The 71,227-nt window shown below is 48.3% G+C and overlaps 1 protein-coding gene and 1 long non-coding RNA gene across 2 annotated transcripts; both read right to left on the bottom strand.

The window, feature by feature from the left end:
• Positions 1-1,820: 1,820 nt before the first annotated feature.
• On the bottom strand, positions 1,821-11,880 carry LOC310676701 (hemojuvelin-like). Its single transcript, XM_083438806.1, has 4 exons — positions 11,365-11,880; positions 10,318-10,475; positions 6,701-7,203; positions 1,821-4,333 (listed from the first exon to the last, which is right to left on the bottom strand). Exons 2-4 carry the CDS (start codon positions 10,400-10,402, stop codon positions 3,716-3,718), a joined length of 1,206 nt encoding a protein of 401 aa, XP_083294932.1. The 5' UTR covers positions 10,403-10,475; positions 11,365-11,880; the 3' UTR covers positions 1,821-3,715.
• Positions 11,881-56,255: 44,375 nt separating this feature from the next.
• LOC310678058 lies at positions 56,256-59,132 on the bottom strand. Its single transcript, XR_014511590.1, has 3 exons — positions 59,031-59,132; positions 57,161-57,298; positions 56,256-56,467 (listed from the first exon to the last, which is right to left on the bottom strand). It is a non-coding gene; the product is annotated as an uncharacterized lncRNA (long non-coding RNA).
• Positions 59,133-71,227: the final 12,095 nt, after the last annotated feature.

The raw sequence follows: 71,227 nt of genomic DNA, 5'->3' as shown, positions 1-71,227 counted from the left end.
GAGAAAGGGCGAATGCACAAGCCTTCAATCTCGCAGCAAATTCAGCTCCTGAGGGATGCCAGCAATTGGTATTCAGAAGTACAGCATTGCTGCCTCCAGGTTGGTGTTGTGGTTACAGCATCAAACTGGAACCTGGGAAAGACCAGGCTTCGAATCCCAACTCAGCCATGCAGTTCGCTGGGTGACCTTGAGCCAGTCACTGCCTCTCAGCCTAACCTACCTCACAGGCTTGCTGTATTAACTTCTTCTTCTTCTTTGGCGATCCCTCGTAGCTGAGTAAGAGTGTCTTCCATAAGCAGGGTTTTAACAGTGAGTCCGTAAGTGACTGCAGAGGCCAATTCTGGATCCACACGTCCTTCCACAGTGGGCACATTGGTTTCCGGATGGGAGTTGATCAAACTGAGGGTTTGCCAAGCATGCCTTCCTCTTAGCATGTTTCTCCCTGTCGTCCTGAGTTCAAGCGTCTTCAAAGTCCGTATAAAATTAAACAATTCATTCCAGTTCTTCTTCTTCTTCTTTGGCGATCCCTCGTAGCCGAGTAAGATTGTCTTCCATAAACACGGTCTTATCAATGAGTCCGTAAGTGACTGTGGAGGCCAGTTCTGGATCCACACGTCCTTCCACAGTGGGGACATTGGTTTCCAGCTGGGAGTTGATCAAGGTGTGGATTTGCCAAGTGTGCCTTCCTCTTGTGTCCTGAGTTCGAGTGTCTTCAAAGCCCATGACACCTTTGGTCAAGGCTGTTGTCCAACTGGAGCGCTCACAGGCAGGTGTTTCCCAATTGTTGGTGTTTATACTACATTTTTTTTTATTTGCCTTGAGACAGTCTGGTGTTTCCTGCTTGGCAGGGGGTTGGACTCGATGGCCCTTGTGGTCTCTTCCAACTCTATGATTCTATGATTCAGTCTTTAAACCTCTTTTGTTGACCACCAGCATTACACTTTCCATTTTTAAGTTCAGAATAGTTGCTTTGGAAGACGATAATCAGGCATCCACACAGCCTAACCTACCTTGCAGGGTTATTGTAGGGTATTAGCTCCTAGTACATTTCCGAGCACAATTCAAAGTGTTGGTGCTGACCTTGAAAGCCCTAAACGGCCCAGTGGACCTGAAGGAGCATCTCCACCCCCATCATTCTGCCTGGACACTGAGGTCCAGCTCCGAGGGCCTTCTGGCGGTTTCCTTGCTGCGAGAAGCCAAGTTACAACTAACCAGGCAGAGGGCCTTCTCGGTAGTGGCACCCTCCCTGTGGAACACCCTCCCACCAGATGTCAAAGAGAAGAACAACTACCAAACTTTTAGAAAACATTTGAAGGCAGCCCTCTTTAGGGAAGCTTTTAATGTTTGATGGACTACTGTATTTTAATACTCGAAAGCCGCCCAGAGTGGCTGGGGACGGGGTATAAATTATTATTATTATTATATTATTATTATTATTATTATTATTATTATTATTATTATTATTATTATTTTATTATTATGTATCCCGCCCTACACCCACAGGTCTCAGGGCAGTTCACAAGATAAAATCACAATATAAAATCACAAAATACATAATCAAAAGAAAAAGGAAAACAAGAGGAGGGGGGAAACTTTCCTCTCTCTCCCCTTCCTCCACTCTGTGTTTTCCCCAAAAGTGTGGCCCGGTCGTTTTATGAGATAGTAATGGCAGAAGTGTAGAAATTATTTTGTTTTTAGAGTCTGTATCTTTTGTGCTTTATCTCGTTTTATCTTACCGTATGCCACTTTGATGGCTCCTGGCTGTGAAGCAGTTTATGAATCTGTAAAATAAATAATAAAGCGCTGCGAGAGACGAGGCCTTCAGAATTAAATTATTTTAATGTCAAACCCTTTGCAGAACAATACCGATCAGCAGGCGTGGAGTTCAGAAGCTGAAACTGACGGGAACCGAGTTGGGTTTCTGAGGCAGAGACATGGAGGGGGAGAACACGGTTTCGGTTCCTCACAGACCCTCCTCCATTTCCCATCGCTCTCAGTTTTCCATTCTGATGCTGAGAAATGTAGAATTCCCCCCTTTCAGTGCCTGGGAAGGTACTACAGCTTGAAGCTGCAGCAGCCTTTTCCAGCCTCCAGGGGTTTATACCCCATTCCCACCATCCATCTAAAGCATCATAACACGACTGCCCCCAGATAATCCTGGGAGCTGTAGTTTCCTAAGCATGCTGGGAATGGTTAGGCAACCCCCTAGCCCCCTCCCAGTGCTGCAATTCCCAGAGCAACCGATGGAGAGAGAGATTGGTGGTTAAACAACTCGGGGAATTGTAGCTCTGCGAGGGGAACAGGAAGGTCTCCAAACTCTTCTCAGCAATCTTAACAAACTACACCTCCCACGATTCTCTGCTTGGCTGCTTGAAGTGGTATCGTGGGGCTTTAAATGGGTGGTTTAAATGGGGTCTTAGGCAGCAGTGAAAACCAGTTACTGGAAAACCAGTTACTAAAGCACTGCTCCACAGCAAGCTTTCCATGTGGCTCGCACAAGCAGCCTCCGTGGGAAAGGGATGACCACTAAGCGATACAACTATCAAACGAAACATCGTCAACTTTAATATATTAAATATGTGAACTTTTTCGTCGACATTCTTTAAGTCAACCACAAGATTCTCCCAGCTCTCTGAAGAAGTGCTGTCTCTCCAGCCTTAACAGAACCATCGCAGTGCATCATTTAAACCGCACTCTCCAGATTTGCCTGAAAACAAACGGACAGACTTTGGGAGAACAGCAGGGTTCGTTTGGGACTTGATGAGTTGTCCACGCCTTCCAAGTTATGGCATCGAAGTATCCCTTCCAGGGAATATCTCTTGCCCTCCAGATCCTGTTAGACCAACATCCCATTGGCCACAAGCGCCCCACCCCTGCCTTCGATATTTGAGGAGTTTCTGGTTTCATGTTTGGTTAGGAATAACTCCTGACAGATACTCAGCCCCAGAGTAGTTTACCCAAAACACTGACACGGGGAGGGGGGCTTAAAGTGACCAGCATTTGTGTGAGAGAGATTTGCATAGCAAGCTATGGATCACCAGTTTTCAGAAGGAATTAAATAACACATAATTGTTTTTTGGGAGGAAGTGTTTCTAAGGAATGACAACTTGCAGTGTTGGGTAGATTGCCATGGTTTCTAAGGTTACCTGAGGATGTCCAGCACTCGTTGCTCTGTTTCTCCCAACCCATCCTCTCCCTTTAAAAAAAAAAAAATAAGGTAGATGCTCCGAGAGTCCAACTTTCATTGTTTCAGCCCAGTTCCTGAAACTTATCAGTTGCTACTCCACACTTGTCTTCAGCCTCGGAGTCGTCAGCGTTTCAACCATTGATGTGCCAACATGTTGTTTCCAGGGGAGCAGGGCTCACGATCGCCATTTTCACTGGGATGCATGGGAACCGAAGTTTCCCATGCATCCTGTGCCAATTTTTTATAATTCCGGGATCCATGGGAAACTAGAATTCCCATGGATCCCAGTGGCAACAGATGCTCCAAAGGATGCCAAGAAGCACCCAGGCCTTAAGGAGGTGGTCTGCAAGACACAAAGAGGGTAGCAAGGACTAGCGGGAGAGCTTTCCCAGGGGCACCAACATTCCAACATGAGGTGGGGGAGCCCATTCCTCAATTCTTCTAAGGCCCTGGCTTTGCTTGCTGAGGCCTTTATGAGAAGCCAGCCACATCCCTTGCTGATCCCTTGGCATTACAGAATATAAATAGTCACCAATAAAAGTGCATGCGACAGACTAAAATGACGGGCGTGAAAACGAGGAGAGGCGAGATGCAGGGGGGCATGGCCCTGTCGGTATGGAAGATGTGGAGTTTCTTGACGTCCGGGTGGTACGCCTCGCCGTCTTCCAGCGCCCCGCGGGCAGCCAGAATGAAGCTGGCATCCCCCGAAGTTGCCACGTCAAAGACACAAGCCTGGAAGTAGACATCCTCGACGGGCAGCTTCTCCTTGCAGAGCAGGCGGGCCTTCTCGAGGGCACCGCTGCCCTCGCCCTTGCTTCGAGAGATGCGCTGGCTGGGCGGGCAACCTCCCACGCAGAGCTGCAAATCTTGCTCGTCCGTGAAGGAGAGAGCCACCTCCTCGGCCACCTGGATGGAGAAGGACAGCTGTCTGCCCACCTGGCGCACGGCAATTGTGGTGCCAACGTGCGCTGCTCGGATCTCCACATGCCACCCGGGCGTGCGCTCGTAGATGACCAGGCTGCTCCCCCCGGGCCTCGCTCCACCATTCACGGAACCATCCACAAAAGACACTGGCAGGTTGTCTATTTCCGCTTGGTAGACCTTCTCGTCGATGCACTCCTTCATGTTCTTAAAAATGATGGTGAGCTGAAAAGAACAGAAATCTTAAAAGATTAAATTTAAAGGGACCCTAACCATTAGGTCCAGTTGCGGACGACTCTGGGGTTGCGGCACTCATCTCGCTTTATTGGCGGAGGGAGCCGGCATACAGCTTCCGGGTCAAGTTGCCAGCATGACTAAGCCGCTTCCCGCCGGAGTGGTACCTATTAATCTACTTGCACTTTGATGTGCTTTTAAACTGCTAGGTTGGCAGGCCCAGGGATCAAGCACGGGAGCTCACCCCGTCGCGGGGATTCGAACTGCCAACCTTCTGATCGGCAAGCCCTAGGCTCTGTGGTTTAACCCACAGTGCCACCCTCATCCCTATAGTTCTAGTGTAGGTAAAGGTAAAGGGACCCCTGACCATTAAGTCCAGTTGTGACCGACTCTGGGCTTGCGGCGCTCATCTCGCTTTATTGGCTGAGGGAGGCGGCGTACAGCTTCCAGGTGATGTGGCCAGCATGACTAAGCCGCTTCTGGAGAACCAGAGCAGCACACGGAAAGGCCGTTTACCTTCCCGCCAGAGCGGTACCTATTTATCTACTTGCACTTTGATGTGTTTTTGAACTGCTAGGTTGGCAGGAGCAGGGACCGAGCAACGGGAGCTCACCCCATCGGGGGATTCGAACTGCCGACCTTCTGATCAGCAAGTCCTAGGCTCTGTGGTTTAACCCACAGCGCCACCCGTGTTTAAAAGCTTAAAGTGCAGCAAAAGGGAAACCCCAGGCATCTGAGGACCCTCAAGACCTGTTTATTCTGAGGAAGGAGGCAGGAATGCTGTCCACCAGAAGGGATTGGAGAAGCAAAAGCAGGCAGAGGTTGGTGCAAACCCATCCTTGCCTCACAGTTGTTCACCACTTTTCCAGATCCCTCTATTATCAGAAGTAGCCCAGATGGTGCCTTGCCTTCTTCAAATTTACTGGCTCGTCTTCAGAGCTTTAACCAGATCTGTGCCCAAATTTTGTTTTGGGGGAAGCAGGGCTTGTAATCACCAGCATCACGGTGAACCATGGGAGTTGCAGTTTCCAATGGCTCCCGTGCCAACTGTTTGACCTGGGAAGCATGGGAAATCACGCTTCCCGTGGATCCCCGTGTGCTCCTGCAGGTGGGAAACTTGCTGTCCTCCAGTTGTTGCTGGAGCACAACTACCAACATCCCTGACCATAGGCTATGCTGGCTGTTGGGGTGGTTGGGAGATGGTGTTCAGCAACAGCTGTTGGTTAGCCACTCCTGCTACAGGTGATTTCCAGTCACATTCAAGCTGTGAATTAAGGTGGAAGTATGTGGGGCTACCTTTGAAGGTGACTCAGAAGCTACAACTAATCCAGAAGGTGGCAGCCAGGCTGGTGACTGGGAGCAGCCCCTGGGACCATATAACACCGGTCCTGAAAGACCTACATTGGCTCCCAGGACGTTTCAGAGCACAATTGAAAGTGTTGGTGCTGACTTTCAAAGCCCTAAACCAGGGGTAGGCAACCGAAGGCCCGGGGGCCGGATCCGGCCCAATCACCTTCTCAATCCGGCTCGCAGACGGTCCAGGGATCAGCGTGTTTTTACATGAGTAGAATGTGTGCTTTTATTTAAAATGCATCTCTGGGTTATTTGTGGGGCATAGGAATTCGTTCATTTTCCCCAAAAAATATACTCCAGCCCACCACATGGTCTGAGGGACGGTGGACCGGCCCACGGCTGAAAAAGGTTGCTGACCCCTGCCCTAAACGGCCTCAGCCCTGTATACCTGAAGGAGTGTCTCCACCCCCATTACTTAGTCCGGACACTGAGCTCCAGCTCCGAGGGCCTTCTGGAGATGTGAGGTTACAGGGAACCAGGCAGGCGGCTTTCTCAGCAGTGATGCCCACCTTGTAGAATGCTTTCCCAACAGACGTCAATAATAATAATAACAATAATAATAATAATAATAATTTATTATTTATACCCAGCCCATCTACACAACTTTCTGAAGACATCTGAAGGCAGGCCTGTATTGGGAAGTTTTAAAAGTTTTTAATATATTATATTATATTATATTATATTATATTATCATATCATATCATATCATATCATATTATATTATATTTAATACATACCCTGCCACTTTGGGCAGCTTCCAACAGGAGATTAAAAACACAATAAAACATCAAATGGAAAAAACTTCCCTAAACAGGGCTGCCTTCAGATTCTGTTGGAAGCCACCCAGACATATTATTATTATTATTATTATTATTATTATTATTATTATTATTAACCCAACATGCTGCCCTCCAGAGATATTGTGGGACTCCAGCACCCTCTTGAACCGCCGGCACAAGCCAATCAAAAAGCTGAAGAGCAGCTTTTCGAAGGATGGGTTGTTACCTTGCTGATGACGGTAGCATTTGACCCTTTGATGACGGGAGAGCTGGTGGCCTGAACATACAGGTAGTTGTTGTCCAGGAGCGGCCAGGAACCCTCCACCTGACAGGTGTGGAACTGGTCCCTGAAGGTGCGTACATGGGGGTCCCCGAAGGCGGCGCAGTGCTGGTACGCAGGGGGTTGCCCATGCTTGCGGGCAAAGCTCTTCTCGTAGTCACAGATGTCCAGGGAGGTGAAGCCCTGGTGGTCGGGGGGCGGCTGGGGCGGCTGGGGCACGGAAGTGGGTCCCTCCCTGGAGCAGTTGTTCTGGATCATGAGGTCTTCGATGCCGTACACAGCAGAGTGGTACGCCAGGTTCCCACGGCAGGTGCGGGCCGTCCGGCGCGTGCAGCTGGAGTAGGCGCGCAAAGCGTCGCAGCGAGCGGCCGTCGTGTCCGAGTCGTCCAGGTTCTCCGTGGCGGCCAGATACTGGGAGTTGCAGCGCAAGATCTTGCACTGGGAGTCAGCTGCACGATGGAGGGGAGGGGAGGGAAGAAGATCAGTGCCACATCATCACAACCAAAACAGCAACAAACAAACCTATTGTCACGTAAAGCATACTCGATAAACACACAAGATGTAACCGGCTGTGTTCTTAGATAAATAAGGTACAGTGGTACCTCAGGTTAAGTACTTAATCCGTTCCGGAGGTCCGTTCTTAACCTGAAACTGTTCTTAACCTGAAGCACCACTTTAGCTAATGGGGCCTCCCGCTGCTGCCGCGCCGCCGGAGCATGATTTCTGTTCTCATCCTGAAGCAAAGTTCTTAACCTGAAGCACTATTTCTGGGTTAGCAGAGTCTGTAACCTGAAGCATATGTAACCTGAAGCGTATGTAACCTGAGGTACCACTGTATACTATTCATGTAAGGTCTGTATAGTTAAAGCTATGGTTTTCCCAGTAGTGATGTATGGAAGTGAGAGCTGGACCATAAAGAAGGCTGATCGCCGAAGAATTGATGCTTTTGAATTATGGTGTTGGAGGAGACTCTTGAGAGTCCATGGACTGAAAGAAGATCCAACCTATCCATTCTGAAGGAAATCAGCCCTGAGTGCTCACTGGAAGGACAGATCCTGAAGCTGAGGCTCCAAGACTTTGGCCACCTCAGGAGAAGAGAAGACTCCCTGGAAAAGACCCTGATGTTGGGAAAGATGGAGGGCACAAGGAGAAGAGGACAGCAGAGGACGAGATGGTGGGACAGTGTTCTGGAAGCTACCAGCATGAGTCTGACCAAACTGCGGGAGGCAGTGGAAGACAGGAAGGCCTGGCGTGCTCTGGTCCAGGGGGTCACGAAGAGTCGGACACGACTAAACGACAACAACAATTCATGTATCAAATCATAAATTTCAATGGAGGTGATTCATAAAGTTCAACAAACGAACAAAGCAGAAGTCCCAGTGGGTCAGATCATTCTCTAGTCAGTTCAGGCATAAGGTCCATCCGTGTATTAGTGTCTATTCCACCTGACTCTTCATAAGGTCCAAATAATGCACATGAAAGGTTGTTACAGTTCCACAGAATCCTTTCACAGAGTCTAAGACAGGGATTTCTGGCATAAGATCCACTGTCCTGTAATATCACATATGAGCTTTAACTACTGATGAAGCCCAGGACGGCGAAATAATAATAATAATAATAATAATAATAATAATAATAATAATAATAATAATAATTTATATCCCGCCCTCCCCAGCCGAAGCCAGGCTCAGGGCGGCTAACAACAATAAAACAGTACAAAAGTACAGCACAAACAACACTCTAAAATCATTCATTATAAAGTTAATTAATTCAAGCCACTGGCAACCATTGGGTCAGAGCTCTGCGAAGATTGCCGAGGGAGGGAGTCAGGCTGTGCCCTGGCCAAAGGCCTGGTGGGAACAGCTCTGTCTTCCAGGCTCTGCGGAAAGATGTCAAGTCCCGCAGGGCCCTAGTCTCTTGTGACAGAGTGTTCCACCAGATTGGGGCCATGACCGAAAAGGCCCTGGCTCTAGTTGAGGCCAGTCTAACTTCTCTGTGGCCTGGGACCTTCAAGATGGTTTTATTTGAAGACCGTAAGTTTCTCTGTGGGGCATACCAGGTGAGGTGGTCCCGTAGGTACGAGGGTCCTAGGCCGTATAGGGCTTTAAAGGTTAAAACCAGCACCTTAAACCTGATCCTGTACCCCACCGGGAGCCAGTGCAGCTGGTATAGCACCGGGTGAATGTGATCTCGCAGCGAAGACCCCGTAAGGAGTCTCGCTGCAGCATTCTGCACCCGCTGGAGTTTCTGGGTCAGTCTCAAGGGCAGCCCCACGTAGAGCGAGTTACAATAATCCAGTCTGGAGGTGACCGTCGCGTGGATCACAGTGGCTAGGTCAGGGCGAGAGAGGTAAGGAGCCAACTGCTTAGCTTGGCGGAGATGAAAAAATGCCGCCTTTGTTGTAGCTGCAATCTGCGCCTCCATGGAAAGGGAGGTGTCAAAGATTACACCCAAACTCTTAACGGACGGTGCTGGCACTAATTGCGCCCCCGCAAGAGATGGGAGTTGCCCCCCCAATCCCATATCGTCCCGTCCCAGCCACAGGACCTCTGTCTTCGAAGGATTTAACTTCAACCGGCTCCCACGTAACCATCCAGCCACAGCTTCAAAACATCTGGCCAGTGTGTCTGGGGCCGAGTCAGGATGGCCATCCATCAACAGATAGAGTTGGGTGTCATCAGCAAACAAGGCCAATATTCCAGAAATTTCATGTGGATTGTTAATTTGGATGCGCAGAAGGTATTAAAAATAAATTTAAGGAACCGCAGAAAGAGGGGGAAGGAAGTGAAGTTTTGAAATGTCAAAATGATTGTAAAATCAGTGAAATGTATAAATCTGGAAAGTATAAATAAATAAATATAACAATCTCCTCCCCAAGAATAGGCTCTCCGTCTTCAGTCACAGAATTGTATTCTACATCTATGAAACACGAAATGACATCTGAAGGCAGCCCTTTTTAGAGAATATTTTGCTGGAAGCCGCCCAGAGTGGCTGGGGAAACCCAGCCAGATCGGCGGGGCATAAATAAATTATTTATATTATTATTATTATTATTATTATTATTATTATTATTATTATTATTATTAACATTCTTAAGCATTGAAATACGGCAATGGTTGGGCCTGAGGTTGGATGGGTTATCTCTGGGCATGCACAGAGTAATATTCTTTCACCATTAAGCAGCTGTAGCCCACCACCAAACTTCTGGGATTGAGAAGCGGGGAACGAGGCAAATGTTGAGGCAACGCTGGCATTTGCAGTGGCTGCGCTTTCAAGACGGCCTTTTTAGGCACACTTACTCAGAGGACCTTGCATCTGAGTAGACCTGCTTACAACTGTGATACACACAACTGAGGATTTCAAAGATCTGATGAAGAGCTGACCGTCAGCAGTCTGCCACTACAAAGGGGCCCTCCCAAGCCAAGCCCCATCCATCCATCCATCCATCCTTCCTTCCTTCCTTCCTTCCTTCCTTCCTTCCTTCCTTCCTTCCTTCCTTCCTTCCCATGCCCACCAAAGCTGCAACTTTCTCTGACGAATGACCCAAGCGCCAAGCCCCTTACCGTGTCTGCAGAACAGAAGGAGGATGAACACTTTAATGAAGGCACCAGCCTCTGGAGGCCTCTGGCAGCAAGCAGATCCCCGCATCCTGATCCGTTCACAGATGACGCACGAGGGTCACCCAAACCTCTCCTCAACGTTCTCCTCCCATGCTGGTTCACTGGAAGGAAAGAACAGTCAAGAGATCTACAGCCCATAAATTGGGAAGGTCCCATCCTGCGTGTAGTCTGCGCTCTCCCGCATGCATGGTCCAGATCCCACCGACTCTTTTCCCTTCAAACAATAACCCAAAAAACCAAGTCACTTGCCCTCACGGTGAATGTTGCTTCCTCCCACCCCACAAAGTTCTGTGCCAATAGTTTCTGACCTCTGGAAACTAAGAGCGTACAGGAAGAGCCTTTTGGATCGGTTCGGCGGTCCATCAAGCAGCATCCTGTTCTCATATATCTGGGAGTAGGTTCAACTGGGGCTTCCTTCATATTTGGACCATGCTGTAAATCTCATCCAGTCAGGCCTCTATGAAGGCAATGCTTACCTGGGAAGTATCTTTGCTGGGCTGTTTCCCAGAAGAGCACTGAAAAAAATTTGAGACCTTTGCTTCCCAGGGGAGCAGAAGACCCCCTGCAGTTCACTGGAGGTTTTCAGACAGAGGTTGGGTGTCCAGCTGTCAGGGATAGGTAAAGGTAAAGGGACCCCTGACCCTTAGGTCCAGTCGTGGCCAACTCTGGGGTTGCGGCGCTCATCTCGCTTTACTGGCCGAGGGAGCCGGCGTACAGCTTCTGGGTCATGTGGCCAGCAGGACTAAGCCGCTTCTGGCGAACCAGAGCAGCGCACGGAAATGCCGTTTACCTTCCCGCCGGAGCGGTACCTATTTATCTACTTGCACTTTGACGTGCTTTCGAACTGCTAGGTTGGCAGGAGCAGGGACCGAGCAACGGGAGCTCACCCCGTCGCGGGGATTCGAACCGCCGACCTTCTGATCGGCAAGCCCTAGGCTCTGTGGTTTAACCCATAGCGCCACCCGCGTCCCCCTGTCAGGGATACTTTACCTGCAATTCCTGCATTGCAGGGGGTTGGACCAGATATCCCTCAGGGTCCCTTGCAGCGCTATGATTCATAATCCTATGGGCCCTCTCTGGTGACCCAAGGCATGGTTCCAAACCTTCTGAAGTGGGGGGTTCCCTTTGGAAGACGACTCCACCATCAGCCCCTGTCACACCTCTAACATCCATCAGAGAAGACTGCGGACCAGCCAGGTGACCGGTGACCCAATTCAGGCCGGCCAACTCCCATCACCGCTGCAGTAAGACTCGTCCCCTCCATCTTCCCCAGCACGTCCATCTCATTGCAGACGCTCCCTGCCCTGTCCTCCTTTGCCTTTCTTGCCCCAGGGTGGCCCAACCATCAGCAAGAAAGGTCTTCCTCTCTTGGCTTTCTCCTCGCAGGAAGACCTTTCCCTCTCTTCTCAAGCTCCGTCGCTGACTTTGTGCTAAGCTGCACATGTCCCCATCCTGCCGGGACACACATATCGGCGTGACCTTTTGCAAAAGTCGGCAAACAACGGCACAAACTTTGTCCCTGCTTCTGGACCTGCAGCGGGAGCTAATGATCAACCACTCGATCGCCCAAGGCACCCTCTGCACCACTCGGCCTGGGAGCCAAAGACAGCCAGTGAGGAGATAAAGGCTTTGGCCCGTAAGTCGGCCATGGCTGCTTCTGGATCGAGGTAGTTTGACCACAGTCGCCCATGCATTCATAGAATCATAGAATCATAGAGTTGGAAGAGACCACAAGGGCCATCGAGTCCAACCCCCTGCCAAGCAGGAAACACCATCAGAGCACTCCTGACATATGGTTGTCAAGCCTCTGCTTAAAGACCTCCAAAGAAGGAGACTCCACCACACTCCTTGGCAGCAAATTCCACTGTCGAACAGCTCTTACTGTCAGGAAGTTCTTCCTAATGTTTAGGTGGAATCTTCTTTCTTGTAGTTTGGATCCATTGCTCCGTGTCCGCTTCTCTGGAGCAGCAGAAAACAACCTTTCTCCCTCCTCTATGTGACATCCTTTGATATATTTGAACATGGCTATCATATCACCCCTTAACCTCCTCTTCTCCAGGCTAAACATGCCCAGCTCCCTTAGCCGTTCCTCATAAGGCATCGTTTCCAGGCCTTTGACCATTTTGGTTGCCCTCCTCTGGACACGTTCCAGTTTGTCAGTGTCCTTCTTGAACTGTGGTGCCCAGAACTGGACACAGTACTCCAGGTGAGGTCTGACCAGAGCAGAATACAGTGGCACTATTACTTCAGATTTACTCTGAAGAGTTGCATTACTGCAATGCTCTCTGCATGGGGCAGCCCTGGAGGCTGCAGCCAGGGGGCATTGTGTGGCAAGGAGGTTGTTTGTGGGCACAAACTACTGCCAACATAAAACAGCTTGCTTTCAGGATTCGCACAGTCTACCCGTCTACTACCAGGCCAACACTCTTAGTGCCATGCCATGCCATAATATAATTTTGATTTTCATTGGGAGCATTGTTGAAGGGAAGCGTTAATAATAACACTCCCTTTCCCCACCAACAAGTCCTGAATGCAAATTCCCTTGCTCTTCAATGGTGGGGGAACGGATGCAAATGTGACTCTAAGTGGGCATAGCCCGGGAGGGGCAGCTGCCCCCTCCAAATCGAGAAATTAATTAAAAATTACTTAACTAGAAGCAGACATGGAAGGAAGATTTGGGCAATTTCTCTGAGCAGTCGGCATAAAAGGAAAGCAACTCTTGTTGAGACGTTTCATTCCGAATCTGCTAGACAGAGCCGGACAGAGGGTGTCTTGGCCCCCTTCCCCCCCCCCCCCAATAACTCCTGTCTACGTGCATGGAGGGGTTAAAATGCCAGGGATGATTCCTAGAGAGGCATGGCAGGGAATAAAGAAGGACAGAGCTGGCATCACTGGCGTGGTTTCTCTGTGGGCACCAGCACCCACCTTCTCGGGCACCCATGTGGTTTTCTCCCCCACTGAAAAAGATTGCAGTGTGTGCTTGTGTTTGGCTGCTTGTGGTTTTTCTGTTTTCTGCCAGTCTGTCCACAGGCCCATAGAGACATAAGTCGTCTTCTTCTTTGGCGATCACTTGTAGCCGAGTAAGACTGTCTTCCATAAACACGGTTTTAACAGTGAGTCGATAAGTGACTGTGGAGGCCAATTCTGGATTCACACGTCCTTCCACAGTGGGGACATTGGTTTCCAGGCGGGAGTTGATCATGGTGAGGGTTTGCCAAGTGTGCCTTCCTCTTAGCACGTTTCTCCCTTGCTTCCTGAGTTCGAGTGTCTTCAAAGCCCAGGACACCTTTGGTCAAGGCTGTTCTCCAACTGGAGCGCTCGCAGGCCAGTGTTTCCCAATTGTTGGTGTTTATACTACACCAACGCGGCAAGCGCAGGGACGCGGGTGGCGCTGTGGGTAAAAGCCTCAGCGCCTAGAGCTTGCCGATCGAAAGGTCGGCGGTTCGAATCCTCGCGGCGGGGTGCGCTCCCGTTGTTCGGTCCCAGCGCCTGCCAACCTAGCAGTTCGAAAGCACCTCCGGGTGCAAGTAGATAAATAGGGACCGCTTACCAGCGGAAAGGTAAACGGCGTTTCCGTGTGCTGCGCTGGCTCGCCAGATGCGGCTTTGTCACGCTGGCCACGTGACCCGGAAGTGTCTCCGGACAGCGCTGGCCCCCGGTCTCTTAAGTGAGATGGGCGCACAACCCCAGAGTCTGTCAAGACTGGCCCGTACGGGCAGGGGTACCTTTACCTTTACCTTTTATACTACATTTTTAAAGATTTGCCTTGAGACAGTCTTTAAACCTCTTCTGTTGTCCACCAGCATTACGCTTTCCATTCTTAAGTTGGGAATAGAGTAGTTGCTTTGGAAGGCGATCATCAGGCATCTGCACAACATGACCAGTCCAAAAGAAGTGGATGTTGAAGAAACCCTTAGCCTTATCCTCCATTAGATGGTTCCGTCAGAGTCAATGGAGTTACATCCAGGATTTATTTTTTTTATAAGCCAAAAATACATTTTATAAGCCCATAAAACGCCTTTCTTGTCAAGGTTGCTAGGCTAAACATTTGCACGGGTTCCTTATTCACTTCTAGGCACAGATCAAGAAGGTGGTTTTTAACTTTAGGACAGAAGAGGAATACTGCTGATTGCAGTATTTGCACATATATACAATCTGATCACAAGATGCATTAACAGCAGAAGGAAATCTTGCTTCTCCCATAGTTACAGCCTTGGACTCAGGCAGAAATCCGCACAACAAGACCAGTCCAACGAAGTTGATGTTGAAAAATCAGATGTAAGTAGAGCCCTCTGGATGAGGCCAAAGGGGGCCCATCTCATCCAGCAACCTGTCCTCACAGTGGCTAACCAGATGCCCATTATCGTATACCTGCAAGCAGGATTCAAGCACAAGAGAAACTCTCTGCTCCTCCTTGTGGCTTCAATGGAAGAGGCAGAGCATAGCCATCCTGGCTAGTAACCATCAGTTGCCCTCTCCTCCTCCATGAATCTGCCCAATCCTCTTTGCAAGCCATCCAGGTTAGTGGCCATCATTGCCTCTTGTGGGAGGGAGTTCCGCAGTTCAATCCCATATTATGCAAAGAAGGTACTTTTTAATCTATCTTGAATTACCCAACATTCAGATTCATTCGATGTCTATGAGCTCTCGAGGGCGAAAAACCTTTCTCCCTCACTTTCTCCACGCCACGCGTAATTTTACAAATTTCTATCATGCTTACATTAAAAAATAACAATCAGAAATACTGGCTACCGTCCCGGGAAATCTAACCAGCTGGAATATCAAAACAACGAGCCACCTACAGCTGGGGAAATCGTACAGCTCTTCCACTGAGTTTTTTAAGTCAGATTTTCTGATTTCTGAAATAAAGTCGGGGAAAACATGGTTGCGAGATGTTTCGTTCACAGGTGCAACCTTTTTTTATTGTGGCTGTCCTTCCACAGTAGGTGACATAGGAAGCAGCCTTGTATTGCCTACACAGGTTGACAGCAACTCTCCCAAATTTCAAGCAGGCGTCTCTTGAATCTGGGACCTTGTGCTTGCTAGACAGATGATCTGCCACTGAGCATGTATGAGCCCCATCGTGGAGATCAGCTGTTCTGGCAATCACCGGAGGTGAATCAACTGCATGCCGAGGTCAGGAGAAGAGGCAGCAAACCGGAGGTCACTGGCCCGGCTCATTCCCTGGCCCCTGGTGAGCTTTTCTGCCTGAAACCAGCCGGGAAAGCAACAAGCATCTCCGATTTCAAAGCAAGGGGCTGCCTGGACCTTCAGCTAGACACGCACACCCCTGCGAGGTGGAACAGCAGGCAGGAGAGAAGGAAATCGGAGAAGGGAAATAGGCAGCAGGTGGCACTGGGAGCAGGAAAAACAGCCAAACAGGAAAAGGCTTGAAAATGCCCCCCCCCCCCTTGCCATTCTTCCACTACAGAATCACAGGCACCTGTGACTACTTTTCATTGAACAACAATTTTAAAAGCTGGCCCTTTTAAATGATGTCCCTCCCGCGAGATTTTCAAGGAAGGAGTAAACTGGATGGAGGATGTTTAAAACAGCTTTAAACTACCAAGTCCTTGTGGCTCCTTACCGGCTCTAAATCGGCCTCGCAAACAAGGCTTCAAAAGTTACTAGTCCACGCCGTTTTTGAGCAGCTTCCTGCTCCAAATACGCAAGACCAAAGAAAGGTAAGCGGTAAATACCATGAAAGCTATTCTCAGCTAACTGTAAAGAGGAGAGACTCCACCTTCAGAAATTATGGAGAGCAGCAGGGGAGCTTCAGTCTGGAGGAGAAGAGGGGCTTGAATTTAATAAACAAAGCAAGCAAAAATGAAAAACCCCACTGAGAGACTCTCTCGCCTTTAAAAGGCTTGCTGAGCACACTCTAAAAGCTCTCGAATCCCAAACCCCCAAAGGAAGATACAGCGGTACCTTGGTTCTCAAACTTAATCCATTCCGGAAATCCGTTCCAAAACCAAAGCATTCCAAACCCAAGGTGCGCTTTCCCATGGAAAGCAATGCAAAATAGATTAAGCCCTTCCAGACTTTTTAAAACAACCCCTAAAACAGCAGTTTAACATGTAGTTTACTATCTAACGAGACCATGGATACATAAAACAAAAGCAATAAACAATGTACTGTAGTCACACAATCAATCAATCAATCAATCAATCAGTAGCTGAACTGGGTTCCACACAGTCACCAAAAAAAGAGCCGCAAAAACAAAAACGCAAAATAAATGGCAAAAACAGACAGACCTCAGCGTAACACTCAAAGTGGAAGCGTGGCACTCAAATTGGAAGTGTAACATTCAAAATAGAGCACATTCGGCTTCCGAAAAAAGTTCACAAACTGAAACACTTACTTCCAGGTTTGCAGTGTTTGGGTTCCAAGTTGTTTGAGTACCAAGTTGTTTGAGAACCAAGGGACCACTGTACAAATGTAAACTATACCTAACCCATCCCACCAGACAAGCCCAACTGCCTGGTCCAAGTCCCTTCCCTTCCAGCCAAATTCTTGAAGGAGATGGGGAGATTTGCTTAAGGCAAAGAAAAGGAACAGCCAACACCAAACTTTCAACTAGCCTGTAGGCCCCAGGAAGCTCCCAGCCCCCTGGCCCATCTTTCAAAAAGTTTCAGATTTACCATAAATTCTGCTGGAAGCGCTTTTGTGAGGTGCAAAGAGGAGCCGCGCTTTAGAACAGCATCTCGCAGGCAGCAAGGAAGAAAAGGAAGGCCAGAATAATATGCTCCAGGCAACTGCGCCTCACGAATCACCGCTTCTGGAAGGCCAGGAGTGAAAATGAAACTGGGTGAGTCTCCTGCAGAGACTTAGACCTTTCAGCCATGCAGACTTCTCATCGTTGGCCCCACCCTTCCTTAAAGCCAAAGATGCTGCTATAAAAATTTGAGGGTGCACATAGAAAGCAGACAGGGAGCCACACTCCACAGAAAAGCAATCCCTCTCCCTTCAAAATTTAGGAAATAGTCCCTGAGAAAATTACACTTTAATTTAGCACACAGAACAATCCCAAAAAAACATCCAGGCTCTCCTAATGACTCCAAATATTTCCTCTGCAGAAGGAAAGATATTGGAGAAATCTTTCCCAATAGTTATCTAGGGTGGGCCTGTGATCTGAATTCAAGAACTGAAGCATTTACCATCTCAAAGAAACGGCCAGACAGCCCAAGTAATGCAATCAGTGGCCATTATTTATCAGGTAACTTATCAGACAGGAGACAAGACACTCACTCTCAAATTTCTGTTGGAGACCACGTCTTTCTGTGATGGGTGGATGGATGATGCTTTTTTGGGTGGTCTTTGCTAAGGGGCTGGGAGATGTCTAGTCTTTAAAAGTTCTTGCACGCCTTTGTTCTGGGTCCTCAGCCCCTTGCAAGGGGACTCTGTTGCAACAGAAAAATAAAGATTTGCCTTGCTTTGAGTGGTTCATGCCTCCATCCATTCTTCTGCGACCAGTAATTGACTTAGGGGACACAGAATCCGTTGACAGGGAGTTGGGCTGGAAAAGCCAACCCCAATTTTTAAATACAACAATACAAAGCAGCATTATATCTAAAAGAAAAAGTACCTCTGAGCATATGAAGAGTTTCTTTCAGCACTCCACGGAGCACCTGAAGTCTGTCTCTGTGCACTTAGAACAGAGCAGCGATACTTCCTGCAGCAACGATGACTGAACCGTCCAGGGGTCCTTTACCTTTACCTTTTACCTATTTGCTCAAAAGTTCATAATGCTAAAAAAAAAAAAAGGAAAATCCATGTGTCCATCAACCTTGAACCCCCAAATAAATGTTGGGATATCCCATTTCATATATCACCATGGCTGAGGAACTCTCCGCTTCTGCCAACCTAGCAGTTCGAAAGCACACCAGTGCAAGTAGATCAATAGGTACCGCTGTGGCGGGAAGGTAAATCGCATTTCCGTGTGCTCTGGTTTCCGTCACAGTGTCCAGTTGGGACAGAAGTGGTTTAGTCCTGCTGGCCACATGACCTGGAAAGCTGTCTGTGAACAAACACCGGCTCCCTTAGCCTGAAAAGTGAGATGAGCGCCGCAACCCCAGAATCGCCTTTGACTGGACCTAACCGCCCAGGGGTCCTTTACCTTTTTATTTTTTACCTTATTCATTTGAAAACATCATGCTTGCGAAGCGCTCATAAATTCAAGATGGCATCGTAAAAATCGTAAAAATAAGAGGAAAGTTCTTCTTCCAGAACAGGAACTGGCTGAGCAGCAGGAAGCAGAGAGTAGGAATAAATGGACAGGTCTCCAAATGGAGAGCTATAGAAAGTGGAGTTCCCCCACAAATTGGTAGTGGGAGTTGTGCTTTTTCTTTCTTGCTCATAAGCAATCTAGAATTAGCAGGGAGCAGCTTGGTAGCCAAAATTCTGAATGCCAGTTGCTGGAAACCGCAAGAGCGGAGAGTTGCTCTGTGTTCGAATCCTGCTTGCTGGCTTCCTCAAGTATCTGGTTGGCCACCGTGAGAACAGGATGCTGGACTAGATGGGCCATGGGCCTGATCCAGCAGGCTGTTCTGGCAGGTAGGTTTAGCTGAGAGGCAGTGACTGGTCCAAAGTCACCCACTGAACTTTATGGCTGTGGGACGATTTGAACCCTGGTCTCTCCCAGGGGCTAGTCTGACAGTCTCACCACTGTGCCCCACCGGATCTCAGGCACATTCTGTCAGAGCCATCGCCAGCTCTGCTGTCTTCTCAAGGGCGGGCAGGGGAAAACAAAGGGAAAGAAGGAGAGACAGGAAGGTGGAGGGTGATGCCTCAAGACCTTTGTCCTTATCGCTGCCATCCTGTTTTGTGGCACCCGGATTCAGACAAGCAATGAAACCCAGTGGGCGAGCTTGGCCTCTTTGCTATCTCTGAGAGGTTATGGGGAAGACAAGCCCCTGGGAGGTGGTGAACCCGTAAGGAGCGTGGCAAGGATGGTGGGATTGTAAAATTGTCAAGAAATGTTGGGAAATGATTTATAATGAAATGAAGATGTTTAAAATAACTTTTGTTAAAAAAACCCGGAAGCTTTCCTACTAGGTATTATAGGAGTGGATATAGAATCATAGAATCATAGAGTTGGAATAGACCACAAGGGCCATCGAGTCCAACCCCCTGCCATACCAGGATTAGGGACGTGGGTGGCGCTGTGGGTTAAACCACAGAGCCTAGGACTTGCCAATCAGAAGGTCGGCGGTTCGAATCCCTGCGACAGGGTGAGCTCCCGTTGCTCGGTCCCTGCTCCTGCCAACCTAGCAGTTTGAAAGCACGTCAAAGTGCAAGTAGCTAAATAGGTACCGCTCCGGCGGGAAGGTAAACGGCGTTTCCGTGCGCTGCTCTGGTTTGCCAGAAGCGGCTTAGTCCTGCTGGCCACATGACCCGGAAGCTGTACGCCGGCTCCCTTTGCCAGTAAAGCAAGATGAGCGCCGCAACCCCAGAGTCGGTCACGACTGGACCTAACGGTCAGGGGTCCCTTTACCTTCACCTTTATGCCAGGATTACAAAAGGGCTTATTCAAGTACGCAAAAACGGCCACACGAATACTGTTAGCACAATATTGGAAAGAGGAAAGGGTTCCATCAAAACTAAGAGGAAGAGAGGGCAATGAATTTAAAGACGTTTGGAAGGACTTCATTGGATATATACAGAAGCAATGTACATAGGTTAATACATTAGCAGGATTCTAGAATGACTTGTAATGACATTATGAATGGACAATAAGTAATATCAATGTGTTTTTTTAATTAACAATGGACATGCGGTATGATCATAAATACAGTGGTACCTTGGGTTTCCTACGCTTCAGGTTACAGACGCTTCAGGTTACAGACTCCGCTAACCCAGAAATAGTACCTCGGGTTAAGAACTTTGCTTCAGGATGAGAACAGAAATCACGCAGCAGCAGTGGGAGGCCCCATTAGCTAAAGTGGTGCTTCAGGTTAAGAACAGTTTCAGGTTAAGAACAGACCGCCAGAACAAATTAAGTTCTTAACCCAAGGTACCACTGTAATGGAACCAGGGAAGGGACATGGGGGAAGTCAATTTTATTAGGTTTGGTTATGAATTTGGATTGTTGCTATTTTACTTTTCTTATTTTTGGAAAATTAATAAAATATTATTTAAAAGGAGCATGGCAAGGACACTGACCTCTTGCCCAACAGCCGACCTTCATTGCCCGGCTATTCAAGACCAGAGAAGGTGTTTCCGCCACGGCAGTTCTGCAAGGGCATGGCAAGCAGTTGGCGCAGCCTGCCACCTGCCCGCTTAATCCCAGCCAAATTGAGTGGCAGCGGAGCACGTCAGCGCCCAGCAGGGGTGGAGGCACCAGATAGCTTGCAAAGCTGCCGCAATTGACTTTGCCCTTGGGCCTGATCCAAAGGCTGAGAGGACGGAGAGAGGTGACACGTAACACTTTCTCAAGGAATTGCGACTCCTGAGCTTGTTTAATTTCATTGTACACAGGTTGTACAATGACAATAAAGGTAATATTATTATTATTATTATTATTATTATTATTATTATTATTATCATCATCATCATCATCATCATCATTGCAGGGAGAAAGCGGCTCGTTCACCTCCTCTGTGAGCAAAGAGGTTTGTCCAGAAAAGGAAAGGCATGGTATTTTGCATTGGGCAAATGCAACCTTAAAGACTATGGTTGGGTACGTTCAAAGCACACCCCCCACCGCACACCCCAAAGCATCATGGGAACTGTAGTTTATTGCAGCTTCGCAGAGCTGCAATACCTGAACATGCCTCTTTTGTTGACCGCCAGCATTATAGTTTTCATTTTTAAGTTTGGAATAGAGTAGTTGCTTTGGAAGACAATTGAAATATACTCAGAGTCAAGAGTGGATTTCATGCTCTTTATTCAGCTCATAGTGGTGAGGAGGAATGCCAGTTCCCCCAAAATGTCTGCTTTATATACATTATTTACACAGTGGGCCCCACGTGATTGGCTAATTCTGGGATTCTACTGTAGGCCAATCAGGTTGCAGATTCACTTCCACATGGAGCTGGACTGGGTGTTCTAGGACCAATCAGACTGCTGCATTCTGGATCCTATTGTTCTAGGACCAATCAGACTGCTGCAATTTGGATCCTATTCAACTCAGTACATAACAACGATCATCAGGCATCCGCACAACATGGGCAGTCCAACGAAGCTGATGTTGGAGAATCATTCTCCCAGACCATTCCTCGAGTGATCAGTAAAGGGGTTCACCTACTTCCAGAGCTGAAGTGGCTGCCAAGGAGGAATAAAATTGACAGAACGGTAAACGAAAGGAGCAAATGGAAAGGAAGTGCAGCTACCTGAAGGAGCATCTCCACCCCCATCGTTCTGCCTGGACACTGAGGTCCAGCGCCGAGGGCCTTCTGGCAGTTCCCTCCCTGCGAGAAGCCAGGTTACAGGGAACCAGACAGAGGGCCTTCTCGGTGGTGGCACCCGCCCTGTGGAATGCCCTCCCACCAGATGTCAAAGAGAAGAACAACTACCAGACTTTTAGAAGACATCTGAAGGCAGCCCTGTTTAGGGAAGCTTTTAATGTTTAACAGACCACTGTATTTTAATACTTTGTTGGAAGCCGCCCAGAGTAGCGGGGGAAACCCAGCCAGATGGGCGGGGTATAAATAATAAATATTATTTTTATTATTACTTCCTCTGAAAACTCACCCACCCATCTCAGACAGGCTCCATCCCTTGTCCAGGACCAGCCCTCTCTGGGGTACCAATTGCGGGGACATCCTTGCTAGAACTCCATCACAATTGGAGGGGTCTTTGGGTCACACAACCACTCGCTTTTATGGCTTGGGGGATGTTGGGGGGGCGTGTTTAAATGTTTAAACTTTTAATGTGGGTGCTTGCTATTTATCTAAAAGGTCCTGAAGCAACTTGTGTCCAGGGTACCTGCTAAACCCTTCTGTCCCAGCTCAATCGCTGAGATCAGGCATAGGCAAACTCGGCCCTGCAGATGTTTTGGGACTACAACTCCCATCATCCCTGACCACTGGTCCTGTTAGCTAGGGATGATGGGAGTTGTAGCCCAAAAAAAATCTGGAGAGCCAAGTTTGCCTATGCCTGGCTGAGATCATCTGCAGCAGCGCCGTTGGTCATTCCCCAAGTTGGTGAGGCTCATTTGATAGCAATGAGAAACTGAGCCTTTGGTGTCATTGGTCCAGCCCTGTGGAACTCTCTGCCACTAGAGATTCAGCAGGCACCTTCTGCGCCAACTTTGAAACACTGGAAACTTTTAAACCTGCTGAAAAATTCCTTTTCCACCAGGCCTATTCAGGCAATCAGTACACTTTTCTACAATGGTTAATTGATGTCTGTTTTTAACTTTTTAATATGGTTTTTATGATATGGTTTTATGTATTTTTTTTTTTTTTGCAAGTGGCTTTGCTTTTTTAATGAAATAGCAGCCTAGAAATACTTTTATAACTAAATAAATAAAAACGATTTCCAGTGGTTTCCGGCGCTGTTTTTAATAGGATTTTGCTTAATTAATTGTGGGGGGTTTTATTTATATTTCTTGTATGTGTTTCAGCTTTAATTATCTGTTTTGATTTACGCTGTGAGCCTCCTTGGGTCCCACAGCGGGAGAAAGCCAGGATATAAATAAAATTAAATAAAATAATCAGCTTGTCATATAATTTGTACTTGCTTTGCCGGTGATGTTTTAGTAACGCGCCCTTGAGACCATTTGGTGAAGGGCAGCCTTATATTTTTGTTTTTATTAATCCAATTTATATACCGCCCTTTATCAAAAGATCTCAGGGCAGTATAGAATCCATATAAGCACAATCCATCCTTCCATCCATCCAACAAGAATCTCTACTTGGTTTTCAGAAGTCCATCATTCCAGTCTCCAAAGAGGAAAATTCCTATGGCAACCGAATGGTGACTTAATATGGACTTAATAATATAAGTCTGTGGGATGTGATACGTAAGTAGCAGTCAAGTACAACATTCCTTGTTTTCCTAGAGTGGACATGCGGGGAAATTTTGGTCCAGCCAGTTGAAAACTTCCTGTTTCCTCCGGGCTGGGACATACTTCCTTTGCATGTCACTAGAGATGGGCGTAACCTTACCTGTCCAGGTAACAAAAAGGACAAGGCACGCAGCACGCTCTCTTTTTGACTTCTTCCATCGATGGAGCAGCTTTTAGCTAGAGATGCTTCCAGCCAACAGAGGACACTGGGATTATTCCCGTAGGGGATAGTTCCACATGTATATACTTTGTAACCAAGTCTGCCTTCAGGGATCCAACTGTGAACTGATGATGTGAGTAAACTTCTTTTATATACTTTACACAATATTGTGGCATGCTTATTCTTTTAAGAGTGATATAAGGGGACTTACCAGGAACCTAATAGTGAGAGGCTTACACAAGCCTGCAGCCAGCTACTTGATGTGCATTTAAAAGGTGAATGTGAAGGAACTTGCTAGCTCAAGTTGTTGTTGTTGTTTAGTTGTTTAGTCGTTTAGTCGTGTCCGACTCTTCATGACCCCCTGGACCAGAGCACGCCAGGCACTCCTGTCTTCCACTGCCTCCCACAGTTTGGTCAAACTCATGCTGGTCACTTCGAGAACACTGTCCTACCATCTCGTCCTCCATCGTCCCCTTCTCCTTTGGCCTCCATCTTTCCCAACATCAGGGTCTTTTCCAGTGAGTCTTCTCTTCTCATGAGGTGGCCAAAGTCTTGGAGCCTCAGCTTCAGGATCTGTCCTTCCAGTGAGCTCTCAGGGCTGATTTCCTTCAGAATTGAGAGGTTTGATCTTCTTGCAGTCCATGGGACTCTCAAGAATCTCCTCCAGCAGCAGAATTCAAAAGCATCAATTCTTCGGCAATCAGCCTTCTTTATGGTCCAGCTCTCACTTCCATACATCACTACTGGGAAAACTATAGCTTTAACTATACGGACCTTTGTTGGCAAGGTGATGTCTCTGCTTTTTAAGATGCTGTCCAGGTTTGTCATTGCTTTTCTCCCAAGAAGCAGGTGTCTTCCCAATTTTCATATCCTTGTGCAAAATGAACAGGATCAGGGTGGTTCCCAGCCTCTCCTCACCCCTTTTTTAATAGCCTCCAAAGCAGGCCATGATTAAAGGAACCGTCAAAGAGAAGCAATTAACTCCGGCAACAAGAAGCCTTAGCTGTTTGCGCCTGCAATGGCCCATTTTCTGCAGGAGTTAAATAACACCTCATTAGGGCTCTGTATGGGAAAGCCAGCTGCTGCTGAAGGATGAGTCCATTAAGCACCCTGCGCTCACCCGGCCACAGCTGGAACGGACAGGCACAGGGCCCTTTGCAGCAAAATGATGTTTTTCCCCCAAATTCAGTATTTCCACAAAGCCATCTGCTTGGTGGAGAGGCATTTTCTCACAGAGTCTTGCTCTGAGCTTCTCGGTACCATTGGCTAGTGTGTGTGTGTCGTTGTGTGTGTTGTGAGGGAGGCAGGTTGGTTGAAATCAAAGCCCAGCAAGTAAGAGAGAGACTCTCCATGTTTCCTCAACAGCTGCCATGAACATAACCTGATTTTAAATACTGTATTTTTCCGTGTATAAGACTAGGTTTCCCCCCTAAAAATTAATGTCCAAAATTTGGGGGTGTCTTATACAAGGATAGATCTTCCCCTATTTTCTTAAATCAGAGTCCCCCAAAATAGGGGGCATCTTATACATGGGGACGTCTTATAGACAGAAAAATACGGTAAAGGGACCCCTGGCCATTAGGTCCAGTCGTGGCCGACTCTGGGGTTGGGGCTCTCATCTCGCTTTATTGGCCGAGGGAGCCGGCGTGCAGCTTCCGGGTCATGTGGCCAGCAGAACTAAGCCGCTTCTGGAGAACCAGAGCAGCGCACGGAAATGCCATTTTCCTTCCCACCGGAGTGGTACCTATTTATCTACTTGCACTTTGATGTGCTTTCGAACTGCTAGGTTGGCAGGAGCAGGGACCGAGAAACGGGAGCTCACCCCGTCGCGGGGATTCGAACCGCCGACCTTCTGATCGGCAAGCCCAAGAGGTTCATTGGTTTAACCCACAGTGCCACCTGTGTCCCTAAAAATACGGCAATGTATTTTAATTGCCGCTTGCTAAACTCCAGCAGGGGAGATGGGGGGTGGGGTTGGCCGGGACCCAAACAACTGAGCAGCCCATGCTGTGCCAGAAATGGGGCTTGCCAAGTGGCAAAGGGGGCACAGAAGGGATTTATTCAGGGTTTAGACAGCCTCATGGAGGAGGAAGAGAAGCCTGTCTAGGGCTATGAGTCATTCCGGATGTCTCCAAGCTCAAATGTAGCATGCTCAATTCTCCAGCCCAAGACCCTTCTCAGTTGCCCAGGCAGAGACAGAAAGCCAGGCTAATAATGATAATAATTTATTAATGCCCCACCCATCTGGCTGGGTTTCCCCAGCCAGCCACTCTGGGTGGCTTCCAACAGAATATTAAAAACATGATAAAACATCAAACATTAAAATCTTCCCTGAACAGGGCTGCCTTCAGATGTCTTCTAAAAGTCAGATAGTTATTTATTTGCTTGACATCTGCTGGGAGGGCGTTCCACACGGCAGGCGCCATTACTGAGAAGGCCCTCTGCCTGGTTCCCTGTAACCTCACTTCTCACAATGAGGGAACTGCCAGAAGGCCCTTGGAGCTGGACCTCAGTGTCCGGGCTGAATTATGGGGGTGGACACGCTCCTTCAGGTATACATGGGCCAGGGCCTTTTAGGGCTTTAAAAGTCACCACCAGCACTTTGAATTGTGCTTGGAAACGTACTGGGAGCCAAGTGTTTTATGGTCTCTGCAGCCGCTCCCACTCCAGTGGCATAGCATGGGGGGTGCAGGGGGGCCGGCCGCACCGGGCGCAACATCTGGGGGCGCACGCTCGCACTCGCAGCTCTCTGCCCCTACCTGGCTCACTCACTCTCTCTCACTGCAGTGCTGGCTGTGCAAATCCGATCCGAGCCGCTGGGTCGTCGCCCACTGTGGAGGGGAGGGTGCCAGGCATGCGGTGCGGTGCGGAGAGAGAGCGAGGGACTATCTGGGGGAGGGACAGTGCAGCGGGGGGCGCAAATTACTTGCCTTGCCCCGGGTTAGGGGGCACAAATTACTTGCCTTGCCCCGGGTGCTGACAACCCATGCAACGCCACTGTCCCACTCACCAGTCTAGTGGCCACATTCTGGATTAGTTGCAGTTTCTGGGTCGCCTTCAAAGGTAGCACCACATAGAGCACATTCCAAACACCGGCCCCCTCAACCTGAAAGCGAGATGAGCACCGCAACCCCATAGTCACCTTTGACTGTACTTTACCATCCAGGGGTCCTTTACCTTTACTTTTACTGCAGCAGTCCAAGCGGGAGATAACCAGAGTATGCACCAGTCTGGCGAGACAGTCTGTGGGCAGGTGGGGTCTTAGCCTGCGTACCAGATGGAGCTGGTAGACAGCTGCCCTGGACACAGAATTGACCTGCGGCTCCATGGACAGCTGTGAGTCCAGAAAGACTCCCAGGCTGCGCACCTGGTCCTTCAGGGGCACAGTTACCCCATTCAGGATCTTGTCATTGGGTCTTCTGGCCAGGAAAGGGGCTTGCCAAGTGGCAAAAAGGGCACGGAAGGGATTTATTCGGGGTTTAGACAGCCTCATGGAGGAGGAAGAGAAGCCTCTCTAGGGCTCTGAGTCATGACGGACGTAGAATCATAGAATCATAGAGTTGGAAGAGACCACAAGGGTCATCGAGTCCAACCCCCTGCCAAGCAGGAAACACCATCAGAGCACTCCTGACATATGGTTGTCAAGCCTCTGCTTAAAGACCTCCAAAGAAGGAGACTCCACCACACTCCTTGGCAGCAAATTCCACTGTCAAACAGCTCTTACTGTCAGGAAGTTCTTCCTAATGTTTAGGTGGAATCTTCTTTCTTGTAGTTTGGATCCAGCATGCTCAATTCTCCAGCCCAAGACCCTCCTCAGTTGCCCAGGCAGAGACAGAAAGCCAGACGCTTAGCAGTCGTACCAGGCCTGCCCAGCCCAGAGGCTCCATGATGACTCTAAATCACGGATCCTGACCTTGCGCACCCCTCAAGGGACGGGTGAGGGGGATTTTGAGGCGCAGTCAGAGCAGAGCGTGGAGCCCTGACTCATCTGCACACGTCAAGATTGAGATCTTTCTATTCCTAATTGCATACCTTCCAAGTGTCCTGATAGCCCAGGGACACTCCTGGCTTCCCATTTCACCCTATTTCACCCACCAGCAGGAGGGTGAGACGGCCCTTGTCCCCAGCGAAGGTGGAAGCAGCAGTAGCCACTGATGTAGTGATCAGGTGAGATTGCTAGGAGGAATTATAACAAATATAGAGTAAGCCATCTGTGTCAGCAATGAAAGCATTGCGTTGACTGGGTTTAAACTATTTTGATATGATTCTTGATCAATCCACACCTCTGCATCCCTGTTCCATCTCTCTTGCTTCACAAGTCACATACACTGTCCGTTGTCCCAGGCAGGCATCCTGGGTCATCAAAGACAGTGGGCAAGCTTCTTTGAAGTAGCTTTCTAATATGTTGATCTTAGGATGTTAATCTTAGGGCCAGGAAACAGATCTCACATGAAGGTGATAACGATCGCTGTCCTCCTGGCCATCCTCCTTATCATGTATATTGCTTGTTTATCACCTCCAGGGTTGCCAAATGCTCTTCTTTGTAGTTCTGTTCTTTGTTTGCCCCGTGCCTAATTAGTTTTGGTAGTTGAACTTTGTCCCCGCATGGGTTTGTTGAAATGCTCAGAAGAAATCTGACTGGTTCTTACGAACACTCTGTAAAAAGTTCTTTTGTGAATAAAACGACCTGGGCCGGAGGATGGAGGCAGACACTATTATACGCACCCTTCCCAGAGTCTTGCTGGTTCAAGCCTCTGTGTGTATTCTTATTAATCAGAGTTCAATCCTTCCTTTACTTTGTGAATGCCTCAGCTGCAAGGCAGTATCCTGCTGCCTCTCCATGGCCGCTGCTGCCAGTCTCCTCCCTTGGGCAGCTCGTAGCAGCTGCTGGAGAGTAGGCAAGGAGAAGGAGAGTTTGCTGCCATGGCTGAGACCCTGCCACGGGTGATGCGCCAACTCTGAGGGGCAGGCAGAGGGCAAGACTGCCCTGGGTGGGAAGAAAGGTGGAGCAGAGTGCAAGGAGTCTTGGGGGTTCTTTAAAAAAAATGCTTAGTTACGCAGAGCTGGCTAAATTGAGATACAAATTGCGAACAAGGACAACTGTGACTTTAAGGAAGAATGGGAGCCTTTTACATTTTATCTAAAAAGACAACAAAACGAATTGGACTCCTTGGCAGGTTTTGAATAAACATACACAAATTTATTGGTTGATAACATGGTAGATAGATAATGTAAGGATATGTATAATTTGATAACATGCAGAGAATAATATGTGCTGAGAAATCAGAGAGCGGAGCTGATGGATGGAGGAGAGGAAGGGAGGGTTTGAAGGGGGGAAGGGGGAAAATAATGAATATGATATGTTTTGATAATATGTTGAAATTGTTAATAAAAACATTTTTTTAAAAAATGCTTGGTGCATCTGGGTCTAATCTTACCCCCTTCTAAAGTTTATTGGTGTGGGGTTTTCTTTTTGTAAATCTACCAGAGAATAAATCAAATCAAATCGGGACCAGGGGGTTTTCTTAGGACAGTGGAGGGCGTTTGTGCTGTGTCCCATTGGTCATGGGGTGGTGGCTCTTGCGCTTCGTCTGATAGGAAATGCTCTGCAGGGATGGAACAAAAGGGGGTATCAAGGCGGGTTCAGTTGGGGGGAGTGAGAAATGTGGGGATGTTCAGGGTGGCGGGAGAGGATATATTGTTTATTAATATCCTTCCTAACTTGCGCTAGCAAGTAGCAGTTACATTCCCCTTTTCATGCACAGCAGATAGCTGGTTGCAGGCTCGTGTGAGCCTCTCACTATTATACAATTCAGTCTGTCTTAGATTGAATTCTATACAGTGGTACCTCAGGTTAAGTACTTAATTCGTTCCAGAGGTCCGTTCTTAACCTGAAACTGTACTTAACCTGAAGCACCACTGGGACCTCCTGCTGCTGCTGCGCTGCCGGAGCACGATTTCTGTTCTCATCCTGAAGCAAAGTTATTAACTCGAGGTAATATTTCTGGGTTAGCGGAGTCTGTAACCTGAAGCATATGTAACCTGAAGCATATGTAACCCGAGGTACCACTGTAGTTCCTTGTAAGTTCCCTTGAATCCCTCTTAAAAGAATAAAGACGCCACCATCTTATTCAAAGTCAATAAAAGAAGTTTACTCACATCAGTTCACAGTTGGATTCCTGAAGGCAGACTTAGTTATAAATATGTACATGTGGGTCTACCCCATATGGGGGAATAATCGCAGTGCTTCTGCTAGCTGAGAGCTAGCAGAGCAGTCCGAGCTAAAAGCTGGTCAAACGAAGAAGGAAGTCAAAAAAAGAGTTTGCTGCGTGACTCGTCCTTTTGTTACCTGGACAGGTAAGGTCACATCCACCTTCTATCACATGCAAAAGGAAGGATGCTCCAGCCAGGAGGAACAGGAAGTTTCGACTGGCCGGACCAAAAATTCCCTCGCATGTCTTCTCTAGCATTTCAAGGAATGTTGGACTTGACTGCCTCTCATGGATCACATCCCACAAGAAATGCCCCTATGTTCATCTGAGGAATGTTGGAGGGGATGTAATTCCTGGAGACTGGGTGCTTGCTTTGGCTGGATGTGGTGCCAAATCATTAATGAATATAAAGGTTAAAAAGAGTGGGAGCCAGAATGCAACCTGGCTCCACTCCTCGAGACGTTTTAAAGGCATCATTAATGCCACCACTTAAACCTACCCTAATCTGCTTTTCTCTATTGATGCATAGTTTTTGAATCAATAACAGAAGTCTACCGTCGATGTTGGCAATGTGTAATCTCTCCCACAGTCTGTTTCGATTAATAGAATCAAATCAGCAGAAAGATCAATGGAGGCTGCATAAAGGTTATTCTTAGTGCTCTTCGTCTATTCCCTTATGATATGTTTCAGAGTAAAACATTGATCAGTGTTACTACGTCCTCCTCTGAAATGGATGGGTGAATCTGTGGGCTTCTCTCAGCTTCCCATTTTTCCAATATTAAGTTCTGCTCCCTCAAATTCCACATCACTTTACATTTTTTTTAAAAAAATGCAGTGCAAAAATTTCTTCCAATATACCCCTGATCTATTTGTTGTTTAGTCGTTTAGTCGTGTCCGACTCTTCGTGACCCCCTGGACCACAGCACGCCAGGCCCTCCTGTCTTCCACTGCCTCCCGCAGTTTGGCCAGACTCATGCTGGTAGCTTCGAGAACCCTGTCCCACCATCTCATCCTCTGTCGTCCCCTTCTCCTTGTGCCATCAATCTTTCCCAACATCAGGGTCTTTTCCAGGGAGTCTTCTCTTCTCCTGAGGGGGTGTGAGGCTGCTCAGTCCCCCAGCTCGTTGGGCAGAGCCCATGGGTCCCTGCAGAATAAAGGAAGGAGTCCAGCCACCAGCCGGAGCAAATAGCTGTAGACCAAAGTTTATTGCGCGACAGGTTCAAAGAGGAATTTTGAACCCCGAGGATGGGGTGACAATGACTTTTAAAACTTCCCCACCATATCCCAGAATACAGTTCGTACAGCATCATTGCTACATCACTGACATGTCACAAAAGGGGAGGGGTAGACAGGGGTTACACTAGTTTCACCTTGGCAAACGTGTCCAGACAAGTCCTTGGTACAAGATTAGCACAAGCAGACAGAGCAGGGCAAGACTCAGGTATCAGATGAGCCTAGGCAAACACCTCTGAAGTCCCACCACCCAAAGTACAATAGAACTTCCTTTGCATGTCTGGACCCCGTGGCAAGTCTGGTGATGGGATTAGGCTTTCCTTGGCCAACAATCAGCTCAGCAATTGTCGCCTCTGGGCACTTCCTTGAGTCCTTTTTCAAGGGGGAAATAGCTTTGGGATGGAGGAAACTGGCAAAGGAGTTGATTTTATATTATTTTTAAAGCTAGGTAACTTCCCTGAGCTGTCAAGTTGAAAGGATACATTCATGCGTAATATTTGTAACATTTAACAACTTTAAAGATGTGCCCCCCCACCCATAATTTCCGTAACACCTGGAAGAGGGGACAAGCTTGTTTTCTCCCACTACAAGAATATCCGCCCTCCCTTCCCCACAGGTGGGCGGGGTTTGCGGCACCAAGCGAGGCTCACCTGGGCGGGTGCCACTCACCTGCCTGAGCGGGCCTTTGACCCGCCCCCGGCCAGGGAGGACAATGGACAGCCGGCCGGGGGTGGGCCTGAGGCCAAAGGAAAAGAGGCTGACTCCTGGGCTCAAGCCTCATTTGCTGCTCTTGCTTCTGGGATCAAGGAGATTCCAACTAAACATTAGGAAGAACTTTCTGGCAATAGGAGCTGTTCAACAGCAGAACAATCTCCCTTTGGAGAAGTTGGGCTCCTCTCCGCCAGAGGTTTTTAAACAGAGGTTAGATGGTCATCTGTCAGGGATGCTACAGTTGATATTCCTGCATGGCAGGGGGTTGGACTCGATGGCCCTTGGTGTTCCTTCCAACTCTACTATTCTGTCACTCTGTAGCCATTTCTGAACACTATCTTCCCAAACGCCCACGTTTTAGCGAAGCGATCTTCCCTGATATAATGCATTTTTATATGAGATTTTCACAGTGTGGAAGAAAAATCAAGCCTTGACATGGTGATTAGGGGAAAAGTCTGCTCAAAGCTCTGTTTAGTAAGAAAAGGCAATTGCACTGCCTTGTTGTTTTTAACACTCTAAGGGATACATGGCTGTTATGTACTGAGCTGAATAGGATCCAAAATGCAGCAGTCTGATTGGTCCTCGAACAATGGGATTCAGAATGCAGCAGTCTGATTGGTCCTAGAACAATAGGATCCAGAATGCAGCAGCCTGATTGGTCCTCGAACAATAGGATTCAGAATGCAGCAGTCTGATTGGTCCTAGAACAATGGGATTCAGAATGCAGCAGTCTGATTGGTCCTCGAACAATGGGATTCAGAATGCAGCAGTCTGATTGGTCCTAGAACAATAGGATCCAAAATGCAGCAGTCTGATTGGTTCTAGAACAATAGGATCCAGAATGCAGCAGTCTGATTGGTCCTAGAACAATAGGATCCAGAATGCAGCAGTCTGATTGGTCCTAGAACAATGGGATCCAAAATGCAGCAGTCTGATTGGTCCTCGAACAATGGGATTCAGAATGCAGCAGTCTGATTGGTCCTAGAACAATAGGATCCAGAATGCAGCAGTCTGATTGGTCCACAGGAGCCACCCAATCCAGCTCCAGGTGGAAGTGAATCCGCAACCTGATTGGCCTACAGGAGAATCCCAGAATTAGCCAATCACGTGGGGCCCATTGTGTAAATCATGTATATAAAGTAGACACTTTGGGGGAACTTCCATTCCTCCTCACCACTACGAGCTGAATAAAGAGCATGAAATCCACATTTGACTCTGAGTATATTTAAAAGGCCTTAAGGAGGAAAGAGGCTCCGGTCTTGCAAGCCCCAGACCCATGCCTTCTGCTTCCACCCACGTACTTAAGGATTTCCCTCCTCTTCCTGTTCTCTGGCTCCACCATTTGAGGCAGCAGTGCTTCTGAATACCAGAGGCTAGAAAGCCCAGGAGGGGAGAGGTCTCTTGCGTTGTTCTGCACTGTGAGAACCAGAGGCTGGACTAGATAGGCCACTGGCCTCATCCAGCAGGCTCCTTTTATGTTCTTACGAGCAAACTAACATGGCTTCTCCTCTGGGGATAGGTAAAGGTAAAAGTACCCCTGACCATTAGGTCCAGTCACGGACGACTCTGGGATTGCATGCTCATCTCGCTCTATAGGCCGAGGGAGCCGGCATACAGCTTCCGGGTTATGTGGCCAGCAGGAATAAGCCGCTTCTGGCGAAGCAGAGCAGCGCATGGAAATGCCGGTTACCTTCCTGCCAAAGTGGTACCTATTTATCTACTTGCACGTGCTTTCGAACTGCTAGGTTGGCAGGAGCAGGGACCGAGCAATGGGAGCTCACCCCCTCACAGGGATTTGAACCGCCAACCTTCTGATCGGCAAGTCCTAGTTTAACCCACAGCACCAACCGCGTCCCTGTGGCAACACTAAAAGGTAAAGGGACCCCTGACCATTAGGTCCAGTCATGACCAACTCTGAGGTCTCACTTTATTGGCCAAGGGAGCCAGTGTACAGCTTCTGGGTCATGTGGCCAGCAGGACTAAGCCACTTCTGGTGAACCAGAGCAGCGCACAGAAATGCAGTTTACCTTCCCGCCGGAGCGGTACCTATTTATCTACTTGCACTTTGACGTGCTTTCGAACTGCTAGGTTGGCAGGAGCAGGGACAGAGAAATAGGAGCTCACCCCTTCGCGGGGATTCGAACTGCCGACCTTCTGATCGACAAGCCCTAGGCTCTGTGGTTTAACCCACAGCGCCACCCGCGTCCCTCCTCTGGGGATAGCCATTCTGCAAATGCTGCTTTGTTTTGCTGTGGCCATTGCTCCCACAAGCACCTTATCCTGCCCAGTTCCTTAAAAAACAATCTGACCTTCCTAGGGGATTGGACACACCCACAGAACTGAAGGTAGAAAGAATTGCGGAAGCCCTGAAAAGCAAGTTACTGCTGGTTCCAAAAACAATTCTGCACGCCAGCCAGTCCTCTTTGCTTTCCATGATGGACTCCCTGTGTCTTGAGGGCATCTGCCTCGCCCTCCTCTGCCCCGGCCAGTTCTGCTGAGAAGATACAATCACGAGCTCCTCCTAGCAGCAGAGTCCCCTCCAGGATTCCAGTTCCAATACGCGTGGAGAAGCTGTGATCATCCTCTAATAAATCTGGAAATGAGGAATTGTTTCTGCCCTAACACAGCAGCTGGTTGGAGGCTCTATTTTTTATTTTATTTTCTGGCCTCCCGTTTCCTAGCTCATCACTCCCCGTTCCAGCAGAACTGAGTGTCAGCCCAGTGGTGGGGTGATGACCACAGCTTCACCCGTTGCCAGCAATAGCTTCCTCACTCCACTCCATAACAGACGAGACAAAGATAAAGCGGCAGCTGTCAGAGGCTCCTGGGGCACCATAATTATGAAAATATTATTTTCTGTTTCTGCAGCAGTATTTTCCGCCAGAGATCCAGCGCTCTCCCTTCCTCTCCCCCCCCCCTCCCTCCACCGGCCTCCCCTCCCAAATCTCATCATTGTGCGAGAATCGGTGGCCATGATGCAATCTAAAGAACAAAGATGGAGAGAGAGGAATTAAATGAGGCTGTCCGTAATGTTACATCTTAAATATCTTTCCCAGGCTCCTCTTTTATGTAGTTATGGAACATTAAAAACGGGAGCATCATTATGCACCGCGCGAATCTCCCGGGCCATTTTTCTTTGTGACACCTCGAGTCATACATTAAGCCTGGAAAACAGTCTTCTCCATTGCGCGACAAAATGAGATGCCGTTGAGTTTTAAAGTACAGCCAGACGACTGTGAAAAGGGGTGGGAGCTCAGGTGCTGATTGCTCGCCAAAGCACCTGTCCTTTTCCAGAATCTCTGGGGCCTTTTACGACTGCAAAGCACAGAGACACCGTCCCTCCCTTCGGTGTCAGTAAGAGAGCTCAGCCGATCAGCATCAGAAGCTGCCTTGGACAACCATTTGTGGGGCGACTGGCGACTGGCCAATTAATTAGGGAATATTGCCATTGTGCCAAAGTGATATTCCTCAATAAAAGGTAAAGGTACCCCTGCCCGTACGGGCCAGTCTTGTCAGACTCTAGGGTTGTGCGCTCATCTCACTCTAGAGGCCGGGAGCCAGCGCTGTCCACAGACACTTCCAGGTCACATGGCCACCGTGACAAGCTGCATCTGGCGAGCCAGCGCAGCACACGGAAACGCCGTTTACCTTCCCGCTGGTAAGCGGTCCCTATTTATCTACTTGCACCCGAGGGTGCTTTCGAACTGCTAGGTTGGCAGGCGCTGGGACCGAACAACGGGAGCGCACCCTGCCGCGGGGATTCGAACCGCCGACTATGCGATCGGCAAGTCCTAGGCGCTGAGGTTTTACCCACAGCGCCACCCGCATCCCATATTCCTCAATAGAAACTGTTATGTGTTTGTTGGGGGGGGTGTCAGTCTGGCTGCTCCCTGTGGGCCATTTCCTGGCCCGTGATCCTCTATCTGTGAGGTTGAGCTCCCTAAATGAAACCTGCTGAACCGACCAGACCAGTTTCTTTATAAGATAATTGCCCCAGCTGTCCAATTGAGTACTGCTGTTTACATTTTTACATTACCTCGGTCCAGTATACCTGAAGGAGCGTCTCCACCCCCATCGTTCAGCCCGGACACTGAGGTCCAGCGCCGAGGGCCTTCTGGCGGTTCCCTCATTGCAAGAAGCAAAGCTACAGGGAACCAGGCAGAGGGCCTTCTCAGCAGTGGTGCCCACCCTGTGGAACGCCCTCCCATCAGATGTCAAAGAGAAGAACAACTACCAGACTTTTAGAAGACATCAGAAGGCAGCCCTGTTTAGGGAAGCTTTTAATGTTTAATAGGTTATTGTATTTTAATATTCTGTTGGGAGCCGGCCAGAGTGGCTGGGGAAATCCAGCCAGATGGGCGGGGTATAAATAATAAATGATGATGATGATGAAATAAGTTGCGCTGTTGTCATAGATACAGATGGCTTGGCCTTTTCCCACCACACCTGTCTGGATGCCACATCAGCCTAGGACAGAGAACAATAGGCCAAGGCGGACTGTGAGAGAGAGCTCTGGCTGATCATAGAATCATAAAATTAAAGAGTTGGAAGGGACCCCAAGGGTCATCTAGTCCAACCCCCTGCAATGCAGGAATCTCAGCTGAAGCATCCATGACAGATGGCCACCCAACCTCTGCTTAAAAGCCTCCAAGGAAGGAGAGTCCACCAGCTTCCGAGGGAGTTTGTCAAAACCTCCTTTCTTGTAACTTGATGACCTTGGTTCAGCTGGTTCCATCTTCCCTGTGAAGATAAGGCGATGCTGGAAACTGAAGACCCCGAGGCTTGTGTTGCTGTTTGCTGAACCCAAGGCCACAGCTTGAGGATCTCCTTGGGAACCTAGCAGAGAGGCAAGGACTGTTGGGGTGCTCCTGCTTCTCCATCCTAGGCTCAGGTTGTACGTATGTGCAAATGAACATATCTCCTAAATTCAGGTACTTAGCCATGTTGGTCTGATGCAAAATAAATACATACATACATACATACAGTGGTACCTCGGGTTAAGAACTTAATTTATTCCGGAGGTCCATTCTCAATCTGAAACTGTTCTTAACCTGAAGCACCACTTTAGCTAATGGGGCCTCCTGCTGCTGCCGCGCCGCCGGAGCACGATTTCTGTTCTCATCCTGAAGCAAAGTTCTTAACCTGAAGCACTATTTCTGGGTTAGCGGAGTCTGTAACCTGAAGCCTATGTAACCTGAAGCGTATGTAACCTGAAGCCTATGTAACCTGAAGCGTATGTAACCCGAGGTACCACTGTAATACCTTTATTGTCAATGTACAACTTGTGTACAATGAAATTAACCAAGCCTCCTTCCCTTCCCCACAAAGACTCAGTCTCATTGCACTCTGCGTGCTTGTTGCACAACACACCAAACCCGAAGGTCAGTTGCACTATATTATTTTCCGTCCAGCAGCCTAACAGCCCAAGGATAGAAACTGTTTCTTAGCTTCTTGGTACGACTGATTCTGTATCTCCTTTTCGTGGTATCTGAAGAAGTGTGCATGCTCACGAAAGCTCATACCCAGAACAAACTTAGTTGGTCTCTAAGGTGCTACTGGACAATAACTCTTAAAGATATCACGGTCTCCACTGACCTTCACCCCAAGGAAACCAAGCCCTCTCTCCAAGGTTTATGGCTGTGGATCTCCCCAGCCTGGAGATCCCATCAGGGAGTTTCTGCATGCAAAACACATGCTCTGTTGCTGTTCTATGGTACTTTTGCCCTATATACGTTTGGGAAAGGCCACAGCTCAGCTGTGCAGCATCTACCTTGCATGCAGACCGTCCCAGGTTCAGGTAAGGCTGGTGATGTATCCCATCTGAAATCCTGGAGAGCTGATGCCGGTCAGAGTGGGCAATACTGGGTTAGATGCACCACTGGTCTTAGCCAGTGTAAAACAGCTGTGTGTGTGTGTGTGTGTGTGTGTGTGTGTTTAGGGGCTCCAACATTTGTTTTATTCTCCTGCATTCTTCCCTTTAACAGTCTGAATCAAGGCTGGAGACAGGTGGCTATTGGTTCAGACAATGAAGTTGCTTTTTTACAAATAAAATGGTTGTGGCTCACCAAACGCACTGTCCCATTTTTGCAGCTGGCGTACAGGTCCGCCAGGTTTTCGTCTTGCTTCAGAAGCCTGCCAAACCTCTTTGATCGGAAGCAGCTGCTCGACACAAAGAGGCAGGCAGCCCAGGAAGAGATGGAGGATCTCTCAAACCGCTTTTGATTCTTTTATAAAGGATTAAAACCTTTTTTTTAAAAAAAAGAAGGTGGCTGCTGTTCTGGTGCTGATTTAAAAAGCCAGGCACATATGTTGGACAAAAAGGAAGGCAGTTTGCTTTGGACCTGAAAAAGCCCAATTGACAAAATAAGAAATGATTTATAAGCCTCAATTACAGAGGAACAAGCGTTACATTGCTCTTAATAGTTACTCCAAGCACATTAAGGGAGGCGAGTCTCACTCACGCCTGTTGCCTAATCTCATATTTTATAAATGTAAAACGTCGCCAGTGACCTTCCCCTTCATAGTCTAAAGATACCAGCTAAGCCGAAGAATTTTTGAAGCAGAGAACAGGGGCCGGTAAAATATGGCTCAGATCCTATCAACAAGCCCCACTAATTCACCAGAAGGAAATCCGGTCAGAAATATTAAAGGCCGCTGTCCAGGACAAGCGATCCCTTGCTTGCAAATAATTCGCTTTGCAACCCACAGTTCACCTCGACCTGGAAAACGTGTCACTGATAACGTGGCATAAATACATATGTATGGACACACTCCACTGTACTACTAAATAAACTTTGCAGGAGTCTGCCAAACAGGGTCAAGATTGTTCTCTTTCTGCACGCCATGGCTGGCAGAAAAATGGCAGGAAATATCATGCATTATTTTGTGATACTTGGTGGTTGTATATCATAGAATCGTAGAATGGTAGAGTTGGAAGGGACCCGCTACGTTCATCTAGTCTAACCCCTTGCAAGGTGTTGTTCTTGTTGTTTAGTCGTTTAGTCATGTCCGACTCTTTGTGACCCTCTGGACCAGAGCACGCCAGGCACTCCTGTCTTCCACTGCCTCCCGCAGATTGGTCAAACTCATGCTGGTAGCTTCAAGAACACTGTCCCACCATCTCGTCCTCTGTCGTCCCTTTCTCCTTGTGCCCTCCATCTTTCCCAACATCAGGGTCTTTTCCAGGGAGTATTCTCTTCTCATGAGGTGGCCAAAGTCTTGGAGCCTCAGCTTCAGGATCTGTCCTTCCAGTGAGCACTCAGGGCTGATTTCCTTCAGAATGGAGAGCTTTGATCTTCTTGCAATCCATGGGACTCTCCAGAGTCTCCTCCAGCACCATAATTCAAAAGCATCAATTCTTCGGCGATCAACCTTCTTTATGGTCCAACTCTCACTTCCATACATCACTACTGGGAAAACCATGGCTTTTACTATACGGACCTTTGTCTGCAAGGTGATGTCTCTGCTTTTTAAGATGCTGTCTAGGTTTGTCATTGCTTTCCTCCCAAGAAGCAGGCGTCTTTTAATTTCGTGACTGCTGTCACCATCTGCAGTGATCATGGAGGCCAGGAGTAAGTAAAATCTCTCACTGCCTCCATTTCTTCCCCTTCTATTTGCCAGGAGGTGATGGAACCAGTGGCCATGATCTTCGTTTTTTTGATGTTGAGCTTCAGGCCATATTTTGCGCTCTCCTCTTTCACCCTCATTAAAAGGTTTGTCTTTGTCCATGGAGCTATCTTGGCAGGGATACTGGAGTGGCTTGCCGGTTCCTCCTCCAGGTGGATCACGTTTGGTCTAAACTCTCCACTATGACCTATCCATCTTGGGTGCCCTGCTCTGCATAGTTCATAGCTTCTCTGAGTTATTCAAGCCCCTTGGCCATCGCAAGGCAGTGATACAATACAGGGATCAGTCTAACTCTGGCAAGATGTTTCCTTTTATTCCATAGTTTTCTAAATATTCTTTCAAGTTTCTCCAACCCTTATAGACTTTTAGATTATTCTTTTGAAGGAGATTCTTCTTGGCATCTTTCTCTCCTCGCCGCACCGGCCCTTTGTAATTGCCAGGCTGAGCCCCATTCATAATTCTTTCCTGGGTCTCTGCTCTCAACAAGATTAGAGAACTGCATTTAGTTTCATTCCAGCCACCGGCATCAATATTTATTAACAATTCATTTAGGCTTTTAATGCTCTGCGCATTTTGAACGTTATGGCCGAGATCTGTATTTATTGCTTTGGCTGGACCGGGGAAAGCGTTTTTATGCAGGGGCCGCTGCAGAAGGAACAGCAGTGAATGTCAGCCAGGCCATTGTGGGGGTTTCTGGGGCAGAACCGGCACCTTGAATTGTCTCCAGAAGAGAATGAGGAGCCAGGGGAAAAGATGGAACAAAACTCTGTGGTGTGTGATATCCGCAATGCCATGTGTGGGGTTCTTGGTCCAAGTTTTTCTCTGGTTTGGTGCTAAGAATTACTGATCCTCTGAAAAGAAACTTCCAGAGCACCCACTTTTAAAGTCATTTTTAGTCCCTACAAACTTGTTGTTGTTGTTGTTTAGTCGTTTAGTCGTGTCTGACTCTTCGTGACCCCCTGGACCAGAGCACGCCACGCCCTCCTGTCTTCCTGTCTTTGGTCAGACTCATGCTGGTAGCTTCGAGAACACAGTCCCACCATCTCGTCCTCTGCCGTCCCCTTCTCCTTGTGCCCTCCATCTTCCCCAACAGCAGGGTCTTTTCCAGGGAGTCTTCTCTTCTCATGAGGTGGCCAAAGTCTTGGAGCCTCAGCTTCAGGATCTGTCCTTACAGTCAGCACTCAGGGCTGATTTCCTTCAGAATGGATGTGTTTGATCTTCTTGCAGTCCATGGGACTCTCAAGAGTCTCCTCCAGCACCAGAATTCAAAAGCATCCATTCTTCGGCGATCAGCCTTCTTTATGGTCCAGCTCTCACTTCCGTACATTGCTACTGGGAAAACCATAGCTTTTACTATACGGACCTTTGTTGGCAAGGTGATGTCTCTACTTTTTCTGAAGCAGCTAGATTAGGCCAAAAGGGCCCATCTTGTGCAGGATCGTGTTCTCACAAAGGGGCAGCCAAGAAAAGAGATTGTGACTAAAGATTAAGAAGAACTTTCTGAGGGCAAGAGCTGCTAAACAGTGGAATGGACTCTCAAGGAAGATGGTGGACTCTCCATCCTTGGAGGTTTTTAAGCAGAGGTTGGAGGACCATCTGTCATGGATGCTTTCGCTGAGATTCCTGCAATCCGGGGGTTGGACTAGATGACCCTCAGGGTCCCTCCCAACTCTACAATCCTATCCTTCAAAGCAACTCTGCACCCTTGCATTTCCCAGCAACTGGGAATTGTTCAAGCATTGATCGTTCAGTCTGACTCTCCTGTTTCAATTGCTGTGTTGTTTTAACAGGAATGCTACGTTATTCTGCAGTGAGAAGTGAGGTTACAGGGAACCAGGCAGAGGGCCTTCTTGGTGGTGGCACCTGCCCTGTGGAACGCCCTCCCACCAGATGTCAAGGCAATAAACAACTATTTTTTTAAAAAAAAGACAACTTCTACTTCTTCTTCTTCTTCTTCTTCTTCTTCTTCTTATTATTATTATTATTATTATTGGAATTTTCAGGCTTTTTTCCATCAGAACTTTCCAGAAGACCGTTCCAGCACCTCTCAGGTGAAGGAGAACGAGGGAGGTGTTCTTGCTGAGTTCCATCACCCTTTTTTCTTGTAAAAGAGCACTGGGGATATTTATATATGTTAGCGTGGCTGGTTTGTAGACTTTATAAACCACTTAGGTGCCCTTTTTTTGGCATTAAATCATATATTAAATAACAACAAGGTTATACGTTCTCCAAACCTGAAGGTAGCACAGACGGCCGTCGTGACCAGGTCTTACCCTCCGTGAATTTGCACGTCGCCGTGCAGTTGTGAAACCACCATGAGAGCTGCTGAACTTTAAGATGCTCTTTTGAAAATTAAAAAAAGAGAGAAGCAGATAATTAAAAAATATATATTGTCTTCACCACGGAAGACTTTGACGGATGTCGGCTGGAGCCGGATCCTGACAGGCAAGGGGGGATGAGCAACGGCGTTGCAGCTCTAAAGACATTATGTTGCAAATGCTGTTTATTTTCTGTCAGCTCTAAACTACGCAGTAAATAACACATTATAAAAGACATCCAGAAATAACATTAGGCTCAAATGGAACCATCCATTACTCCTTTCCTTTCAGGAGATACTTTGTTGTTCCCTGAAGTATCGCCACTTATTTTGCTCCTCGTCGATTGTTTTCCCCTAAAGACACTCTCTTGTTTGCCGCGATGCTCCCAGGCCACTTGCAAAAAGGAAGGAAGCGAAGAGGGGCAGGGCACACAAACATCCCAAGATGAAACGAGGCTAGAACAATATTTAGAAGCCTTCCCCCTCCTCCTTCTCCTCCTCCTCCTTTCATCAGGAATCAGATTTAGTCTTTGATTCTCTGAGAAAGCACTCTTGTGAGTGAGAGTCTCTCTCTCTCTCTAAACCAGAAAACACACAAAAGTTTGCTGAAAGAGGCCTCTCTTTGGCAACAGCAGTGACAACAGCTTGGGGTCAGGATCCTTGAAGGTTTCGGCAGGTGCTTGGGGGTCCCTAAGGATCATCTAGTCCAACCCCTCTGCAAAGCAGGAATCACAGTTTCCGGGAAGCTGTTATTTGCAAAGGGGGGTTGGTCTCATCCCTGCAAATCTGGGCTGCATAATAATAATAATAAATTTTATTTATACCCCGCCCTCCCCAGCCAAGACCGGGCTCAGGGTGGCTAACAACCAATATAAAAAAAATCGATTGAAATACGACTTAAAAAACAAGATTAAAATACAACATTAAAACATTAAAATGCAGCCTCATTTCAGTGGAACTCAGTCAAAAACTTTTTGGGGGATGAAAACGTCAAGTCTTCACCAAGGCCAACTATCCAGACTGGTCCTACGTGTTAGGATATTTCCGTTCCACCTTAAAAGGGAGCAGGATGTTTGTGTCACAGCCTGCGTATTTCCTGTCTCACAGGATGTTTCTGTTGTGTCTTTGCTTTCGATTCTCACTCAATGCCAGACATCTCTAGCAGGCAGTCATGGTTTTTCTCTGTTCTGATCAACACTGAATAAACTTCTATATAATGCCCTCCTGGGTGCAACTTTTGCTGTGCATATCTGCTGATAGAGTGTGCAAGAGCTCTAGATCCTTTTCAAGCTATTTCTGGAGCTCCTGTCGCTAATTGCTGATACTGCGTGTCTACGGGAGATTGATGGACGTCCGGAGACAACGTGGAGTCAAGATGGACTTTATCTCCCTGGCAGTATCCCAACACTACGTGGGCCAGAAAAAAAGGCAGGCACGTCCCCAAATAGGAATTCCATCACAGGAGGAGAAAGGAAAAAGGAAAGAGGGGGAGGGAATCAAATTGATTCCAAGCTAAAGGCCAGGCGGAACAACACAATTAGAGTTGTTTGGGAGGTCCTGCGCAAGAAAGTGAGGTGGAATTTGCGTTAAATCCATTTTTAATGTCATGCGGTGCTTTTTTCCTAAAAAAAAAAAAAATGTTTAGGGGGTACTTTCATTTTCCTACTCATATTGAAATACTGCCCCTCAATGAGGCCAAACTTAGATTCACAAAATGTTTAGGGGTATGCGTATCCCGGCGTCCCCCCAGGAAAAAAGCACTGATGTCATGTAAGCAAGAATAGGACCTGACCAGAAAACTGGCAAGAACCAGTTAAAGAGGAAATTCATGGCTGCCTGTTATAGCAAAAAAAATAACTCTATATAATGTATGACGAGGGTTCTGGGTGTATGGTAAAAAAGAAAAAAAGTTGAGTAAATTGCATTTCAAGGACTGTGGTAGGATGAGAGAGAGCGGGGTGGCAGAAAGTGGTTGGGTAAAGGATGAACAGCTAAGATGGTGTATATTTATTCTATATAGTGTATTTTCTAACATTAATGCTCTTGCAGAGTCTTTGAACTCTGTTCTGCAGTGTATTGCTGAATAAAGCATGAATGACTGGATATCTGGTGTGAACCCCAAGGGGGAATTTCCCCCACAAAAGATCAAGACCTCCTGCGGAAAGGAAAGCGACTTAAGAAGGCATGAGAGCAGGGCGTTCCAATGCTGAGCCCTTGGCAACATTTGACGGGGCAAAAGGGAAGTGTGGATGAGGGCCCAGTGGGTAGAGCAGTCCCAGGCGGCATCACCAGGTAGAGAACCCCATCTCAGATCCTGGAGACCTGCTGACAGTCTGTGTGGCAATACAGTGTTGGGTGGACTAACGATCTCACTCAGAAGAAGGCAGCTTCCTATGTTCCTATGGAGGCAGGATGCAACCCCAAAGGGCATCGACAGAGGCACTGATGCCCAAATGTTGATCCAGTGGGGAGGGCATCTGTGGATAGGAGCATCCTGGGCATCTCCGGTTGCCCCTCCAAGCTGCTGTGGCCCCCTCATGAGTCCTAGTATGATGGCCTGGGATTCGGAGGCTGAAACTGAGGGATCCCAGCCTGCACAGGATTCCCCGCCTCCAGAACCAGCTGAGCCGGGGCTGGGGCCTGAGCCTGAAGGGTCTTCACCTGTCCTGGATCCTCAGGTGCAGGCACCAGCTGAGTCTGCTCTGGCCCCTGAGGTGATGGAGGACCAATAGCCTGCAGGTGCTCCACTCTGGGTCCGGTCACCCTCCAGCCTCTCCGGAGCTGCAAAGGCTCAGGGCAGAGAGGCGGAGGGAACTAAGTTCCCGCAGGAGGAGTGCTCGCCTCCAGGCCAGGAAAGGCAAGTCACCAGAGGATCGGGGCCGCCCTATGCCTCGGGGCAGATAAAAGCCAGCCAGCCCCAGTCCCAAGTTGCGGAAGCAACATTGTTGGTAGCCTGTTCCTGCCTGAACCCTGTCCTGCTCTTCTGGAGTTCCTGATCTCACCCGACTTCCCGCCTTGGACCCAGCTACAGCTTTGACGGATAGCCTCCATACTGCACCCTCAACCTCGGACTGGACTCGGACCTCGCCTCTCGGTTAGCCCATGGGACCAGCACACCTGTTATGCGCCCTCCTCAAGTTCTTTGTCCTGGCTAAAGCATGTCCTTCTGGCTTGCCCTCTTTATAAAGACGTGAGGAATGAGATTATCGCCCCTCTTTTATTGTCCATTCTGGGTCACCCAGCCACTGCCCCAGTGTCCTTTCTCTTGGCAGATCAAGATGAGCAGGTGACAGCAAAGGCTGCAAGGCTGGGGCAATCACAATAAGGTCCAATAGTTGACTATTGATTCAAAACCCTAAAATGTATTTTATGTACAGTGCATGCTCAGGTTGTGAACATGATCTGTGCGGGATGCACATTTGCAACCCGCAGCATTCACAACCTGCAGCGGCCCGTCTGCACACGTGCTGGTTGCTATTCAGTGCTTCTGCACATGTGCAAAGCGTGATTTAGTGCTTCTGCGCATGCGTGACCCCCAAAACCCGGAAGTAACCCGTTCCAGTACTTCTGGGTTTCCGCTGGTCAGTAACCCGAAAAAACACAACCTGAAGCATCTGTAACTCAAGGTATGACTGTAATTGACTTTTTATTGCTATTCTTTGTATATTGTACTGTTGATTTATTGCTGTGGCTGATGGCTGACGCAAATAGAAATTCATTCATTCATTCATTGTCCTGCCTAAAGCATATCCTTCAATTGGGATCATCACAGAATTGTATAATTGGAAGGGACCCCAAAGCATCATCTAGTCCAACCCAGCCTCCCCAGCAATGCAGGAATCATGCCAAACAGAAGAAACCCCCTGGCTTGCCTCAGTGGAGGATGGAGAGATGTGATTGGATGTGTGCAGAAACCCAACTTTGGTGGGGCTGGGATGCCACCTAGGCAACAAAGGTAAGAATGACATGCGTTGCTCCGCCCATTCTCACCTCTGGCCTCACCCACCATTCTGCAAACCCCACCAAAGGGGGCCTAACGTCCTCCCCCCACCTTGCTCTGATCTGGGCCTTTGTCTTCCTCATCCGAAGAAAAGAAAAAGAAAAAACTCTTGCATTTATTTGGGATTCCGTTTGGGGGAAAGGGAAGAGGAGCAGCCCCCTTGGCTGGGTGAAAAACGTCCAAAAGTTTAACCTGCCTGGCCAGAAAGGAGCCGTTTTCCTGAGAAAAAGAGAGCGAGACGTTCCCATTGCTATGGGCAGCCTGTCGCCTGCTCTCCCCTGCCGACCACAGTGCTCTGTGGCAGCGTTATTTAATTTGAATCCACCGAGAGAAAAGGGCAAACTCCCTGACCTTTTAGGGGGAGTCGTTAGCCTGACGGCTGACAAGCAGTCAGCACTAATTAGCATAAGTTACCATCTTGGTCTGAAGAGTTCCTTCATTAGCATCGCGGGGTCAGTTTCTATTTTTGCTCCGTCTTGGCAGGCTGCAGACAGAATCGCAGATGAGGACCCGCGTTGGGCTTCTCGGTCTGGCGGCAGGAATTTTCGTGGGCGAGACGCAAAGGGGCACAGCTGCAGTGGTCGCCGGAGCTCGTAGGCAGGCCAAGGTGGCCCTCTCAGGGACTGAGGTGGTGAGGCAGATTGTGGGCGCCCCTGCAAAAGTGCAGAAACAAATTCAGAAGTGCAGGATCAGAAGAACCAAGGGAGATCCTGCTGGATCATGTTGTGGCCTGGGACTCGGACTCGGAACCAGAAGAGTCTCAGTCCGCACTGGATCCTCTGCCTCAGGCATCATCTGAACCAAGTCTGGGGTCTGATCCTGAAGAGTCCCAGTCTGCACAGGTTCCCCTGCAACAAGCACCAGCTGGGCCGAGTCCGGGGCCTGAGCCTGCCCTGGCTCCAGATGTGGGGATGACCTCGTTGCCTCCAGCTGGGCCATCACTTACAGCTGCTCCACTACCGGTTGGGTCAGGGGAGGCTGAGGCGGCCTCTGGGTCTAGTAACCCACTGACGTCTCCTGAGATGCAGAGACTGAGGACTGGGAGAAGGAGAGACCTGAGGACTCGCAGGAGGAGTGCTCTCCTTCGAGCGAGACAGGGAGGTGAGTCACTGGGGGATCAGGACCGGCCGCTACCCCGACAAAGATAAAAGGCTGTCGGACCCCGTCCCAGGTTGGGGGAGCAACATTGCTGTGTGCCAGATCCTGCCTGAGACCCTGTACCTGTCCTTGCCTGGTTTCCTGCCTCGTGTCCTGCCTTGGCCCTGTCGAACTGACTCCTAGCAGAACCTACGGATTCTGGTCTGGTCCTGGACCGCGTTTCACGGGTTACCCCCAGGCCCAGCAAAAGGAGGACCCAAGTCAATGGATTCAATTTACAAGAAATGAGATTCCAACTCATGTCCTGCCTTGGCCCTGTTGGACTGTCTCCTCGCGGAACCCTTGGATTCAGGACCGGACCTGGACCGCGTTGCTCGGGTTACCCCCGGGCCCAGCACCATTCAGTCCAGCATCCTGTTCTCACAGCGGCCAACCAAGATTGGGAAATCAGCCATTTCCCCAGCCAGGGAAGAATGGGCGAAGGAAGATGTACATCAGGAACAAGGGGGAAAGAAAGATCTTCCCCGGAATCTGCTGCCCCTGTGGGTCCTGCCACCTGAGTCAGTTCTGTCTCCTCGCCCTGTGGGTAGACTGGCCATGACGCTCCCCAGTTGTGGGGTGCAGTGTTTTTGAATTCCAGTTACTGGAAACCACAGGAGGAGAGAAGGTTCTGCTGGTGGGTTTCCCACAGACAGCCATCTTCAGATATCTCAAGGGCTGTCACATGGAAGATGGAGCAAGCTTGTTTTCTCCTGCTCTGGAAGGGAGGACATGAACCACTGGCTTTAAGTTACAGAAGAAGAGGAAGAGGAAGAAGAGTTTGGATTTGATATCCCGCCTTTCACCCCCCTTAAGGTGTCTCAAAGCGGCTAACATTCTCCTTTCCCTTCCTCCCCCACAACAAACACTCTGTGAGGTGAGTGGGGCTGAGAGACTTCAGAGAAGTGTGACTGGTCCAAGGTCACCCAGCAGCTGCATGTGGAGGAGCGAGGAAGCGAACCCGGTTCACCAGACTAGGAGTCCACCGCTCTTAACCACTACACCACGCTGGCTCTCAGGAAAGGAGATTCCATATTAACATCAGGAAGAACTTTCTGACCATCAGAGCTGTTGGACAGTGGAACGGTCTCCCTCGGGAGGTGGTGGACTCTCCTTCCTTGGAGGTTTTCAAGCAGAGGTTGGATGGTCATCTGTCATGGATGCTTTTCTTGCAATTCCTGCATTGCAAGGGGTTGGACTAGATGACTCTTGGGGTCCCTTCCCGCTCTATAGTTCTATGATTCTATTATTCTAGGTCACTGTGAGAACAGGATGTTGGACTAGATGGGCCACTGGTCTCATCCACCAAGTTCTTCTTAGGTTCTTCTTGTTGTTGTTGTCTCTTTTCTAAACTGCAGAGTCTCCAAGCTCTAACAGTACCCCTGGTCTCCTCGCTGGCCCAAATGGGACTAATTTAGCCAGCTAGCCCTGGTGACCATCTAACGTTTATTGGATGGATTTCTCCCCCAAATTGATTTTTGAATTCTGAATTTATTGTTATCCACATTTTATACTGTATTTTATGCTGTTTTTTGTTGCATCAAAAATTGTTTTAAATTTGTTGTTAGCCACCCTGTGCCCGGTTTTCTGAACTGGGAAGGGCGGGGTATAAATAAAATTTTATTTATTTATTATTTATTACAGGGACAGCGGCCCAGACCTCTTCGCAAGTGCATTTCTCAACTCAGAGTTCACATTCCTGAAATCCAAACAGACCCACACCCCGAGATCAATGGAGCTTACTTCCAGGTAAGTGTGCGCAGAGTTGGGACCATTAAGCTCTTCCACCTTTCCAACCACAAAGCGTCTCTTGTTAGGCTTGGGTCTGAAAGAGTCACAAATTTATGATGGCAGCAGTTTTTATGGACTGTAGTCTACTTTGCTGCTGCCTCTCTTGAGTCCCTTGAGAGATCTGCTATTTCCCTGTCTAGATCTCCACATTAGACCTGCCACCTTCTTTGCAGTCCCTCTGCTCTGCAAAGGAAGAAGCACATCTCCCCGTCTGCCGCGGACCTAATATATGAAGGTGCTGGAGAATGTTTGCAAAGTGCGACTGGAAATATTTCAAAGCGGTTGCCATAAATCACCTCTAAGCTCGGTACAGAAGGCTAGTTTACTGCCGTCTAGGGATCCAGCTGAGATTTTGCTACTTCAGTCGGCGAGTGTTTCAGCGGAACTAACTCATGTTTACTGCTCCAGAGAATCTGAGGAACAAGACAACAAAATTTACTTCTTTTTTTTGTTGTTAAAAAAAGGGAAAAACTTCTCTTGACCTTACAGAAACTGCTTTAAATGCCCTTTCTTCCCCTTTTCAGAAAATAAATTATGGGCCTTCCTTTCCCCCCCACCCCCCCACCCTCAACTCTCCGTGTTTGATGGCCTGTCTGTTCTACATGCCGATTAAAGTTACACTTCCTATAAAACTGTTTTATTTGGTGGGTAATTGTAAGTAGCAGCAGTGGCTCCTGTTTCCAAATGCCTTTCTTTATTATCTCCTTTTGGAAAGGTCTTAATATTTATGTGATTTACTGATCACTTAAAACGTCAGCCCGGCCATTAGGCGATACATTTCACTGCACGTTACCTAATTTTGCAGTACATAATTTCTTTATAAACAGACACATTGTGGTGAAACATTCATTAATCCCCCTTTTCCCACCCCCATTAGAAGGTGCACTTAGGAGACAGCGACGTTGTCGGGGTTTGCGAGTGATGAATGTCCTTCTTTGGCTCATGGCGAAAGGCATGATGGGACCTGGGCCAAGTGAGGCCCAAATGTATTCCATAATGGATGGCTGTGATTCGTGATGTGACTGGGAGAGAGGGGGAAGTGAAAGGAAGCACGTGGCCTTGGAGATCTCTTGGGCGGGTGCATCCAGACCCGGCAAATTATCAGTTTTTATTTCGTCTATTAGGCATGCAATCCACTGAGAGCAGTCAAGTATAACATTCCTTGTTTTCCTAGAGTGGACATGCAGGGGAATGTTTGGTCCAGCCAGTCAAAACTTCCTGTTCCTCCTGGCTGGATCATCCTTCCTTTTGCATGTGACTAAAGGTGGGGTGATCTTACCTGTTCAAAAGGTGGGGTGACCTTACCTGTAACAAAAGGATGAGTCGCACAGCACACTCTTTCTCTCTCTCTTTGACTTCCTTCTTCGTTTGACCAGCTTTTAGCTAGGACTGCTCTCAGCTAGCAGAAGCACTGGGATTATTCCCCCATATGGGGTAGATTCACATGTACATATTTGTAACTAAGTCTGCCTTCAGGGATCCAACTGTGAACTGATGTGAGTAAACTTCTTTTATTGACTTTGAATGAGATTGTGGCGTCTTTATTCTTTTAAGAGGGATTCAAGGAAACTTACCAGGAACATACAATTCAATCTAAGGCAGATTGAATTGTATAATAGTGAGAGACTCACACGAGCCTGCAACCAACTATCTGCTGTGCATGTAAAAAGGGGAATGTAAACTCTGCTAAGTAAAGGACTTGCTAGCGCAAGTTAGGAAGGATATTGTTGTTGTTGTTTAGTTATGTCCTCTTCTTCGTGACCCCCTGGACCAGAGCACGCCAGGCACTCCTGTCTTCCACTGCCTCCACAGTTTGACCAAACTCATGCTGGTAGCTTCGAGAACACTGTCCCACCATCTCGTCCTCTGTTGTCCCCTTCTCCTTGTGCCCTCCATCTTTCCCAACATCAGGGTCTTTTCCAAGGAGTCTTCTCTTCTCATGAGGTGATCCAACCTCTCCATTCTGAAGGAAATCAGCCCTGAGTGCTCACTGGAAGGAGAGATCCTGAAGCTGAGGCTCCAAGACTTTGGCCACCTCACGAGAAGAGAAGACTCCCTGGAAAAGACCCTGATGTTGGGAAAGATGGAAGGCACAAGGAGAAGGGGACGACAGAGGACGAGATGGTGGGACAGTGTTCTCGAAGGTACCAGCATGAGTTTGACCAAACTGCGGGAGGCAGTGGAAGACAGGAGAGCCTGGCGTGCTCTGGTCCAGGGGGTCACAAAGAGTCGGACACGACTAAACGACTAAACAACAACAACAGAAGAGTCTAGAAGCATGTGCAAGTGTGTATCCAGAGCTGTTGTAAGTGTTTTTCTTGCCGAAAAAGAGTTAACTATCAGACATGTACCTTCCTTGGCTGCTTCCTTGCATCCCTTTTTGTTCTCTTCATTTGGGCAATACTTCAGGTTTTTTTGAAGGAAACCACCTGGCTTCAAATAGCTTATTTGACTCTGCTTCTTAACCATTCTGGCATCCTCCTGGCGCGATCTGCGGTAGACACGCCTGATGCAGCTTCTAATATTGTGTCCTTAAACAACTCCCAAGCGTCTTGGAGTGATTTGACCTTCTTGACTTCGCCTTTCAGCTTCCTTTTCATCAATCCCCTCCTTTGGGGGGGGGTCCTCTTTCGGGTGTGACTATGTTGAATTTTCTTGGCAACTGGGCATCTACATGCATTTTAAACTTAATAGCACCGTGGTCCATGTTCCCAGTTGGCTCAGTGACACTTCCATCTCGCACCGGGTCCTGGGCGCGCAGCTGTAAGGCTTGGCAGGATGAAATGGCAAATGACGGGGATTCTGCTTATGTCAAGAACCATAAATAATCCCCCCACCCCAAAACAAACAAGGAAGATAAGCTTTCCATCTGTCATCCATCCTGTCGTTGGAGGAGAAACAATTCTGGACCCCCAGAGCTGTGGAACAAAGCGTTGCTCTGAGCTGGCCCCCGCCTGCCTCTTTTAAAGACACACTTTATGCTAATTTCTCTTGCACAACAGTGCCATTCCTCAGATCCCTTCAAAATCCATCATAACAGCAAGCAGAGCCGGCAGAAAACAAAAGGGAACATGAGAGTGGAGGAGCTGGCACGGAAGGCAATCGTTGCTCCCTATCTCCTGATTCCAGAACGAATGAACACTTAGGATTTGTCTGCTTTCATCCAGGTTTGGAAACAGAACCGATTCTTCCAACCGAGCACAGGCATGGGATCACAGAACCAGAGAACTGTGGAGTTGGAAGGGAACCCAAAGGCCATCTAGTCCACCCCCCCTTGCAATGCTGGAGCATCTCTGGCGGGATCATTGAAGGAAGTTCCCGCAGAAATCACCAGGCAGATCCGCTCCATTTCTCCGTGGGGAGGAGTTGCGGTGGACCGCGTGGCCACCCACTCTCTTCCGGGGGTGGGGGACGTAGTCCTGTGTTGCCCGGGGGATCTTGGCCATGTCAGTGACCGGCCAGCCAATCCGCTGGCCAGGGGGCGTGGCCAGGACCATTTAAACAGAGGCGTGAGCCCGAGGGCTTTCTCTTTGGCTCGCTTTCTCACTCACCTGCCCTCCCTCCCTATTTTGCAGGTTTTAGTCACTGGCCTTGCTATGGACCTTGGCTGGTCGCCGTTGAGGGACCTGGTAGGAATTTTTCCACTTGGCAAATTGGCACAGTCCATGTGGTTTTTGCCTGACAACTTTGTTAGGGTTGCGGTTAGGCATTGTTTGACCTTGTAATGGGAGAGGGGAGGTGTGGCCACCACTGGCCCCTCCAAGCTTAAGGGTATTCCGTTAAAGGAATCCGGGTGTGTGGATCTTGTCCGAAGCCCGGGGTGGCTCTAGGGCCTTGACACGACCCCGACGGGAACATCAGGGGGAGCTCGAGTTGGTCTGCATCAACAGGGCTCCCCCTTCCGGTGGTTGACCATTACCGGACTCCCTGCGCATAGGGCAGGAGTCAGATATAGTCCATTCAATGCCTAAGCCAATACCGCTCACATTCTGTAATCAATAAAGTTGTGGCCAAAATTTGCCCAATAACATTAACCTAATATCTGTGTCCTTGTGTGTGTTATTTCTCAACAAGGGGGTGGCTTCGAGGTCTCAACACGCAACAGGAAACCATCTCGCTTTGCACCTTCTTCACACACACATCTCCGCACCACCGGGGTCCTCTCGTTCCACTGTCAGCAAGTGCTCATTCCTGAAAGAAATTCATGCACCAAATCCTGACCAGTTGTGGCCGACTCCGAGGTTGCGGCGCTCATCGTGTTTTATTGGCCGAGGGAGCTGGCGTACAGCTTCTGCGTCATGTGGCCAGCATGACTAAGCCACTTCTGGCGAACCAGAGCAGCGCACAGAAACGCCGTTTACCTTCCCGCCGGAGTGGTACCTATTTATCTACTTGCACTTTGATGTGCTTTCGAACTGCTAGGTTAGCAGGAGCTGGGACAGAGCAAAGGGAGCTCACCCCGTCGCGGGGATTCGAACCGCCGACCTTCTGATCAGCAAGCCCTAGGCTTTGTGGTTTAACCTGGTCATGACTGACCAGGTTTATTTTAAAAACAAAACGAAGCAAGCTGACTTGCCTTGAATCAGGTGGAACAGCAAATGAGACGTCGGTCACAGCAGGAGTTGCAATAGAAGGAATTTGGTTTTTGTATATATTTTTGGTAGCAGTGTTCGACGGCACATCCTTGGCACTGAGCAAACATCAAATGGCTTCCAATATTAAATATCAAATGGCAAGGGATGAAGTCAAGTGACTGCAGAATCACAGCACCTGCTGTGGCTGCAGACACTGAAAACCTGTAACTGCTGCCTCCTGTGTTGTTTTTGCCGCATTAGCAGCTCCAAGACTTAGGGCACAAGACTGGACAGTGTATCTGGAGGTCCTGGGCTGCCCAGATGACAAGATCCACCTCTCAGCCTGGCTGATGTGGTCCAAAGGAAAGCAGAGAAAGACATTTGTCACCAACTTGGCTGCAGGAGCTGCTGGTAAAAGGTAAAGGTACCCCGGACCGTTAGGTCCAGTCGCAAACAACTCTGGGGTTGCAGCGCTCATCTCACTCTGTAAGCTGAGGGAGCTGGCGTTTGTCTGCAGACAGCTTCCAGGTCATGTGGCCAGCATAACTAAGCCGCTTCTGCTGAACCAGAGCAGCGCACAGAAACGCTGTTTACCTTCCTGCCAGAGTGGTACCTATTTATCTACTTGCACTTTGACGTGCTTTCAAACTGCTAGGTGGGCAGGAGCTGGGACCGAGCAACGGGAGCTCACCCCATCGTGGGGATTCGAACTGCTGACCTTATGGTCAGCAAGTCCTAGGCTCTGTGGTTTAACCCACAGTGCCACCCGCATCCCAATGGAGCTGCTGGAAGGAGGCATAAAAAGCACCATCCAACCGTCTTAGGGACTCCACTCTGTATTTGTGTAGGATTTCCTCCTCCTCCTCCTCCTCCTCCAGATGGGTGGGGTATGAATAATAAATTCTTATTCTTCTTCTTCTTCTTCTTCTTCTTCTTCTTCTTCTTCTTCTTCTTCTTCTTCTATCCCTCGTAGCCGAGTCAGATTGTCTTCCATAAACACGGTTTTAACAATGAGTCCGTAAGTGACTGTGGAGGCCAGTTCTGGATCCACATGTCCTTCCATAGTGGGGACACTGGTTTCCGGGCGGGAGTTGATCACGGTGAGGGTTTGCCAAGCGTGCCTTCCTCCTAGCACATTTCGCCCTTGCGTCCTGAGTTTGAGTGTCTTCAAAGCCCATGACACCTTTGGTCAAGGCTGTTCTCCAACTGGAGCACTCGCAGGCCAGTGTTTCCCAGTTGTTGGTGTTTATACTACTTGTTTTTTTTAACTCCTTAGCCTTTTCTTCTCCCGCAGATATCCTGCAAGGCAGCAGAGATTTAGGTTCAGAGTTTTCCTTCTCCAAGATGGGCTACCTTCCAGGTGTAGCAGTAAGTCATACCACTGTGATTCCTGCATTTCAGGGGGTTGGACTAGATGGCCTTGGGGTCCCTTCCAACCCCACCATTCTGTGATTCCATAATAAATTACTTTGGGAGGAAGTCAAAACTCACAGGTAGAGCAGCTGTTTTGCATGCAGAAGGTCTCCGAGAGTAGCTCCAGGTACAACAGGCAGCGTCCCCTGCCTGAAACCCTGGGCAGCCTCTGCCAGTCAGTGCCGACTACACTAATATAGATGGAGGCCAACAGCAGCTTTCTGCGTCCCTGTGCAGTTTTCTCCCCTTTCAGCCGAGCGAGGAAGAATCTCTGCGAGCCAAAGGGAGATTTGCAGGTCAAATCGAAGGCCTCTAAAATATTAATAAGGCAGAAGAAAATTCCCACTCTCCGTGTTACGAATTCTGCACCCAGAAGCGCACGCAAGAAAAGGCTTGCCCTCCGCAGTGTGCCCAGAGTACACAACGAAATGAAATTTAACAAATAATAATATTAATCTCCTATTAGCTCGGTGAGCTCCGGAAGAAAAGGGCAGGGATGGAACCTCGCATCCCATAAGCCAGTTTTGTTGTAATAAGGAGGGTTTCTGACAGGGAAAGAGCTGGCGCTTGTTTTAATGATGCTGCTGCCATGTTTTCCTCGTGAGCATTTGGGCAGGCAGGGACCTGTGGCCTGACGTAGCTGCGGAGCCTTAGCTGCGGGTTTCCTGCAATCCCCCAACCCTGTGCACAAGTTGAATACGTTTCGCGTGGTGAAGAGAGCTCAGCATCTTCAGACGAAGTATTCACAGAAGCCAGCCTTCTGCGCTCAGCGAAGAAACCACACTTTTGGGCAGGGCTGCAAACGCAAGACTGGGGAACCAGAAATTACCGTATTTTTCGCTCTATAAGACGCACCAGACCACAAGACGCACCTAGTTTTTGGAGGAGGAAAACAAGAAAAAAGATATTCTGAATCTCAGGAGCCAGAACAGTAAGAGGGATCGCTGTGCAGTGAAAGCAGCGATCCCTCTTGCTGTTCTGGCTTCTGGGATAGATGCGCAGCCTGCATTCGCTCCATAAGACGCACACACATTTCCCCTTACTTTTTAGGAGGGGAAAAGTGAGTCTTGTAGAGCAAAAAATATGGTATCTCCCGGCCGGCAGAAATGCATAGAATGCCATCTGCGCAGCTTTTAGCATCAGGAATATGGAAGGTGAACGAAATGAACTCTTTAGGAAGGTTTTCGTAGAATCATAGAATCGGGGAATGGGAAGGGATCTCTGAGGATCATCTAGTCCAACCCCCTGCAATGCAGGAATCTCAGCTATGCCGGCTGGTTGCTATTAGAACTGTAACTCTAAGAACTAGTGCCTGAGCTTGCTTTTTTCCTCCTCCCTGTGCGCCCCCTTTTCCTTGTGTGCCATGTCTTTTAGACTGTAAGTCTGGGGTCAGGGCCTTCCTTCCTAGGGAAGCAGTCATGTTTGGGTCAAGGGGTTTAACAGAATATTTGGTCTCATTTCCCACCTTTATCACATTGCAAAACCAAGGAAGATGATCGGCCTCATAAGTCTCTGTGCTGCGGCTTCAAATGAGCGGAACAACTAAACATCCAGGTACCTTTGTGGAGGGCATTAGAGAGTTGTGTAATACAGCCAGTGAAGGAAACTCTCTATGAGAAGATAATGGGAGAGACACAGGGAAGTGTGAAATCACCTTTAAAAATAAACCCAAATGGAAAACAACACCAGACAATAAGATGCCATGAAAAATAACAGTCAGGCTATTACTGGAAGGTTTTAATCGCTCTGAAGCATGAAATGGCATAATTGTCTTGACTTTGCTGCGTTATCTTTCGAAACCTCCTCTATAAATGCAGCAAGGCTGAACGCCGGCTGAGGATCCCACGCCAACGCCATTCCCAACAAGGCAAGAACCTCAGAATGACGATGAGCTGGATGCCTGGTGGATTCTACGGGAAGAAAAGAACGCAAAGATGCACCAAATAGCAGTGTTCCCCCCCCCCCCCAAAAAAAAAACACCATTACTGGGTATACATGCATTTTGGGAAATGCCATTTATTTTTATTTCACAAAATTTGTACATTGTTTGATTGTTAAAAATAATCAAAAGTTTTGAGAAAAGAATAAAACAATGAAGTTAAAAACAGCTACTTAAAGCAATCAAAAAAGAATTAAAATCAGCATTGAGCTAAAAATGAATTAAAACACACAGCAGTATTCTAAGTATCTAGGCAGGCTTGTCTAAACAAATATATATATTTTGCCAAGCACCAAAAAGGGTGCAGTGAAGGCACTTGTCTGATGTCAAGTGGCAGGGAGTTCCAAAGTATATAAGATCGAATTCTTACAGATATGTAAGGATGTAACCTTGGTGTTAAATACTAGCGGTGGGAGCGCTCTGGAATCGGAGTAAATGGTAATGTAGACAAAGTCTACGGGGCATCATGAAAATTCAGCACAAATGGCGCAGGTTTGCTGCCTCGAGATAACAGGGATCAGGCTGTGCTGTCGGCGCTCTCAAATCTTCGCCAGAGATGAGACAGGAACCTCATGGCTAATTTGAAGAGGAATAAAATAAAAAGGCAGGCGTAGCAAGAGAACTCGCTCAAGGCAGAGAGCCTAATGCGATCACAACACTTAACATTTTTATATCTGGTTTCAGATACTCAAAGTGCCTCGGCATCTATTATCTGAGCCATCTTCCCAAGAGGCCGAGAAAGTCAATGCCGCCCTCTTCAAACGCTAAATCCACACCAGAACTTTCTAACGGGAACGTGGGCCTGTTGAAATAAAAAGAGGATAACATAATAATACAGCAAATCAACCATCGCAAATAAAATAAGCTAACAGGAAGCGGTGCCTGCAGAGCTCGATTTGCATTCATGGATTCAAGATAGGAATTTGCAGACCGGCTGTTATGGGGGACGTTATACATGATCCCTAGGGTGGTGCTGTGGTCTAAACCACTGGGCCTCTTGGGCTTGCTGATCAGAAGGTTGGCGGTTTGAATCCCCGCGACGGGTGAGCTCCTGTTGCTCTCTCCCAGCTCCTGCCAACCTAGCAGTTCAAAAGTATACCAGTGCAAGTAGATAAATAGGTACCGCTCCGGCGGGAAGGTAAACAGCGTTTCCATGCGCTCTGGTTTCCATCACAGTGTCCCATTGTGCCAGAAGCGGTTTAGTCCTGCTGGCCACGTGATCCGGAAAGCTGTCTGTGGACAAACGCCAGCTCCCTCGGCCTGAAAGTGAGATGAGTGCCACAACCCCATAGTCACCTTTGACTGGACTTTACTGTCCAGGAGTCCTTCACCTTTACCTTTTACTATACCTGATCCCAGTTTTAATAGTGTTTACACCAGCAGGGATAGACTGGTGCAAAAATATAAGATGGGGGTCACCAGTATTACTAGTAGTACATGTGAAAAGGATCTAGGGGTCTTTGTGGACCACAAGCTGAACATGAGTCCACAGTGTGATGCAGCTGCGAAAAAAGCGCTAACACTATTCTAGGCTGCATCAACAGAAATCTAGAGTCCAGATCAAGGGAAATAATATAGTCATAAAGGTAAAGGTAAAGGTACCCCTGCCCGTTCGGGCCAGTCTTGCCAGACTCTAGGGTTGTGCGCTCATCTCACTCTATAGGCCGGGAGCCAGCGCTGTCCGCAGACACTTCTGGGTCACGTGGCCAGCATGACAAGCTGCATCTGGCGAGCCAGCACAGCACACGGAACGCCGTTTACCTTCCCGCTATAAAGCGGTACCTATTTATCTACTTGCACTTAAGGGTGCTTTCGAACTGCTAGGTTGGCAGGCGCTGGGACCGAACGACGGGAGTGCACCCTGCCACGGGGATTCGAACCGCCAACAATGCGATCAGCAAGTCCTAGGCGCTGAGGTTTTACCCACAGCGCCACCCGCGTCCCCTAATATAGTCATACCTTGGGTTAAATATGCTTCAGGTTGGGCATTTTCAGGTTGCGCTCCACGACAACCCAGAAGTAACAGAACCGGGTTTCACCGCTCGCACATGCACAGACGCTCAAAATGACGTCATGCGCATGCACAGAAGTGACAAATCGTAACCCACGCACGTGCAGACGCGGGTTGCATTCTACTCAGGATGCGAATGGGGCTCCGGAATGGATCCCGTTCGCATCCAGAGGTACCACTGTAGTCCCACCCTATTCAGCCTTGGTCAGAGCACACCTGGAATATTGCGTCCAGTTCTGGGCACCACAATTTAAGAAGGATGTTGACAAGCAGGAACATGAGCAGAGAAGAGAAACCAAGATGATCAATTATCTGGAAACCAAGCCTGATGAGGAATGGTTGAAGGAGCTGAGGATGTTTAGCCTGAGAAAGAGGAGACTGAGAGGAGATAGGATGGCCATCTTCAAATATCTTAAGGGCTGTCACATGGAAGAGGGAACAAGCTTGTTTTCTCCTGCTGTGGAGGGTAGGACTCGAACCCATGGCTTCAAGTTACGAGAAAGGAGATTCTGACTAAGCATACAGAAAAACCTTCTGCCAGGAAGAGCTGTTTGACAGTGGAACAGACTCCAGAGATGGTGGGCTCTTCTTCCTTGGAGGTTTTTAAGCAAAGGTTGAATGGCCATCTGTCAGGGATTCCTTAGCTGTGATTCCAGAATTGTAGAGACTAGATGACTGTTAGGGGATACCTTCCAACTCTAAAATTCCATGTAAACAGGAAAAACCAGGGGAGAAATTTCACCACAGGCTTCAAAAATCGATCCCAACGCGTAGCTTACAGACACCATGCATCCTTTCGTCCGGGCACAAGCCATGTGGTCTAACAACCAGCCACGCCAAAGAGGCTTGTTTCTCCTGAAAGAACAAAAGGCGGGAGGAATTAGCAAACAAAGTTGAGTTTACCGGAGTTTTCTTTTTGCCTTTCTCTCCATCTGCGCCTCTCTCATATTTCACCGCTCCCCGGTGGCAAAATGTCAGCTTATTATATTTGAGGAAGGGGTTGGCAGGGAGCAAGCAATCCCCCCGGACAGCTCTTCCGTGTTTAATATTATGATTATTACTGGGACCACCGACATTCCAGATGGAAAGACAGCTTGGCGCAGGCTGCAAGGCTTCGGTGATGCCTTCTGTTCCTTCCCTGCTTTTGCCAGTAAGGATTATATCTGTGGACAAGCTGGATGTACCTCACCAAGAGCAGAATATCTAATTGAATCAGCTCTTTCCAAGTTGGTTCTGATGAATATATATAACTTTTCGCCATTTGTTTAGGGTTGGCAAACAATGGGTGGCGCCATCTTGGGTGAGGGCATGCCAAGCCGCTTGTTGCAGCTCCTTGGGAAGCTGAACGTTGAGTTAGAATCACAGAAGCGTAGAACTGGAGAATTGGAAGGGGTACCCAAAGGCCATCTAGTCTGACCCCAGCCTTCAGCGCTCAGCGAAGATTGGTGTTTCGCAACTTTCTGACTTGTTGCAGGACCTTAGCCAGACCTAGCAGAGTATACGCAGAGTTCACGAAAGCAATCGGTTGCAGGCAGGATGGACGAAGCAAGAACCAGTAATTTGTACTTATAGGTGTTTATTATATACAGTGGACTATTTACAGGAACAGAACACGTATCTTTAACTAGCTCTCTCTTACACAACTCTCAACTGCTCTAACTAACACATTCCAGTTAGTAGGCCATAAATCATTATTCTCGTGGGAGAGCTTGACCAATGATGGAGCTGCCTCCATGCCTCTGTATCACCAGGCAGATTTTACTCCTTCACATTGCCTTGGCTGTTGGCCAACTCCTAATTGACTCTGTGTGAGGCCACCACGTTTCCTGGTGGGGCTGCTAACACAAGACTGAGGAACCAGCAATCATCTCCTGGCCAGCAGTAATGCCTAGAATGCTTTCTGTGCACATTTTAGCATCTAAGCTGAATGAAAAGAGCTCATTCAGATGCTTTTCATAGAATCACAGACCCCTGAGGACCATCTAGTCCAACCCCCTACAATGCTGGAATCGCAGTTAAAGAAACCCTGGTGGGTGTTAGGATTCTTGCCCCGTGCTTGCAGTCATGGGATGGTTGTCTATCAGATGATGGTGTATGTTTTCATTACACATAGTGGAAAGTGACGGAGACAGGATGTTTATATTACTGTGTTCCGTGATGTGGGACTATTGTCCTTTGTTCTTTCTCTTTGTTCTCTGATGAGAAAGAGGAAGGAGCTAAGTCAGAATGCTCCGAGTGTATTGTGTGTGGTCTTGACCTTTAAAGCCCTTTAAAGCCCTTCGTATCTATGGGACCACCTCTCCTGGTATGCCCCACAGAGGACCTTAAGGTCCATGAATAACCATAGTTTAGAGGTCCCGGGCCCTAAGGAAGTCAAACTATCCTCCACCAGGGCCTTTTCAGGGATGGCTCCGACCTGGTGGAATGCTCTGTCCCATGGGACCAGGGCCCTGCAGGATTTAACCTTGTTCCGTCAAGCCTGTAAAACAGAGCTATTCCGCCTGTCCTTTAATCTGAATTCAGCCTGATCTTTTATCTCCCTTCTCTTCCCTCCCCCTCCCCTTTTATGAAGATCACCTGCTCTGAGACCCCACAGCTAATTCTCCCCTGGTCTCTTCGCTGGCCCAAGTAGGACTAATTCAGCTAGCCCTGGGGATTATCTAATTGATTTTTGAATTTTATTGTTATTCATGGTTTTATACTGTATTTTATGCTGCTTTTATAATGAAGTGTTTTAAAGTGTTTTAAATTTGTTGTTAGCCACCCTGAGCCTGGTTTTTGAACTGGGAAGGGCGAAGTATAATTTTTTTAAAAAAATTATTATTATTATTATTAAAGTAGTTTAGCCAATATTGCTGTGCTACTGAGTCTGTCACACGGACTGCTAACACTCTGCTGATCCTAAGCGTGCTGATGTCTCCAAGACGTCAGTCACTGTGATGTTCGGACTGGAGAAAGCTTTTGAAGTTTCTGAACCAACGACTGGGAGGGCGAGAACATGCCAGCCGGGCAAGTGTCTCTATCGGATTCCTACTCATGTGTAGGATGTTCCTGACAATGAGTGGTCATCCAACTTCTGCTTAAAAAGGAGAGTCCACCACCTTCCGAAGGAGAACATTCCTACCACCAAAAAGTCCAGTCAGAATCTCCTTTCTTGTCAGTTGAACCCATTGGTTTGGGTCAAAAGCACTGGGGAAAAAGCTGACCCCATCTTCCATTGTGACATGTTGGCTTTCTTGGCAGAAAGATGTACTTCTGTACAATGGTGGGGGTTGGAACCCGCCTCCTTCTGCATGCAATGGGGAAGAGCAGCAGCTCAGCAACAGAACATCTCCTTGGCATGTAGGAAGTTCCACCTTCAATGCCCATCATCTCAAAGAATTGTTGTTGTTTAGTCATTCAGTCGTGTCCGACTCTTCGTGACGCCATGGACCAGAGCACGCCGGGCACTCCTGTCTTCCACTGCCACCCGCAGTTTGGTCAGATTCATGTTTGTAGCTTCAAGAACACTGTCTAACCATCTCGTCCTCCGTTGTCCCCTTCTCCTTGTGCCCTCCATCTTTCCCAACATCAGGGTCTTTTCCAGGGAGTCTTCTCTTCTCCTGAGGTGGCCAAAGTCTTGGAGCCTCAGCTTCAGGATCTGTCCTTCCAGTGAGCACTCAGGGCTGATTTCCTTAAGAATGGATGCATTTGATCTTCTTGCAGTCCATGGGACTCTCAAGAGTTTCCTCCAGCACCATAATTCAAAAGCGTCAATTCTTTGGCGATCAGCCTTCTTTATGGTCCAGCTCTCACTTCCATACATCACTACTGGGAAAACCATAGCTTTTACTATACGGACCTTTGTTGGCAAGGTGATGTGATCTCAAAGAAAGGCTGCCCCAAATCCTAGAGAAATGCTTCCAATCCGTGTGGACAATGTTGAGCTACCTGGACCAATAGTCCAAGACAAGGAATGGACTACTGTTCCTTCCATGGTTCTGCTGAACAGCTTAGTACCAAAACTATGGGTCTCCATGAGCTTTATAACTGTGATAGCCTGGGACTTGGGCTCAGACTCGGAACCAGAGGATTCTCAGTCCGCACCGGATCCTTTGCCTCAGGCGGCACCTGAACCAAGTCTGGGGCCTGATTCTGAAGAGCCCCAGTCTGCACAGGTTTCCCTGCAACAAGCACCAGCTGGGCCGAGTCAGGGGCCTGAGCATGCCCTGGCTCCAGATGCGGGAATGACCTCGTTACCTTCAGCTGGGCCATCACTTACAGCTGCTCCACTACCGGTTGGGTCAGGGGAGGCTGAGGCGGCCTGTGGGTCTAGTCACTCACCGACGTCTCCCAAGCTGCAGAGACTGAGGTCTGAGAGAAGGAGAGACCTGAGTACTCGCAGGAGGAGTGCTCGCCTTCGGTTGAGACAGGGAGGTGAGTCGCCGGGGGATCAGGACCAGCCGTTACCCCGACAAAGATAAAAGGCTGTCAGACCCTGCCCCAGGTTGCAGGAGCAACATTGCTGTGTGCTAGATCCTGCCTGAGATCCTGTACCTGTCCTTGCCTGGTTTCCTGCCTCGCGTCCTGACTTGGCCCTGTCGGAATGACTCCTAGCCGAGCCTACGGATTTTGGACCGGACCTGGACCGTGGCTCCCGGGTTAACCCCGGGCCCAGCACAGTAACCTACAATTTGAAAGTGAGAAAAACAGCACAGGAGCCTTTGCCAGCCTGGCATCTTCCAGGTGTTTTGGACTACAAACTGAATGATCTCTGCTGTCGCACTTCCAACAAGGGTTGGCCCTGCTGAGAAGGCCAACTTCCCAAGCAACGCCTCCATCGCCTTCTTGGGTAGCTGGCATACGGAGAACAGATTTAACCCTTAAATGACAAACTGAAGGATCTCTACTGTCACACTTCCCTGTTGGAGACGCCAACTTGTCTTTGTAGGACAAACTTTCCCAGCACAAACTGCCAGGCCCTTCTTGCCAGCCCAGGGAGAAAATCGATTCCTCCAGCAGCATGGAGCGCAGTTTTGATTCTGCCATTCAGCAGACAGCTTTCATTCTTCACATATCTGGACTGAGAAACTCGCCGTTTCCTCCCCTCCCGCTCCCCCCACTTCATTTTAAGGACAGGTAAAGTAGATGGGGAACTATATCCCGTTGCCATGGAGACGCCAGGATGGGAAGTCACGGCGTTGATGAAGCCTTGATGGTTTTCTTGGTGCTCATTATAACGTTATGTAAAAGAAGTTTTTTTAAAAAAAATCTAAAGAGCAAAGTGATTAACATTTTTCCAGGGAAAACAGTCATCCTAATATGAACAAGGTAACAATTAGCAAGTGTGTGCTTAAAAGTGAATCATCTGAAATAATGATATAATTGGGGCCTCCTTCAATTCGTGAGTAACAGGGACTTTATCAAAATGGAAAGATGAAATGGGACATCAAACCAAGGAATTTTACGATCATATAATGGCTGCGGCAGCTTTCAGCAACCTAGAGCCCCCCAGAGGTGTCACATGATACCCGGTTCCGCATTTCTAATACCCGGTCATTTAGTGTGGCAGCACCTAAACTGTGGAACTCCCTGACTCTTGTTAAGCAGGGGCCTTCACTGTGTTCTTTTCAGCACTAAAACATTCTGGTTTAGACAAGCCTACCCACATTATTAGGAAGCTGAGGTCAATTTTGATCTGTTTTAGAATTCTAGCTACTGCATGTTTTTAAAGAGGGTTGTAATTTTCCCCCCAATTTTATCGCTTCACCTTTGTGCTGGTCCCGTGGGCTAAACAAAAGGCGAGGTCCGAGTCCAGTCCGAGGTCAAAGGTGCAGTAAGGAGGCAGCCCGTAAAAGTTGAAGCTGGATGCAGGGCAGGTAGTCAGGTGAGGTCAGGAGGTCCAGCAGGATAGAAGGACAGGGTTCAGGCAGGAACTGACAACCAACAAAGTTGCTCCCACAACCTGCGACTGGGGCTGGCTGGCTTTTATCTGCCCCGAGGCACAGGGCGGTCCTGATCCTCAGGTGACTTGCCTCTCCTGGCCTGGAGGCGAGCACTCCTCCTGCGGGAACTTAGTTCCCTCTGCCTCTCTGCCCTGAGCCTCTGCAGCTCAGGAGAGGCTGGAGGGTGACCAGACCCAGAGGCAACCTCCTCTTCCTCTGACGGGGCTGAGAGTGGAGCACCTGCAGGCAATGGGTCCTCCATCACCTCAGGAGCCAGAGCAGACTCAGCTGGTGCCTGCACCTGAGGATCCAGCACAGGTGAGGACCCTTCAGGCTCATGCCCCAGCCCCGGCTCAGCTGGTTCTGGAGGCAGGGAATCCTGTGCAGGCTGGGATTCTTCAGGTTCAGCATCCGAGTCCGAATCCCAGGCCATCACAACCTTGTATTGTAAACCACCTTGAGGTTTCTTACAATCAAGTTGTGTATAAATTTTGTGGAAATAAATAAATAAATGGGGAGGCTCAGGCCAAATTCCTAATCATAGAGCTGTAGAGTTGGAAGGGACCCCAGGGGGTCATCTAGTCTGACCCCCTGCAATGCAGGAATCTTTTGCCCAATGTGGGGCTCGAACCCACAGCCCTGTGATCAAGAGTCTCATGCTTTACCAGCTGAGCAATCCCAATTGGCCAGACTTTATTCAGTAAGGTATTACAGAACCAGGTTCAAAGAGTATGCAAGAGCATTTCCTTTAGGACACACATGTGATACTCAAACTGCACATCATCTCTGCTACTGACCCTTGGCTCAACCTCCTTTTGCCCCCCCCCCCCCAGCACAACCCCATCTCTCGCCCAACCACAGTCCTTGGAAACATTTTCTCAACCTATTTTCCACTGTACAGTGGTACCTTGGTTCTCAAACTTAATCCATTCCGGAAGTCCGTTCCAAAACACAAAGCGTTCCAAAACCAAGACGCCCTTTCCCATAGAAAGGAATGCAAAATGGGTTCATCCATTCCAGGCTTTAAAAAACAACCCTAAAACAGCAATTTAACATGAATTCTGCTATCTAACGAGACCATTGATCCATAAAACGAAAGCAGTAAACAATGTACTGCAGTCACACGATCGATCAGTCGGTGGCTGAACTGGGTTCCACACAGTCACAAAAACAAAACGAAAAAGAGCTGCCAAAATAAATAGCAAAAACAGACAGACCTCAGCGTTAACACTCAAAACGGAAGTGTGGCACTCAAAACGGAGCACGTTCGGCTTCCAAAAGAAGTTCGCAAACCGGAACACTTACTTCCGGGTTTGCAGTGTTTGGGTTCCAAGTTGTTTGAGAACCAAGGGACCACTGTAAGTGTTAGACAGGGGTCAGCAAACTTTTTCAGCAGGGGGCCATTGCACTGTCCCTCAGACCTTGTGAGGGGCTGGACTATTTTTGTGGGGGGGCGGGGAAATATGAAGGAATTCCTATGCCCCACAAATAACCCAGAGATGCATTTTAAATAAAAGCACACATTCTACTCATGTAAAAACACACTGATTCCTGGACCATCCACGGGCCAGATTTAGAAGGCGATTGGGCCGCATCCGGCCCCCGGGCCTTAGTTTGCCTACCCATGTGTTAGAACCCTCCTTAATCCTTACCTGGAGTTGTTTTTCACCTTAACATGCAGCCGCCTTAACTTAACTCTTTCTTAACGGGTTCTTGCCGGTTTTGTGGTCAGGCTTCACCCTTGCATAGGTGACACTGGCCTCATCAAACAGAAATTCAGTTTGAAACACACATCATCAATCATCATCATCGTACATGACCACGGATGAAGCAAAGGCAAGCCAAGAGCCGCTAGGGAGTGACGTTAAAGACATGATCCTTTCTATTTGAACTTGCTTGACGCCTCGGATTGACTCATATCTTAGCAGCCAAATGGCCATATGGCTTATCCACTAGGGAAGAAGATGAACGGGCTGCCGCTTTCAGTACGTGACTTTCTGGGGGTTGGATCCTGATCAGAGCCTATTTGACGGAGGAGTTAGCAAGCAAGGTGCCCCACTGACAGCTCCCGGCTAAAAATGAAATGTCCTGGTGATCTCCCAGCCTCCCAGTCATCTCCCTCCTGCCCACCTGGCCAGAGACGCGAGCATCCCACACCTGTCTGCCTTCAGGAGGACCATCTTTCCGATGCCGCGAGCCAAACCTGTTCCAGGATGGCTGTCACCAGGCACCCACGGCTGGCTTCTGACGAGCCAGGGCTCTGGCACAAAACATTCATCAGAGCTAATGAGGCGACACAGTCAAGCGCTTGGACGGCTGGCTGGGAGCTCTCCGGTGGTTGCTTTGCTCCCCCCCCCCCCCCCCCCGCACGCCCGTTCCCCTCCCAACCCAATGCATTCTTGAAACAAAGCAAAAAAAAAAGCTTCAGTTGTTGAAGAAATGCTGTGCTGTGCCTCAGGGCTGGCCCAAGACATTTTGACAGCTCGAAAAATAAAATTATCTGTCTGTGTTAGGAGACAATGGAAGGGTCCAGACTTGGGGCTGAAGTCAAACTGCTGGAGAGTAGAAGAGTCGATGGAGGAAGATTGGGAAAAAATTAAAGTATATTTACAGAAATATTGCAAAATTAATGAATGTTAGAAGAATATTGGAATGAAGTTACATGGTTTTAGCAGAGGTGTTATTAAGAATTATATGAATATTAATTGTTAATGTGTTAAAGTGGAAAATTTAAAGCTAAATTGTGTTAGGATAAATTATAGAACTAAAATTGAAGAAGAGGGAAAGGATTTGTTGAATTAGTAAATTTGAACTAGAATACAAAAAAGGGAGGTGCGAGGAAGTCGAGGAAATAAGTAAATGAAGGATAGAGATATGAAATTTGGATGTGTGTTTGAATGTTTTTGTATTGTTTTTGTTGTATTGCTGTATTGTATTTTTCTATTGTTGATATATTGTGTGTTGAATTTATGTATTGTTTTTCTTTGTTGTCTTTTTTCCTATAAATATAAAATATTCAATAAATATTATTTAAAAAAGAGAGAGAGAGAGAGTTTCAGCGCCTGCTGTAGAGACCGATACTGGAGAGACATGTTTTGTTGCAGCCGGGACAGAGAAAGGTGCCCAGTTGTGCACCAGGGCGTTCCTTCTCTCTGTGCTCCTCCCAGCGGTCATTCCTCCTCCTCTGGGTCCCTGATGTGGAGTCACAACCTGACTGTCTCCTGTCATCTGCAAGGGATTCCCACATGACAAGGGGAGTGTGGCCAGCCTTCATGTCCCGTTTGCAGTGCAGAGTTGGTCTGCCAATGGGCCTGGCGCCAGAAGCCAGTTCCCCATGGAGAACATCCTTGAGGGTCCTGCCATCTTCCGTGGGCATGACCAAGCCAGTGTAGACGTCACTGAGACAGGAGTGTGAACATGACAGAAATGTGGGCATGGGAGAACACAGCTTGGTTTGGGATTCTGTCCTGCCATGTGATGCCCAAAATCTTCCTGACGCAGCGCATGTGGAAGGGGGTGAGGCCTCGCACCTGACGCTTGTAAGTTGCCCATGACTCACTTCCATAAAGGTAAAAAGGTAAAGGACCCCTGGGTGGTTAAGTCCAGTCAAAGGCAACTGTGGGGTTGCGACACTCATCTCACTTTCAGGCCAAGGAAGCCGACGTTGGTCCACAGACAGCTTTCTGGATCATGTGGCCATAAGACTAAACCCCTTCTGGCACAAGGGTACTCCGTGACGGAAACCAGAGCGCACAGAAATGCTGTTTACCTTCCCGCCACAGTGGTACCTATTTATCTACTCGCGCTGGTGTGCTTTTGAACTGCTAGGTTGGCAGGAGCTGGGGCAGAGCAACGGAAGCTCACTACATCGCAGGGGTTCGAACCGCTGACCTTCTGATGAGCAAGCCCAAGAGGCTCAGTGGTTTAGACCACAGCACCACCTGTGCTATAAAGCAGCTTGCTCAACACACAAGCCTGGTAGATCTTCATCATGGTACTGGACTTTAGCATCGCATTCTCCCAAACCCTTTTGAAGAGGAGAGCCATGGCTGTAGCACTCTTGCCACTACACTTGTCCAGCTCAGCGTCGATGGAAAGTCTGTTGGCCATGGTGGAGCGCAGGTAGACAAAATCACCCCCCACCTCAAAGGTGTGGTCCCCAATGCTGATGACTCATGGGTGACCATCCAACCTCTGTTTAACGTCTTCCAATGAAGGAGACTCTATCGCCTTCTGAGGGAGTTGAACATCTGAAGGCAGCCCTGTTTAGGGAAATTTTTAATGCCTGATGTTTTATTGTGTTTTTTATATTCTTGGGAGCCGCCCAGAGTGCCTGGGGCAACCCAGTCAGGCGGGAGGCATACAAATAATAAAACTATTGTTATTGTTGTTATCGCTGTCAGAACGTTCTCCCTGATGTTTAGTCAGAATCTCCTTTCTTGCAACTTGAACCATTATTATTATTATTATTATTATTATTATTATTGAATTTATATACCGCCCTATACCAAGAGGTCTCAGGGCAGTTCACAGAATAAAATCAAAATAAAAAAGACATATAATCATTGTGATTATCACCAGCATGCAATAATTTGGAGCACTTAATTTGCCAAATGCTCTCATTCTTTGCTGACTATGAAATTAAAACCATGTATTGAAACATTCATAGTGTAACAAAACTAACCCAGAGCAGTGAAAACAGTTGGATTTGAACCACTGGTTCAAGTCCTACGCTCCAGAGCAGGAGAAAACAAGTTTGCTCCCCCTTCCATGTGACAGCCCTTGAGATATTTGATATAGTCCCCTCCAGGTTAAACATATCCGGTTCCCTCAAACGTTTCTCCTAAGGCTTGGTCTCGAGACCCTTGGGTCATCTCCACCAGATGAGCCCCCTCTGACCTCGTCCAGCTCATAGCTGTCAACTTACAGATTTGAAAATAAGGGATCAGCAGCCAAAATAAGGGATTTTCCGGGCACAGGTATGTTCGACTTCTGAGCTCCTCTGAGCCAAAGGCAGAAAGCCCAGCCAGCAGCCAAATGAGGCCTCTTCAGTAAGGGGCAGCAGCGGGCCATGGCGCTGGGATAAGGGACTGTCCCGCCAATAAGGGACACTTGACAGCTATGGTCCAGCTGGCTCTCTTTACGTTTTTGCTGGAAACCAGGAAGACAAAATATTCCAGGGGACAGGCCCTCTACCACGCCTGTTAATAATCTAAGCAAGCGGAAGTTGAAGTGGCCTTCTTCCTGGCATATATTCTCTCCCCCGCGATCGGAGCAGCTGATAGGAGCAGATCCTGCTGCAAATCCCATTACCTTTTGCGCAGGGCTTTGGGCTCGGCATTCTTCTCCGCTCCCGTAATCATTTGCCGGGTGCTTTCCATCTGAAACATGTCTCTGGGATTCAATTACTTTACAAAGTCAATATTTTAGGTTACGGCTTATGCATCGACAACAACGTCTCCGGGGACATGTGTTCGGCGCACGCCGGAGCTTGGAGTCGCGGTCCCCGGGCCGCCGCATCTAAGAGAGTCGATAAGCCGTACAAGTTTCGCGCTTCCTGCCCGCAGAAATTATTGCGCGCTTTGGTAAATTTAAATTGGCTGGAAGAGGCAGGGAAAATATGTACCCAGCTCCATTATTTTCAAAAGCAGATGGCGTTGCTGCTTGTTTTTTCAAAAAATGAATACTTTACATTCCCCGGCGTCAAGTGGAATTTTCTCACAAGCCCAGCAAGTTCCTTCTCAACTGTGCTGCACAGCTGGTCGGTTGCAGCCTCCAGAAACTTACTGATGAGTCAGTCATGACTAGACCTAATAGTCAGGGGTCCCTTTACCTTTACCTTTAAGGGAAGTGGAGGGACGCGGGAGGCGCTGTGGGTTAAACCACAGAGCCTAGGACTTGCCATCAGAAGGTCGGCGGTTTGAATCCCCACGACGGGGTGAGCTCCCGTTGCTCGGTCCCTGCTCCTGCCAACCTAGCAGTTCGAAAGCACACCAAAAAGTGCAAGTAGATAAATAGGTACCGCTCCGGCGGGAAGGTAAACGGTGTTTCCGTGCTCTGCTCTGGTTCGCCAGAAGCGGCTTAGTCATGCTAGCCACATGACCTGGAAGCTGTACGCCGGCTCCCTCGGCCAATAAAGTGAGATGAGCGCCACAACCCCAGAGTCGGCCACAACTGGACCTAACGGTCAGGGGTCCCTTTACCTTTAAGGGAAGGAGATTGCAGGGGGTTGCACTAGATAACCCACAGGTTCCCTTCCAACTCGACTATTCCGTGATTCCAAACTTTGCACAACCTGAATTGCCAACTAAAGCGAGAGTTTCTTGCATGACCTCAGCTGCTTTCCAAGTTAAAATCAGAATCTGGGGCTAGTTCACATGATTCTTTAGTATGGCTTGGTAGTGGTGATGATGATGATGATATGGCTTATTCAGATATCGGTTTATTCACTAAGCAATGAGCAGAGAAGGCATCTGACTGTTTCATCGTGCTATTTTCAATATTTGGGTGAGTGGAAACACAATTATGGAATTGCTTGGAACTCTGTATTTAGTCATCCTTCGATGGTCGTATGATATATGTGAGTTATTCAGCAGCCCATGCTCTCTTAGACTCTAGTTCTATGCATGTCTACAGCAAACTAAGCCCCACTGAGTTCAACAGACCTTACTTCTAGGAAAGTGGTTAATGACTATATTACTTAGCATGCAAAATTAGCTGTGCTGTTTGTTTTTGCTTTGATAAAGCAAACTGAGTTCAGGCAACGGTTTAATTGAGTTATCTGTAATGTTGTAAA

This window comes from Podarcis tiliguerta (genome assembly GCF_965153285.1).
Source record: "Podarcis tiliguerta genome assembly, chromosome: 1".
NCBI lineage: Eukaryota > Metazoa > Chordata > Lepidosauria > Squamata > Lacertidae > Podarcis > Podarcis tiliguerta.
The sequence above is the reverse complement of the archived record's forward strand: the minus strand, read 5'-3'. Positions and strand labels throughout refer to the sequence as shown.

Coding starts and splice junctions, on each gene's coding strand:
- LOC310676701 (XM_083438806.1), bottom strand. CDS start 10,402: ATGCGGGGATCTGCTTGCTGCCAGAGGCCTCCAGAGGCTGGTGCCTTC. Junction 7,204..10,317: donor CCTTCTGTTCTGCAGACACG/GTAAGGGGCTTG, acceptor TCCATCGTGCAG/CTGACTCCCAGTGCAAGATC. Junction 4,334..6,700: donor ATGCTACCGTCATCAGCAAG/GTAACAACCCAT, acceptor TGTTCTTTTCAG/CTCACCATCATTTTTAAGAA.